The sequence below is a fragment of the Aquarana catesbeiana genome, linkage group LG01 (genome assembly GCF_042186555.1).
Source record: "Aquarana catesbeiana isolate 2022-GZ linkage group LG01, ASM4218655v1, whole genome shotgun sequence".
Taxonomy (NCBI): Eukaryota; Metazoa; Chordata; class Amphibia; order Anura; family Ranidae; genus Aquarana; species Aquarana catesbeiana.
The window spans coordinates 921,116,692-921,188,780 of record NC_133324.1 but is presented as its reverse complement, the minus strand read 5'-3'; positions in this window follow the sequence as shown (position 1 = coordinate 921,188,780).

Here is a 72,089-nt window from a genome sequence, read left to right as displayed (position 1 = left end):
CAAAAACGGTGCAAGGTTTTACAATTCTATTTCTTTACAAAGTAGTCACAGCCTAAGTAAAAACACCTATCCCCTGCCAGTGTGGTTAAAAGAAGGATTCTTGCTCTCTAATAGTGTGGAAGCAGTGGTTTCTCTGCAGAGATCTAGTGCACCCCTTTGCACAGTCAGAGCTAGAGCTTCCTAACTCTCCAATCAGAAGGGAGCATGAGCTTGGCTGATTGAAGAGCTATAGCTTTGTCACAGCAGGGGGTATGTTGGATGTCTGCAGAGAGACCTCTGCCTCCATAGAGAAAGCAATGATCCTTCTCTGTAGCATGCTGGCAGGGGATAGGCTTTTATACTCAGACTCTGGTGGCTTTTTATATATAATTGACTGTAAGATTTTGTCTACTTTTTGCTCAGATGCACCTAGAATGTATTTTGTGGATTTAAACTGAAAGCTCAATAGGTCTTTTAAGATGCAGGAGTGCAGGAGAGGTACGTTCCTTGCATGTTTCTCAAACTGAATTCAAAATGCACTGCCTTTGGGATCTGCTGCGGGTGCCAATATCTTGTCAACGGCAGGGATCTTCAAACTAAGGCCCTCCAGCTGTTGCAGAACTACAAGTCCCATGAGGCATTGTAAAACTCTGACATTCACAGACATGACTAGGCATGAAGGGAATTGTAGTTCCTAAACGACTGGAGGGCCGTAGTTTGAGGACCCTCGGTCAATGGTATCCCAAATGCAGCTCGCAAATGCAGTGTGTTTGTGGGAACCAGAACCCTTGGTAAACAAAGGATATCCTCTAAGCCGCACATCCATGTAGACCCGCTTTAATTAAGAAAAAGCTCAAAGAAGCTCAAAAACACACAAAAATTACCTGAGGGGAGGGTTTGTGAAAAACGCTTATGCTCAACAAGGCTTAAAGAAGCTCGAAGGAGTTCAATAAAAACGTATCAAAGAGGCCAAAAAAGTACAAGCTTCTTTAAGCTGAAATAAAAGCTCAAATGCCGTATAAGCAGTTTTTTTTTTTGAGCTGAAGTGTGCATGAGCCCCAAAGAGATGGGTTTTTAGGGATCACACAAAGGTGGGTAGAATCGGAGAGATTGGGGTAAGGCGTTTCAGAGGATGAGAGAGGCTTTGGAAAAGTCCTGGAGGTGAGCATGGGAGGAGGTGACAAGGAAGTTAGAGAGCAGAAGGTCTTGGGAGGACAAAGAGAACAGTTTGGTTGGTATTTTGAGATTTGGTTAGCTGGGGGCAGAGTTGTGAATGGCTTTGTAGGATTGTTGTTAGTATTGTGAATTTAATTTGTTGGGTGAGCGGAAGCCAGTGGAGGGATCGGCAGAGAGAAGTAGAATACACTGAACAGTTGGTAAGGTGGTTGAGTCCAGCAGCAGCACTAGGAGGGATAGCCTTTGTACAGGTAAGCCAATGAGGAGGAAGTTGCAATTGTCGAGGCAAGAGATAACTCGAGAGTGAATTAGAAGCTTTGTGGTGTTGTTTACATCATTCATATAATATATATAAAATCCTGCAGGTAGAATGGGAACTCTCCTTATGGCTGCATCAGGCATAGTTGCCAACTGTCTCGAATTTTCCGGGACATTCCCGGTATTTAGACCTTTGTCTCGGTCTTACCGTTTCCCAGGAAATGTCCCGGGAAATCTGTTTTCCCAATTATATTTTATGCCGCCGCTAGAGGTCCACGGCTGACATAGAATTGTCTCTGCCATTTTACAGAAGATCAGCTATCGTGAGAAACAAGAGGCAGAATCCAGGCTCCGCAACTTGTTTCTTTCCTACCACCTCTTCTGTAAATGGCACAGAGACCAAATCACCATAGATTCGCTACTGGGGTGCGGCCCGCACCCAGGTGAAGAGGGGGGACACATCATGTAAGGAGGGACTCCGCTCCGGGGCCACCTGATGTAAGGAAGGACTCTGCTCTGGGGACACCCGATGTAAGGAGGGACTCCGCTCTGGGGACACCTGATGTAAGGAAGGACTCCTCTGGGGACACCTGATGTAGTGAGGGACTCCGCTCTGGGGACACCTAATGTAAGGAAGGACTCCGCTCTGGGGCCACCTGATGTAAGGAAGGACTCTGCTCTGGGGAAACTCGATGTAAGGAGGGACTCTGCTCTGGGGACACCTGATGTAAGGAAGGACTCCTCTGGGGACACCTGATGTAGTGAGGGACTCCGCTCTGGGGACACCTGATGTAAAGAGAGACTTCGCTCCTGGGCATACCTGACGTAAGGAAGGACTCCTCTGGAGACACCTGATGTGAGGAAGTACTCTGCTCTGGGGACACCTAATGTAAGGAGGGACTCCGCTCTGGGGACACCTGATGTAAGGAAGGACTCCGCTCTGGGGACACCTGATGTAAGGAGGGACTCCGCTCTGGGGACACCTGATGTAAGGAGGGACTCTGCTCTGGGGACACCTGATGTAGTGAGGGACTCCACTCTGGGGACACTTGATGTAAGGAGAGACTACGCTCCTGGGAATGCCTGATGTAAGGAAGGACTCAGCTCTGGGGACACCTGATGTAAGGAAGGACTCCGCTCTGGGGACACCTGATGTAAGGGGGGACTCCGCTCTGGGGACACCTGATGTAAGGGGGAACTCTGCTCTGGGGACACCTGATGTAAGGGGGGACTCCGCTCTGGGGACATCTGATGTAAGGAGGTACTCTGCTCTGGGGACACCTGATGTAGGGAAGGACTCTGCTCTGGGGACACCTGATGTAAGGAAGGACTGACACCTGATATAAAGAGGGACTCTGCTTTGAATTCCTGATGTAAGTAGGGACTCTGCTGGGGGCACCTGATGTAAGGAAGGAGTCTGCTGGGAATGCCTGATGTAGGGACGGACTCTGTAAGGAAGGACTGACACCTGATGTAAGGAAGGTCTCCACTCTGGGGACACGCCCCATTTTAAGCCACGCCCAATATTTAATTTAAACCATGCCCATTTTTTCTGCATGTTTCTTCCCTGCTATGACACGCCTACAAATGAATGCCCTGCCCCCTAATTATAATAAGGCCCGCTTACAGACAAAAAATAAATTTTTTGACAATGTTGGCAACTATGCATCAGGTATGCAGACTCGGGAAGCACAGAAATCCAATCAGTACAGTTTTTGAGACATATAAGAGACTGTCTGGTCATTTCTTTATTTAGAATCTACCAGACGCTGATCGATTTTGGGTTAGGAACAGATGGATGCAGTAAGGAAGGGTTTTTTTTTCCCCTCTTTGAGATGTGATTTAAAATAAAAGTAAATTAAATAAAATTACTAAAATCCAATAATTTTTTTCTTGTAATTGAAATTTTCAGGAACTATGGAATATGAAACTGCTGGCTTGTCTTAAAGGTATATTTTATATTTCCTGGACCAGCAACTCACTAAATAATGAAACAATAACAATTATTATACATGTGCGGTTCGTATCCGAATTTCCAAATTACAACAGTTACGGATTTAAATTAATCTGAACGAACGAATCAACATTTCGGTCAAAATTCAAATTATTTTCAAATCTAATTAGAATAGTTTTCAAATTTCCGAAGAGAATAAAATAGAATAGATAATAAAGGAATAGAATAGAAAATAATATAATATAATAGAAAAAATTGAAAATAAAATAATAGAAAATAATAGAGTAAAACAGAACAGAATACAAAATAAAAGAATAGAAAAAACTAGAACAGAAAAAAATAGAAAGAAAAGGGATAATATAGAAAATAAAAGAATAGAGTAGAATAGAAAAAAATAGAATAGAAAATAAAGGAATATAATAGAACAGAATACAAAATAGAATAGAATAACATAATAACAATATAGTCATCTTCTTAAACTAGCATTTCAAATAGAATAATTGAATTTGAATAGAATAGAAAACAATATAATAGAAAAGAATAGAATAGAAAATAAAAGAATATAACCATTTCCCAAAATTTTAATAAAATAAATTCAAATAGAATAGAAAAGAATAGATTAGAACAGAATAGAAAATAAAAGAATATAATTGAGTAGAATAGAAAAGAATAAAATAGAATAGAAAGAATATAACCATGTTCCGAAATTCAAATTTAGAATAGAATACATTTGAATAGAAAAGAATAGAATAGAACAGATAAGAATAAAATAGAAAATAAAATAATAGAATAGAATATAATAAACAATATATAATAATAGAATAGAATAGAATAGAGAAAAACAACAGAATAGAATGGAATAGAAAAAATATAACCATCTTCCAAAATTCTAATTTCGATTAAAAAAAAAACTTGATTTTGATTGCAATTCAAATGGTATTCCAATATTGTGAATTTCAAATTAAAATAAACAAAACAAATTCTGAAAAAAATTAATGAATTAAACAAATAAAACAAATTTAACTGAACAAATTTCTGTAAATAACGAAACCAAATAATTTTTTTTTTATTTTGCACAAGTCTATTATGGCAAATATGGAGCATACATTCATTTTATATTCTTAAATTGGGTATAATTGATTGATTAATTTTGATAATGGTGAGCTTGAAAAACCCTGATGTTGGGCAAGAAGGGTCATTATGACAAACAGGACCAGAATGGGTTATTGCTTCAGTTTTCAACAACCTATTTTCTGAGTGATATACCATAAGATTATTTTTCCCCATATTGGCTTATTTTATGTGGAAGAGGACACATTACTTAGTGTAAAAAAAAAAAAAAGAATTTTCTTGTCTAACATTTAATTGCCATTTCAATGTTTTCCTCTTAATTGGAGTGGACCAGTGCACTTGCAATAGTTTTTCAGTGTGCAGTAATATGTGTTGAACACAAGTTTTTAATTAGCACAAAAACTGCTTAAAAATGTAATGCACAAAATAATTATTTCATTGTCTAACAACATCTTTTGCAAAAAAATGTAAATTCTTACTTTATTATACTGGTAGAGGCATTGCAGGACAATTTATTCAGTTTGGTCTGAATTTTTGTGTCACTAAAAGTAGATTAATTTTGGAAAATAATAAAAGGCTTTAACAAAAAAGCTACAAAAAATATATGACTGTTATTTTCTTCCCAGCAATACGATAAACTACATAAAAGTAATTGTTTCTTCTTTCTTCGGTACAATTTTCATATGATGTATGTATCTATTTTGATCTATTTCATGACAAATATCTCATTGCCTTATTATGCACCTTTTTAATAACAGAAGTAGCAATCTTATGGCCTTGTGATTTTATTAACATTTCTATACTTATGGGTTTTGCAAGTGGCGAATTTCCACTCTCCTTTCCATATACACCTTGCTGTGGTTTGGCCTTTGTGGTACATTATTTGTTTCAGTGCATCAAAAATAAACCGAGGAATAAAGAACTAACAAAAGTTTAAAATAGAAAAAAAAAATGACTGTATGGTAACTCCCAGTTTGTATCTTTGTTTTTTTAAATAAAATCAAGATTCTTTTATGTCAGTTTTTTTCTGTCTTTTGGGGTGCTGTGACTACCACAGTACCTTTGTACTGTTCTTTTAATAATTAAAAAATAAAAATAAAATGAAAACAAATTAAAAACAAAACCAACATGATACTGCAGTAAAAATATTTTTTTTTTCTCGCAGTGTTTAGGTGAGCATGGGATTGTAAAAAAAAATACTGTATGAGTACAGTAACTCCCAGTTTTTTTTCTGCTTTTTGTCAAAATAAAATCAAGATTTTTTTATGTCAGTTTTTTCTGTCTTTTGGGGTGCTGTGATTAATAATGCGTGACTACCACAGTACCTTTGTACTGTTCTGTCAATAAAAAAAAATAAAAATTAAAACATTTTAAAAACAAAACCTACATGACACTTCAAAATAAAAAAAAAGAATTATTGCAATTTAGGTGAGCATAGGACTATAAAAAATATGAGTGTATGAGTTTTTATCTACTTTTTGTATAAATAAAATCAAGATTCTTTTATGTGAGTTTTTTCTGTCTTTTGAGGTACTGTGATTTCAGTACCTTTGTACTGTTCTTTTTAATTAAAAAAAAAAAGAAAAAAGAAAAACAAATTAAAAACAAAAACCAACAGAATACTGCAGGAAAAAAAAATTCTTGTAGTGTTTAGTGGATCATCCAAGAACTAACAATAACTCTATATACAGTATACTACACATCAGCACTGCAAGATGTTAAAAAAACACATGGTTAGTACATGATTGTAACCATATATAACCTAAAAAATATTTTATGAGAACAAAACAGTCCAGACAGTTCTGTAAAACTTGTTCAAAGTTCCTTATCAAATTATCAACATAATATATTATAAATAAGACAGAAGCTACCTGTGAAATTGTTTTACTAAGTCTAAAACTTAAAAAAATAAAAAAATAAAATAATAGAGTTTACAAAAAATAGCGAATGTTGCGGTCAGTGACTGAATAGCAAAAAGAGTCTGCATCACTGCAGAGGTCTGAGGATAATGATATTAAACAAGAAGGAAATATAAATGCTGCGAGACAATACTAAAAATGTATTAGTAATGTATTGATTTTACAAAAGCAGAATCTCCACATTTTGTCACTGAGCTCCTTAGCTCCTCGTTTTTTTCGGAGGAGGGGGGGGGGGGGTGGAAGGTTTATTTGAGTATTTTAGGGATTTTAGTTTTTTATTTAGTTTCCTTTGAGTTTTTTTGGGGGTTTTTTTGCTTATTGCTTATTTGTGTACTGTTTTTTTTTTTACATTTTTTCATTTACTTTTTTTTTTTTATTTTTATGAGTACATAGAAAGAATGTGAAACTACTTACATGTCAAAAAATGATAAGTATTAAGCATTGCAAAGGGAGAGAGTTTTTGTTTTGGTCTTCAATAAAATGGCTTACTGATTGTTCCGTATGATTTTCGCTTTCCTTGGTTGTCCTTACCACTCTTCCCTACTCTTACCAATCTTTCCTGTTCCTACCACTATTACCCTACCTTAAGCACTCTTACCTGCTGCTACCATTCTTTCCTGCCCTTACCACTCTACACCTGGTCTGTGACCACTGCACATGCCACCACAGCAAGACACCTGGGTCAGGTCAACTACCAAACATGATCCAAGGAAGGAAATCTGGCAAACTGGCAACAGGGTGGCCAAGACTCACTGATGCACAAGTCCAATAGAAGAATTATTGAAGCAAAATTGCAGAAAAGGTTAATTCTGATTAAACGGTGTCAGAACACAAAGTGCATCTCAGTTTGTTGGATATAGGACCTCATAGCCGCAGACCTGTCAGAGTGCCCATGCTGGCCAGTGTCCATAGCCAAAAGTGCACTACAATGGGCATGTGAGCATCAGAATTCATAGATCCATCTTCAATCATGCTGCCCACAGCACCACCAGACCCGAAAAAAGAAAAAAAAAACCTTCAGCCTCGTAAAAGGCTCCCTGTCAACTGCCTGCTCCTCCACCTGACATTTCTTAAACAGTTATGGGGCGGGGTCATCCGATGACATCAGCAGGTGGTCCCGCTTCCTTGTGATGTCATTGACCTTTTTTTTTCTGCGTGGGGTTCCCCTTAGAATCCATACCAGACCCAAAGGGCCTGGTATGGATTGAAGGGGACCACATGCTGTTTTTTTTCTGAATGAAACGAAAAAAAAAAAGCTCCAGGTGAGTAAGTCTCTAGTTAATCCTCAAATACACTAGTCAGCTGCTAGCCCAGCTCGCATGCTGTGTAACATAGGGAAATGATTCCGGGCGGCTGCACTTCCAATAATCCTTTTTATTGAAGCTTCACATGACAAGTGGTTAATAGATGGAGCAAGGGACAAAGAGGTAGGTAGATGTGTATTGTGCAAATGTTAGCGCTTAGTCATTACCTAGTAAGCCGTCCGGAATAATTTCCCTATTTTTTTTTCAGAATTTTCTTTTGCCGGCATTCTTTTGTTCACATTTTTAGCTCTCAGCGGGGGAAACCCACTGACAGCTGATGAGTCATCAGTTGTCAATGTCAGATGATGTCAAATTATGCGAAACACGTCAGGTCAGGTTCCTGTGGAAGCCATTGCGGTTTTTTTACTCTATCCTCTGGTATATTTCTTCAATTGATGATTACCTAACAGCGCTGTTTCTTAAGATTTTATATACAGTGTCTTGCAAAGGTATTCACCCCCCTTGGCATTTTTCGTGTTTTGTTGCCTCACAACCTGGAATTAACATGGATTGTTTGAGGATTTGCATCATTTAATTTACAGAACATGCCCACAACTTTGAAGATGTTTTTTTTTTTTGATTGTGAAGCAAACAACAAATAGGACAAAATAACAGAAAAAGTCAATGTTTGTAGAGCCACCTTTTGCGGTTATCACAGCTCCAAGTCGCTTTGGATAAGTCTCTATGAGCTTGCCACATCTTACTACTGGGATTTTTGCCCATTCCTCCTTGCAAAACTGCTCCTTCAAGTTGGATGGTTTGCGCTTGTGAACAGCAATCTTTAAGTCTGACCACAGATCTTTTATTGGATTGAGGTCTGGGCAAGGACACATTTACACGTTTCCCCTTAAACCACTCAAGTGTTGCTTTAGCAGTGTGTTTGGGGTCATTGTCCTGCTGGAAGGTGAACCTCCATCCTAGGCTCAAATCACACACAGAGTGGTACAGGTTTTGCTCAAGAATATCCCTGTATTTAGCACCATCCATCTTTACCTCAACCCAGACCAGTTTCCCAGTCCTGAAAAACATCCCCACAGCATGATGCTGCCACCACCATGTTTCTCTGTGGGGATGGTGTTCTTTGGGTCATGTGATGTGTTGGGTTTACGCCAGACATAGCATTTTCCTTGATGGCCAAAAAGTTAAATTTTAGTCTCATCAGACCAGAGCACCTTCCTCCATACATTTTGGGAGTCTCCCACATGCCTTTTCGCAAACTCAAAACATGCCATTTTGTTTTTGCTGAAAGTAATGGCTTTCTTCTGGCCACTCTGCCATAAAGCTCAACTCTTTGGAGCATACGGCTTATTGTCGTCCTATGTACAGATACTCCAGTCTCTGCTGTGGATCTCTGTAGCTCCTCCAGGGTTACCTTAGATCTCTGTGCTGCCTCTCTGATTAATGCCCTCTTTTCCCAGTCTGTGAGTTTTGGTGTGCGGCCGTCTCTTGGCTAGGGATGAGCCGAACAGCCCCCTGTTCGGTTCGCACCAGAACATGCGAACAGGCAAAAAATTTGTTTGAACACCGTTAAAGTCTATGGGACACGAACATGAATAATCAAAAGTGCTCATTTTAAAGGCTTATATGCAAGTTATTGTCATAAAAAGTGTTTGGAGACCTGGGTCCTGCCCCAGGGGACAAGGATCAATGCAAAAAAAAGTTTTAAAAATGGCTGTTTTTTCGGGAGCAGTGATTTTAATAATGCTTAAAGTGAAACAATAAAAGTGTAATATCCCTTTAAATTTCGTAGCTGGGGGGTGTCTATAGTATGCCTGTAAAGGGGCGCATGTTTCCTGTGTTTAGAACAGTCTGACAGCAAAATGACATTTCAAAGGAAAAAAAGTCATTTAAAACTACTCACGGCTATTAATGCATTGCCGGTCCGACAATACACATAGAAGTTCATTGATAAAAACGGCATGGGAATTGCCCACAGGGGAACCCCGAACCAAAATTAAAAAAAAATATGACGTGGGGGGGTCCCCCTAAATTCCATACCAGGCCCTTCAGGTCTGGTATGGATATTAAGGGGAACCCCGCGCCGAAATTTAAAAAAAAAATGGTGTGGGGTCTCCCCAAAAATCCATACCAGACCCTTATCTGAGCACGCAACCTGGCAGGCCGCAGGAAAAGCGGGGGGGACGAGAGAGCGCCCCCCCTCCTGAACTGTACCAGGCCACATGCCCTCAACATTGGGAGGGTGCTTTGGGGTAGCCCCCCAAAACACCTTGTCCCCATATTGATGAGGACAAGGGCCTCATCCCCACAACCCTGGCCGGTGGTTGTGGGGGTCTGCGGGCGGGGGGCTTATTGGAATCTGGAAGCCCCCTTTAACAAGGGGACCCCCAGATCCCGGCCCTCCCCCCTGTGTGAAATGGTAAGGGGGTACAAAAGTGCCCCTACTATTTCACTAAAAAACTGTCAAAAATGTTAAAAATGACAAGAGACAGTTTTTGACAATTCCTATATTTAAATGCTTCTTCTTTCTTCTTTCTTCTATCTTCTATCTTCCTTCATCTTCTTCTTCTTCTGGTTCTTCTGGTTCTTCCTCCGGTGTTCTCGTCCAGCATCTCCTCTGCGGAGATGCGTCCGCATCCATGGCATGGAGGGAGGCTCCCGCTCTTCTCTTCATCTTCTTCTCTTCATCTTCTTGTCTTCATCTTCTTTTTGGGCCGCTCTGCATCCATGCTGGCATGGAGGGAGGCTCCCGTTGTGTGACGCTTCTCCTCTTCTGATGGTTCTTAAATAACGGGGGGGCAGGGCCAGACCCCGCCCCCCTCTGATGCACGGTGACTTGACGGGACTTCCCTGTGGCGTTAAATTTTGGCTGGGTTTCCTCTTAATATCTATACCAGACCTGAAGGGCCTGGTATGGAATTTAGGGGGACCCCCCACGTAATTTTTTTTTTTAATATTGGTTCAGGGTTCCCCTGTGGGGAATTCCCATGCCGTTTTTATCAATGAACTTCTATGTGTATTGTCGGACCGGCAATGCATTAATAGCCGCGAGTAGTTTTAAATGACTTTTTTTCCTTTGAAATGTCATTTTGCTGTCAGACTGTTCTAAACACGGAAAACATGCGCCCCTTTACAGGCAATGGTACACATAAAAAGAACATAGCAATACAACATAAGAACAATAATGATGCGATCTAAGTATGAATATTTAATGTCAGGTTATATAATTTAAAACTCTGTTTTGTTTTATAATGATATGCATTATTAGGCTATATAAGATGTTACTTAAGGAAGTGGTATGTCCCAAGGGGACCTTTTTTTTTTTTTTTTTTGACATACCAGCATTTTTGTTTCATTGCCTGATGGTATATGGGTCCACATCTTCTGGTAAGCACTCTTGCACTAGGTGGTGGATCACTACATCACAGTGAATACACAGAGTGAATGTTCACGGACACTTATCTATCATCAGTTGATTGATATTATTGATTTGGGGTTGCATTGGCGGCCCATTGAGTGGAAGTCTTCACCTTTAAGTTTTTTGTTTACAGTTATATTTGATTCATTTGCACTTTACATTATCTCACAAAAGTGAGTACACCCCTCACATTTTTGTAAATATTGTATTACATATTTTAATGTGACAACACTGAAGAAATTACACTCTGCTACAATGTAAAGTAGTGAGTTTACAGCTTGTATAACAGTGTACATTTGCTGTCCCCTCAAAATAACTCAACACACAGCCATTAATGTCTAAACCTCTGGCAACCAAAGTGAGTACACCGCTAAGTGAAAATGTTCAAATTGGGCCCAATTAGCCATTTTCCCTCCCCGGAGTCATGTTACTGGAAGTTCAACATGGCACCTCATGGCAAAGAACTCTCTGGGGATCTGAAAAAAAGAATTGTCGCTCTACATAAAGATGCCTAGGCTATAAGAAGATTGCCAAGACCCTGAAACTGAGCTGCAGCACGGTGGCCAAGACCATACAGCGGTTTAACAGGACAGGTTCCACTCAGAACAGACCTCGCCATGGTCGACCAAAGAAGTTGAGTGCACATGCTCATCATCATATCCAGAGGTTGTCTTTGGCAAATAGACGTATGAGTGCTGCCAGCATTGCTGCAGAGGTTGAAGGGGTGGGGAGTCAGCCTGTCAGTGCTCAGACCATACGCTGCACACTGCATCAAATTGGTCGGCATGGCTGTCATCCCAGAAGGAAGCCTCTTCTAAAGATGATGCACAAAAAAGCCTGCAAACAGTTTGCTGAAGACAGACACATTTGGTTCAGATGGTGTCAAGCATGTGTGGCGGCAACCAGGTGAGGAGTACAAATACAAGTGTGTCAAGCATGGGGGTGAGAGTGTCATGGTCTGGGTCTGCATGGGTGCTGCCGGCACTGGGGAACTACAGTTCAATGAGGGAACCATGAATGCTAACATGCATTGTGACATACTGAAGCAGAGCATGATCCCCTCTGTTCGAAGACTGGGCCACAGGGCAGTATTCCAACATGATAACGACCCAAAACACACCTACAAGACGACCACTGCCTTGCTAAAGAAGCTGAGGGTAAAGGTGGTGGACTGGCCAAGCATGTCTCCAGACCTAAACCCTATTGAGCATCTGTGGGGCATCCTCAAATGGAAGGTGGAGGAGCGCAAGATCTCTAACATGCACCAGCTCTGTGATGTGGTCATGGAGGAGTGGAAGAGGACTCCAGTGACAACCTGTGAAGCTCTGGTGAACTCCATGCCCATAAGGGTTAAGTCAGTGCTGGAAAATAATGGTGGCCACAAAAATATTGAAATTTTTGGCCCAATTTGGACATTTTCACTTAGAGGTGTACTCACTTTTGTTACCAGTGGTTTAGACATTAATAGCTGTGTGTTGAGTTATTTTGAGGGGACAACAAATTTACAGTTAGTCCCCTTTCACACTGGGGCAGGAGGTTCGTCGGCGGTAAAGCGCTTTACCGTCGTTTTAGCAGCGGTATACGGCCGCTAGCGGGGCAGTTTTACCCCCCACTAGCATCCGAGAAAGGGTTAAAAACCACAGCAAAGCGCCTCTGCAGAGGTGCTTTGCCGGTGGTATAGCCGCGGTGCCCCATTGATTTCAATGGGCAGGAGCGGTGAAGGAGCGGTGTATACACTGCTCCTTCACCGCTCCAAAGATGCTGCTAGCAGGACTTTTTTCATCGTCCTGCTAGCTCACCGCTCCAGTGTGAAAGCCCCGAGGCTTTCACACTGGAGACACAGCAGCGGCTGTTTCAAGTCGGTTTGCAGGCCCTATTTTTAGCGCAATAGAGCCGGCAAAATGACCCAGTGTGAAAGGGGTGTTATACAAGCTATACACTCACTACTTTACATTGTAGCAAAATGTCATTTCTTCAGTGTTGTCACATGAAAAGTAAAAATAAAATATTTACAAAAATGTGAGGGATGTACTCACTTTTGTGAGATACTGTATATACCGATTATTTTTGATATTCTTCATTTCATATTTTTTTTACAAATGTGTTAGCGCAGCATTTATTTCTCATTTTATTTGTTATTACAATTTATCTATTAACGCAATATTTTTTTAATTTTGAGCTTCCTGGCCCGCTCCTAAACAACCAGCTATTCTTCACACAGAATTTGATTCCCTCGATAATTTTGCGACCAATCCAAATTCAAATTATTCCAAAAAATGTGGAATTAATTCGAAATTTAATAAACAAAACTAAATTAAATGAAACTAAACTAAACTAAATTCATTCTGAAACGAATCAACCAAAGGAAATTAGTAACATAACGAATCTATCCGAAACAAAGCAAAACATATTTTTACTTTCTGCACATGTCTACCAGTGCTTTAAGTGACCGAAGTAACAAGTAGGCATCCTGGTGTGTACAGGCATTCAGCTTGCGGTAGTACATACAGAATCGCAGACTTCTGACTTTCTTTCTCACTAGGACCACAGGAGCTGTCCAGGGGCTGCGGCTCTCCCCAATCAACCCATTCAGTAGCATGCTGTGAAACAAATCCTTGACCTGCTGGCACAAGGCTAAGCTAATGTGATGGATGGAGTGTTCCCTGTATGGATGGAATGATCGATGGCCGTAGTCTTTTGGGCTGGTGGAACTCTGTGCAGCAGCGCAGTGCATTGTGGTCGTTCGGCAGTCAAACAAACGGTTGGATGCCCCGATAATTCGGGTGTTTGTTGAACAGGCAAACAGCCAATGTTCGATCCAAAATCATGCTCGGGCCGAACTGTTCGCCCAATACTACTCCTCAGTAATGGGGTTGCTTACTCAGCTATAGGATCCTTGGTTGCCTTCTGGCCATATACAACAGGCTGTTGCTAGTGAGGGAGATGTAGACTCACACCAACCTCCTCCTGGCTCTCTCCAGTGAGGTTCTCCAGACCCAACTTGATACCTGGATGTGAAATTGCAAATAGTCCCCCCAGATAAGTCTATCTGAGACCTCTGTGTCTTTCTGAAGACCTCCTCTAGAATCCTGCACCAGGGGCAGAGGCCTGCACAGGGGTCTCCTCCTGCGGGACTGGACCCAGGAACTCTGCACACTGCTGCCAAGGCCCCAGAATATGTATGGGCTCTCTCACAGCCTACTGGGCACAGGGATGGGCTGGAGTCCCATAAATAGTTAGGTTGCATGTCCCGTCCTTCTTCCCATTATGATTCTAGAATCCTCTAGAAGACAGTGGGGAGTAACAGAGAAGAAGACTGTAAAGCACTGAGCAGCCCTATATAATCAACCCCTGCTCCACTGTTACAGAGGAGCTAGCTAGACATGTGCAGAACAAAAAAAATTGTTTCGTTTTTATTTTTTCTATTTTCATATATTCGTACAATTAAAAAAGGGTGCGCTTGGCCAATATAGTGAAAGACTGCAGCACTGAAAAAATCCCTGGATTGGTGGGATGTGGTAAATGTGTTATTAAGTGTAAAGTGCGCTGTCAAAACCTAAATGTATAAGTTCACAGACTTATATGCAAATACCAAATGTGTATAGATATTTGATAAAAAAAATGACAAAAAACTTAAAACAAACCATTGACACAAAGTCTAAAAAACAAGAGTCCTACATTGAAATAAAATTATGAGTGCAAAAAAACCTCTAATAGGCAAGTTCAAAATTATGGTTATGTTAAGAACAACCTTAATGACAAAAAATTTGGTGTGTAAAAATTAGTCCATCTGTGAATCAACTCCTAGTTCCAATGAAAATGTCCATCCAAAACAATACTAAAGTAAAGTTTCAGTGCAAACACATCCAAAAATGCTTCATTGCCATTCTAAGGAATAAATAGATGGCAGCTTACTAGATCCAAAGATCCTAAAAGGATCTATATGTGTGTGTCTCCGCAATGGGAAATCGGCTGTTAATGATCACTTGCTGGAACTCAGGCTGAACACCGACTCCCCCTACTGCTGAAGAAGTTCCAACAGGATCTTTGTGTGTGTGTCCCCATGGGGATAATTCAGCTAGTTATGAACAGTCACTGGGATTCACATTAGACACTAGCTTGAATCGCTCAAAAATAAGCGTGTTGGAGAAGTAGAAAAAAACTCATAGTGCATTCATTTTTAAACAGATAAAAGTTTGATAAAAAGTTACACTTACAAAAAAATTGATAAAATAGCACAATAGTGTGAGCATGACTGCCTGTAGTATGGTCTGTACTCTAAAATGCCATACTTTTAGCTCCTTGTCTGACATGTTTCCCTCTGAATAGGCATCTTCACAATCTCTCTCTTCCCTCTCTCTCTCTCTTCCAACTCTCTCTCTCTCCCTCTCTCTTCCCCCCTCTCTCTCTTCCCTCTCTCTCTTTCTCCCCTCTCTCCTCCTTCCCTCTCTCTCTTCCCTCTTTCTCTTTCTCCCCTCTCTCCTCCTTCCCTCTCTCTCTCCCCTCTCTCTTCCCCTCTCTCTTCTGTCTCTCACTCTCTTCCCTCTCTCTCTTCCCCTTCTCTCTCTTCCCCTCTCTCTCTTCCCTCTCTCTTCTCTCTCTCTCTCTCTTCCCTCTCTCTCTCTCTCTCTCTCTCTTCCCGCTCTTTCTCTTCCCCCTCTCTCTCTTCCCTCTTTCTCTTCTGTCTCTCTTCCCCCTCTCTCTTCCCCCCTCTCTCTCTTCTGTCTCTCTTCCACCCCTCTTTTCCCCCTCTCTCTTTCCCCTCTCTCTCTCCCCCCTCTCTTTCTCTTCTGTCTCTCTCTTTCCTCTCTCTACTCTCTCTCTTCCCTCTCTCTCTCTTCCCTCTCTCTCTCCCCTCTCTCTCTTCCCTCTCTCACTCTTTCCTCTCTTTCTCCCCCCCTCTCTTCCCTCTCTCTTCCCTCTCTCTCTTCTGTCTCTCTCTCTTCCCTCTCTCTTCCTGCTCTCTCTCTCTCTCTCTTTCCCCTCTCTCTTCCCCTCTCTCTTCTGTCCCTCTCTCTTCCCTCTCTCTCTCTTCTGTCTCTCTCTCTCTTCCCTCTCTCTCTCTTCCCTCTCTCTCTCTCTCTTCCCTCTCTCTCTCTTCTGTCTCTCTCTCTTCCCTCTCTCTTCCCGCTTGCTCTCTCCCCTCTCTCTTCCCCTCTCTTCTGTCTCTCTCTCTTCCCTCTCTCTCTTCTGTCTCTCTCTCCTCTCTCTCTTCTGTCTCTCTCTCTTCCCTCTCTCTCTTCCCCTCTCTCTCTTCTGTCTCTCTCTTCCCTCTCTCTCTTCTGTCTTTCTCTTTTTCTTCCCCCTCTCTCTTCCCCCTCTCCCCCCTCTCTCTTTCCTCTCTCTTCCCTCTCTCTCTCTTCCCTCTCTCTCTCTTCCCTCTCTCGCTTCTCCCTCTCCCCCCTCTCTCTTCCCTCTCTCTCTCTTCCCTCTCTCTCTGTCTCTTCCCTCTCTCTTCACTCTCTCTCTTCCCTCTCTCTCTTCCCTCTCTCTCTTCCCTTTCTCTCTTCCCTCTCTCTCTCTTCCCACTCTCTCTCTTCCCTCTCTCTCTCTCTTCCCTCTCTCTCTCTCTTACCTCTCTCTCTCTCTTCCCTCTCTCTCTCTCTCTCTTTCCTCTCTCTCTGTCTCTTCCCCCTCTCTCTCTTCCCTCTCTCTCTCTCTTCTCTCTCTCTCTCTCTCTCTTCCCCCTCTCTCTCTCTTCCCTCTCTCTCTCTTCCCTCTCTCTCCCCCACCCTCTCATCCCCCTCTCTCCCTCTCTCTCCCCCACCCTCTCATCCCCCTCTCTCCCCCTCTCTCCCCCTCTCTCGCTTCCCCCTCTCCCCCCTCTCTCTTAGCTCTCTCTCTGTCTCTCCCCCCTCTCTCTTCCCTCTCTCTCTGTCTCTTCCCCCTCTCTCTCTTCCCTCTCTCTCTCTTCCCTCTCTCTCTCTTCTGTCTCTCTCTGTCTCTGTCTCTCTCTCTCTCTCTCTCTCTCTCCTCCGTCTCTCTCTCTTCCCTGTCTCTCTTTCCCTCCCCCCTCTCTCCCCCTCTCTCTTCCCGCTCCCTCTTTGTTTCTCTTCTCCCCTTGCCTCTCTCTCCTTCTCTCCCTTTCCCTCTCTCTCCTTCTCTCCCTTTCCCTCTCTCTCGCTCTCTCTCCCCCCTTCCCTCTCTCTCTCTCTTTCTCTCTCTTCCCTCTCCCTTCCCTCTCTCTCTTCCCCGCTCTCTCCACCTCTCTTTCTCCCCCTCTCTCTCTGTCTCTCTCCCCCCTCTCTCTCTCTCTCCCTCTCCCCTTCTTCTCTTTCTCATTCAATTTTTCAAAGTCTTTTTTTCCCACCTCTATTTCTTTGTCTTTGCCTATTTTCCTGCTATACAATCTTTAAAGCAACTATTAGAGAGAAATAGCACTTTCTGTAATTCCCATTAAACCTCTTAGTTTTCCAGCATACAGCCCCAAGGAAGCAACCACATTGTGCGTAACCACATTTCACCTATACGGCCTCTGAATCAAGCAGTGCCGAATATATATAGATGAGCCTTGACAATGCTGAGCAATAACAAGTACACTTCATCTCCCTATTTACAGAGTATTATGCATTCAGCAATTCCCCGGTCCCCATATCATGCTGATTAGTTTTGTAGCTTTACATTCAGTGGGATTTATATTACCGTCTTTTTTTCCTGCGAGATTTTCTGTTGGAGGAGCAAAGGAAAAAGCGACATGTGTTCGCTTCTAATGATTATCTAAAAGGTTAATTAGCGTACTGTAAATTAATCATTAAGATAACACATGTTTAATCCCCTATTTTAATATGTTTACATATTTAGTTTTTAGAAATGTTTTTAGTGCAGTATATCAGTAAGTATAAGGAGAAAGTTGTGCATTCTTAAATATGTCTTACTGAGCAATAAATGCAGAGCAGGTGGGTCTCTGGGGGCAACAAAGAAGACGGTGGTTTTCTAATGAATACCTAGAGGGATAAGGCTGTTCAGCAAAAGACATGAAGGGAATATATATTGACTAAGTCCTTTTTTTTTATTATTATTATTTCATTTGTGTTTTTTTTTTTTTATTTTTAGAGGTTTTGAATTGATATTTTGAACCAAAACAAAAGTATATAATATTGCATAAAATCATAGTATAAAGGCTAAGTTCACCTTATTTTATTTTTTGCAAAATTCCAGCTACCCTATGTACCAATATAGCATTAATGTACTTGTTTTTGCAAAAATAAAAGAAGCTTTACATTTATTCTACCCACACTTACCTCACTGTCCTCATAACTGTTTAACTACTTCAGCTCCAGAAGGTTTATCCCCCTTCATGACCAGGTCATTTTTAGCGATATGGCACTGCTTTACTTTAACTGACAATTGCGCGGTCGTGCGATTCTGTACCCAAATAACATTTATGTTCTTTATTTCCCCACAAATAGAGCTTTCTTTTGGTGGCATTTGATCACCTCTGTGATTTTTTTTTTTTTGCACTATAAACAAAAAACAACGGACAGTTTTGAAAAACAAAAAAAAACAATATTTTCCTGACAGACTCCATGGCAGCCTACGTGTGGGTTAACCCCGCCTCCTCTCCAATGCTATAGGACCCCATTCCCATAAAAGAGTACTCACCACTAGCTACTGCGTTCCCTTTTTGTCCTCCTCCAATGGACCTATTCAAGTTGTTCACGTCCGGTCGGACGGATCCAGGATTATGGCATACCTCTTGCGGTGCAGCTCAGGGCCCAGCCACGGGCGGGCGAGTAGCGTTTGAGGCTGAAGATTTTCCCCTTGTGGTGGAGGGATGGTTGCCTCTGTATGCTGAAAACTTCTGGACGTACCAAACGGCTGGCAAGGTCGGAAGCATGTTTGTCTCCATGGCAGTGTTTTCTATGTATCCTGTCTTTCCCCAGGTCTCTATATCAGCGAGACCGGTCGTTTTGGGTCCTTTTCCGCCCCTCATGGCGGCTGGAGCGCTGGTGCGTTCCAGCCTGCCTCACTACTTCCGGGTACGGCGTTCTCGCTGTTCGCGCATGCGCAATAGCCTCCTCGAGACCGAGGCTTGGCTCGCGCATGCGCAGTACGGCATAATGCCCTGGAACCGCGCGTGCGCGGTACGATCGCTGACCCATGGCGCAGGCGCGTCGTGGGCGGTGACGTCACGGGCGGGGAGCTTTAAATGCCGCTCTGAGACTCCCTCACAGTGGGATTTCCCTCGCAGTGAACGGGAGTGCAGCGGTCTTCCCCATGCCCAGCACTGGTCAACTTTAGGTGAGTGTTTTGAGCACTTTGGTATACTTTGTGCGTGGAAATGTAGAAATGCATATACTTGTAAAAAAAAAAAAAAAAACAAACAAAAATATATATATTTTATATTCAAAGTTTAAAAAAAAAAAAAAAAAAAGGAAATAATATAATATAAAATAAATTTAAAAAAAAAAAAAAAAGAAAAAATATATAATATATATAAATAAATTTTCTCCTTGATATATGATGAGATGTTGTGACTCTAGGGGCAACGGACTCCTTCTTACTGGTTTGTTGGCCCATCTAGGCCATTTTTTCTCTCTTTTTTGCAGACCAGCTGCATTGTATCGCACTTCTTATAGAAGAAGCAAATTATGGATAGTTCACCGCCTTTAAGTGGCCAGCCCTCTCGCACAAGGTATGTGCTTAAGAGGGGAGGGGTGGAAGGTCAGTCGCATGGTATATGCGTTTTCTGATGACGGTCCCATCATTTTCCCTTCCCTATTGTGCTTTTTTCCAGCCCTTCTAGATCGGACCCTCAGATTCCGGTCCAGAATGTTAAAGACCTTGCCAGGCCACAACGCCAGTCTCCTTCAAGATCCAGACGAGACTCTGCTTCTGGAGACCACCACCAGAGGAGACGATCTCATTCCTCCTCCAGACACCGCTCCCACTGCCATGACAGCCGCTCTGATCGTAGAGCCTGCTGGGGATGTGGAACAAGAGTTCCGGAGGGCAAATCACTATGTGACCGGTGCTATGCCCGGGCGGTCAGGGAAAAGGAAACAGAGACCCAGCATTTGGAATCTCTAGTTAAACGTGTGGTACAGCAATCCCTGAAAGAGTTGGATTCACCCCACACGCTGAGCCAGTCTACGGTACTGTCTGGCCCCCCGGCTGATGAGGCCCGTGAAGACCCGGGCACGTCCCAGCCTTATGCGGCCTCTCTTGATTCCTCAGATGATGATCTTCGGGAGGAAGAGGAAATCGGAGGCTTTGACTTCAACATGGTGTCACCTTTAATTAAAGCAATCAAAGAGGCCCTTAAATGGGAGGATCCCGCTACTCCCCCGGCCAAGCAGAAGAAATTCTTCAAACACCTCGGAAAAGAACGTTCAAACTTTCCGCTCCTTTCAGAGCTGAAAGATATTATAGATGAGGAATGGAGCAAAACGGATAGGAAATCCTCTATGGTTAACAAAACCTCCAGATTGTACCCCTTCAAGTCAGAAGAGGTGAAATACCTAGAGAATGCTCCCCTTGTAGACGCTGCCCTGATGCGGCTGGCTAAACATGTCACTCTTCCCCTGGAGGATACGGTATCCTTCAAGGATGGTCTCGAGAGAAGGATTGACCAGGATCTGAAGAGAATCTATGGGTTGGCAGGCACGGCCTGTAAACCAGCGTTTGCTCTGGCAGCCATGTCAAAAGCCATGGAGGCTTGGGTGGAAAATGTGGATTCCTTCCTTAAGGGAATTTCGGAAGAACTGGCGGGAAGTTCAGCGGCCGCAGAATTAAAGCTAGCGGCAGTCTTCTTGGGGGAGGCATCCATTGATTTGATACGCCTGTTGGCGCGAGTTATGCTATCGTCAGTCACGGCCAAACGGGCATTATGGTTACGTCCTTGGCTTGCTGACCCTATTTCCAAACAGGCCTGGTGTAAAATTCCCTTCGAGGGATCCTCACTGTTTGGCAATAAACTCGATGATGCCATATCACGTGCTACGGGTGGCAAGTCGGGCTTCCTTCCCCAGGATAGACGCCTTCTTGGGCGGAAGAAACCTCAGTTTAGAAGACGTTCCCCAGAGCGCTCCAGGGAAGCTCGCTCTTACAAGCCCGGCAGGGACTTCAGGAAGAACTGGAGCAGAGGTCAAGCTTCCTTTCGCAAGTCCGCTAAAGGCCAGACATCCAGTGGTCGTGAGCAGGCAAAGTCCTTTTGAGATTACGCCCGCCCAGGCGGGTCGGGTAGGGGCACGGCTAAGCCTCTTCCGGCACGTCTGGGTGGCCTCGATCTCGGACTTTTGGGTGATAAGAACAGTTTCAACAGGTCACAGATGGACCTTTTCCAATATTCCTCCCCCCCAGATTTGTCTCCACTCTTCTTCCCCGGTCGGAAGATCAAAGGAAAGCTCTTCTGTCCTATGTGGACCTTCTGAAGTCTCAAGGAGCAGTTGTACATGTCCCCAGGGACGAATGGTTTCAGGGGGTATATTCTCCCCTTTTCTTAGTTCGAAAAAAGAGTGGCTCTTGGCGCCCGGTCATAGACCTGACCTACCTGAACGAGTTTATAAAGCAAGGAAAGTTCAAGATGGAATCTCTGTCGACCATTCAGCAAGCCATTCAGCCAAACGATTGGATGATTTCCATCGATTTGAAGGACGCTTACTTCCACGTCCCAGTAGAGGAGCGGCTTCACAAGTACCTACGTTTCCAAGTAGGGCAGGAGCATCTGCGGTTTATTTGCCTCCCCTTCGGGTTGACAACCTCCCCCCGGGTCTTCTCAAAGATCCTCTTAGCCACGGTGGCCCTCATAAGGTTAAAGGGGGTGCGGCTCTACCACTACCTCGACGACCTCCTGGTTCTATCTCAAAGCAGGGATCGGCTGCTGGCCCACCGGGAGCAGGTGATCTCCGCTCTATCCAGCTTCGGGTGGCTTCTGAATCTTGCAAAGAGCCACCTAATTCCGACTCAACGCCTAATATATCTGGGAGCACAGTTCGACACCGTAAGAAGCACTATTTCTCTTCCACTACAGAAAGTTCCGGTGGTCCGGGACAGAATTGCTCGGGCTCTACATGCCTCACACCTGAAGGCCTCTCAGTGTCTAATAATCATCGGCACGAAGGTCTCCACGACTCCCATGGTCAAATGGGCCTTGTGGAGATTACGTCCCTTCCAGTCAGGGTTCCTGCAGCAATGGGAAACAGGGGACAAGAATCAGGTCATCCGGGTGACATCGTCAATGAGAAACAGCCTCTTCTGGTGGCTCCAACGCAAGAACTTACTGACATGTCATTCCATTGCTCCCATCGCCTGGATCACGGTTACGACCGATGCCAGCGGGACGGGCTGGGGAGCCCTCTGCGGTTCGAACCTTGCACAGGGCAAATGGGATCCATGCCTGCCAGTCCCGGGTTCGAACGTCCTAGAGCTCAGAGCGGCCTGGTGTGCACTGCAGTCCTTCTCTCACCTACTGAAAGGGAACTCAGTATTGCTAAGAATGGACAACACAACGGCAGTCGCCTATGTGAAGAGGCAGGGGGGTACCCGGAGCCTCAATCTCCTTCGGGAAGTCGAGCCCATCCTTTCCTGGGCACAGAAGAACCTATGCAATATCTCGGCAGTGTTTGTCCCAGGGGTCCAAAATACCCAAGCAGACTTCCTTTCTCGCACCAAGCTGGACAACAACGAGTGGTCCCTGAATATGGAGACATTCAGATGGGTCTCATCAGTGGGGATCGAACCCGAGGTGGATCTATTCGCCTCACGCCACAACTGCAAGTTGAAGAAATATTATGCCAGAGGTCATTGCAGCCAGGCTCTCGGGTCGGACGCACTGACGGATCTCTGGAGATTCAACAAGGCCTATGCCTTTCCACCGCTTCCAGTCATCCTGAGGTTCCTGCAGAGGCTCAGTTCGGAAACAGCCGATGTGTTGATGATAGCTCCATACTGGCCGAACAGGCCATGGTTCCCTCTCCTTGTCCAGCTCAGCTTCAGGGACCCGGTGCCTCTCCCTCTCGGGCCGGACCTTCTTTCTCAGGGGTCAGTTCTGCACCCATGTCCGGCAGTACTGAGACTGATGGTCTGGTTCTTGAGAGGGAGAGGCTAATCTCGCTTGGTTGCGCTCCCTCAGTGATCTCAACTCTTATGAGCTCAAGAAGATCTAGCACGAATAAAGTCTACAGTAGGATCTGGTCCAAGTTTGTGGATTTCTGCTCTTCTAACGGCAGGTCTTGTAGACACCCGGAGGTGCAAGACGTCCTCAGCTTCCTTCAAACAGGTTTAGACCTACCATTATCCATCAGCTCGCTTAGAGTCCAGGTATCTGCACTGTCTGCCTTCTCAGGGTCCTCTTGGGCAAATAATCCGTTAATCCGGCAATTCTTTCGTGGCGCTTCAAGGCTTAAGCCCCAAAGAAAATCCAGGTTCCCCAAATGGGATCTGCCACTAGTTCTGGATTCAATCTCGGGACTCAGTACTAGCGGGCCTTCCCCGCTCTCTATTAAGGACTTCTCGGCAAAGGTGGTCTTTTTAGTAGCCGTCACATCGGCAAAAAGGGTCTCTGAGATTGGCTCTCTGGGTTGTGAAGAACCCTTCCTGACGTTCTTCCCAGACCGGGTAGTACTCGTCCCTATGCTGGGTTTAAATCCAAAAGTGTCCTCAGTGTTCCATGATAATCAAGAAATAGTCCTTCCCACGTTTAAGTCTCCAGGATCTTCCGAAATTCATCCTCTGGATGTAGGGGAAGCAATTAAAGAATACCTGAGAATAACTTCTCCCTTCAGACGTTCTGACCATTTATTTATTTTACACTCAGGAAGCAATAAATGGAAAAAGGCTTCGATTAGGACACTCGCTACTTGGATTGTTCAGACTATTCAACAAGCATACAGGGCGAAGGGCTTGGCTCCTCCACAGGCGGTGACAGCTCACTCCACCAGGGGAATGGCGGCTTCATGGGCGGCAGCTCGACACGTGGCCCCAGGACACCATATGCAAGGCGGCCTCGTGGGCCTCTATCAATACTTTCATGTCTCACTATTGTATTGAGCCTGCTTCATTGTCCTCTGTTAACTTTGCTTTGAGAATCCTATCGGTTGATAGGGCAAATTAAAATTTTTGGTTTGACTCAACATACCCACCCGTGTGGTCGGCTAGTTATTTCCCACACGTAGGCTGCCATGGAGTCTGTCAGGAAAAAGGAAAATTTATTATCAAATACTTACCGTAATTTTCCTTTCCTGATGGACTCCATGGCAGACGGAGTTCCCACCCATTGGTCATAGAGTAGGCTAGTTACGGAACGCAGTAGCTAGTGGTGAGTACTCTTTTATGGGAATGGGGTCCTATAGCATTGGAGAGGAGGCGGGGTTAACCCACACGTAGGCTGCTATGGAGTCCATCAGGAAAGGAAAATTACGGTAAGTATTTGATAATAAATTTTCCTTTTTTTTTACTTTCTGCTATAAAACATATGCAGGGATCGGCCAAGATTCGGTCCATGTATGGACAGGCTGATTTTACCCAAGTTGATCCATCAATTGACTTGGGTACCACCAGCATGTCGAATTTCTAGCATGTGATTATTGCCATCCACAATAGCCGCTACAAAAATCACTGTGTTCTCCGGTCAGGGGCGGCTCCCCGTGCCCCCCTGGGAGAACACTAATGCCCCGTACACACGATCGGACATTGATCAGACATTTCAACATCAAAATCCATGGATTTTTTCCCAAGGATGTTGGCTCAAACTTGTCTTGCATACACACGGTCACACAAAGTTGGTCGGAAATTGCGAACGCCAAGAACGCGGTACAACACGTATGACAAGCCGAGAAAAATAAAGTTCAATAGTTGGTGTGGCTCTTCTGCTTGATTCTGAGTATGCGTGGAATTTTGTGCATCGGAATTGTGTACACAGATCCAGATCTCAAATTTTGTGTGACGGAAATTCCGATCGAAAATGTCCGATGGAGCCTACACACGGTAGGATTTTCCGACAAAAAGCTCCCATCGAACACTTTCCATTGGAAAATCCAACCTTGTGTACGAGGCATAACTGTGTTGATGGGGGAATCAAGCCATGTTCTTTCCTGCAACCCATGGTTTTAGGAAAGAGAACTGCATCATTCAAGGCCTACCTAAAAAGTGTGAATAGAATGATACGCATGTCTCAACCAGGAATATCATGAACAGCATCCTATGTTAAGCCTCATACACACGATCGGACTTTGTACAAACTTTCCCGTGGATTTTTGTACAAAGGGCGCTGGCCGTCGACTTATTAAGCATACACACGGCAGGACTTTTTCAGCCAACTTTTACCAAATAACGTGGTTTTTCTGCTCTTTACCGCCACCCTTTGGTCAACTTCTGTATTGTTGTCTGATCTTTTGCATTGGTTCTGAGCATGCGTGTTTGTAGTTTGTACAAAAGTTCGATGGTTTTGTGTACACACGATTGGACTTTGCTCCATCGGACTTTTGTTGCCGGAAAGTTTTGTCCGTTCGCACAGCCAACAAAAGTCCGATGAAAACCGAAAAAGTTTTTCCGATGGAGCGTACACACGGTCGGATGTTGCCTTAAAACAGCTAATTTGCATGTTTGTTGTCAAAAAGTCCGATCGCGTGTACGGGCCTTAACATAGAAAACTTTGAGCTGTTCACAATATTCCTGGTTGGGACATATGTATCATTCTATTCACACTTCTTATTGTAACTCCCTTACAATCCAAGAAATTACGGGAGTTTCAGCCATATTGACTTCAAAAAGTAGATATATTGCCAGGGAAAGGTAGCAAGACACCTCTGTAGGTGCTGGGGTGTGAATAATCAGCAATGGGAGCCAAGAAATTGGACACAAAATCCACTTAGGTAATAGACTCAGGTAGCCACACCAAAGAACACCACATATTGCTCATCAATACTGTTTTAATCATTAACCATATGAGTTGCTAAATGTTGTACCTTCATTAAATGTAACCATATTGCTACACTTAGAGGCGCCTCTCTTCTATTTTATACTCAGTTGTGACATGAGGCTACTTGTATATCAAGACATCGCTTGTATATCAAGTCAAAATGTATAAAAATGTTTTGCTTGTCTTGCAAAACACTCTCATACCAAGGTTTTACTATATGTTGAATCTCCTCTGGAACATCAAACATTTAGAGATTGAAAAACATAAGCACCATGGTGCAACAATACTTGGGTCCCAATAGGGGACATACATGTAGCAGCCAGATGCACCCCAGTGTACTAAACTCAGGTATGGTAACCAGTCCACCACTGGGCTGTAAAATTAACTTGAGTGTATTTGTTGCTGGAAATATTTGTTTGATAAACATTTATGCCGCGGCCGTGTACACACGATCGGAATTTCCGACAGCAAAACCGTGGATTTTTTTCCGAAGGATGTTGGCTCAAACTTGTCTTGCATACACACGGTCACGCGAATGTTGTCGGAAATTCCGAACGTCAAGAACGCGGTGATGTACAAGACGTACGATGAACCGAGAAAAATGAAGTTCATTAGCCAGTGCGGCTCCTTCTGCTTGATTCTGAGCATGCGTGAGCTTTTGTGCAACGGACTTGTGTACACATGCCTGGACTTTCCGACAACAAGTGAAGTTGTCGGAAAATTTGAGAACCTGTTCTCAAACATTTGTGGCTTGAAATTCCGACAGCAAATGTTCGATGGAGCATACACACGGTCGGACTTTCCGACAACAAGCTCACATCGAACATTTCCCGTCGGAAAGTCCGACCATGTGTACGCGGCATGCAATGACCACCATTGTATTCTCCAGGGTCTCTGCTTTCCCAACATATAAAATACATATATATATATATATATATATATTACTGATCTTCAGGCTTACGATATGCATTTTAACACGTGGTCAATAAAAATGCAAAAATTACAGTAAGCTTTTTTAAAAAATTATACTATTGATGTATAGTATATAACAAGTCGGGAATGTATTCATTCAGACTTGTAATGTTATTTAGTGGTATTAAACCCAAAAGCAAACATTTATTATGTTACCATTTCTTAGATTTGATGACTGTATTTGTTTCCTTTTTTAGGCTTTCTTTCTTCTATTTTTATCTGGTCTATCTTGTTTTTCACAGAACAAACTCTCCAGCAAAATGTATCAGTTTATATGGATGAAACAAACCACTTAACACTGGCAGGGGTGATAAAAATGATCAGCTTTTATGTATTCATGCAAAACCTTTATCCTCCAAAAAAACAAAAAAACTGTTTGCCGTAACTGCTTATAAAGTATGAGATGGAGTTTGGCTTCAAACTGACAATGCTGCTTCCTGTTGTGACTCCTGTGCTCATTTCTCCAGAGTTGTGTCTCATACAGGAGGTGTGTTACTGGCCAGATTACCAGGTGAAAACAGAGGGAAAAAGCTTTGAGCGGACTGGAAGCGTTCTTATAATTGTAAATAGGCAGGATTTATCAGTGCCAATATATGGGCCATTTACTCCAAAATCTTGTCACGTCATTTGTGGGGGGATTTGGAGGGGTTAGATTCTATGTTTAATGGGTGGCGTAAGTGACTGTGGGTTAGGTCCTTCACATGTCATGAAGATTTAAAGGAAGAAATCGCAAAGAGACTTTCTTTTGGCGTATAACACGCGCCGGCATATAACACGCACCCCAAGTTTAGGAGAGAATTTTAAGGAAAAAAACTTTTAGGAGGGAAGTTTAAGGAAAAATAACTTACATTAAAATGCCCATCAATGCAGCCTCATCAGTGTTCATCTGCAGCCTTGTTAGTGTCATTTCAGCCTTTTCAGTGTCAGTGCAGCCTTGACCCAGTGTCCATTGCAGCCTTGTCAGTGCAGCTTTGCCCCAGTGCAGCCTTGTCAATGCAGCCTTGTCAGTGCAGCTTTGCCCCAGTGCAGCCTTGTCAGTGCAGCTTTGCCCCAGTGGTCAGTGCAGCCTTGACCCAGTGTCCATTGCAGCCTTGTCAGTGCAGCTTTGCCCCAGTGCAGCCTTGTCAGTGCAGCTTTGCCCCAGTGGTCAGTGCAGCCTTGACCCAGTGTCCATTGCAGCCTTGTCAGTGCAGCTTTGCCCCAGTGCAGCCTTGTCAGTGCAGCCTTGTCAGTGCAGCTTTGCCCCAGTGGTCAGTGCAGCCTTGCCCCCAGTGTCCATGCTTGGACAGATCGCCGCCGACATACACATAGCTGCATGTAGTTTTAAATATGGCGCCGCGGAGTTCGGAGGGACTCGGCAGAGCTGAACATACGCCGCCGAGATACACATAGTCGAGTGAATTCGGCTCTTTCTGGCGCCGCTCACAGTCTGTGACTGTGAGCGGCGCCGGAAAGAGCCGAGAACACTCAACTATGTGTATCTCGGCTCACTGTGATTTCGGCGGCGCTCGTTCAGCTCCACCGAGTCCCTCCGAACTCCGCGGCGCCATATTTAAAACGACACGCTATGTGAATGTCGGCAGCGATTGCCGCCGATAGATCACAATTAGCGGGGAATGGCGTATAACACGCACCCACGATTTCCCCCTGATTTTAAGGGGAAAAAAGTGCGTGTTATACGCTGATAAATATGGTATTTACACTGCTCAAAAAAAATTAAAGGAATACTTTGAAAACACATCAGATCTCAATCGGGAAAAAATTAATTCTGGATATCTATACTGATATAGACTAGGTAATGTGTTAGGAACGAAAGGATGGCCACATCGTTAGATGGAAAAAAAAAGTATCAATCTACAGAGGGCTGAATTCAAAGACACCCCGAAAATACTCATCTTTTCTGACTATTTTTCACTAGTTTTGCATTTGGCTAGGGTCAATGTCACTACTGGTATCATGAGGCGATACCTGGACCCTTTAGAGGTTTCACAGACAGTCCAACGCCTCCAGGATGGCACATCAATACGTGTCATTGCCAGAAGGTTTGCTGTGTCTCCCAGCACAGTCTCAAGAGCATGGAGGAGATTCCAGGAGACAGGTAGTTACTCTTGGAGAGCTGGACAGGGTCGTAGAAGGTCCTTAACCCATCACCAGTATCTGCTCCTTTGCAAGAAGGAACAGGATGCGCACTGCCAGAGCCCTACAAAATGACTTCCAGCAGGCCACTGGTGTGAATATCTCTGACCAAACAATCAGAAACAGACTTCATGAGGGTGGTCTGAGGGCCTGATGTCCTCTAGTGGATGATGTGCTCACTTCCCAGCACTATGGACCTCAATTGGCATTTGCCATTGAACACCAGATTTGGTAGGTCAGCCACTGGCACCCTGTGCTTTTCACAGATAAGAGCACGTTCACCCTGAGCACATGACAGACGTGACAGGGTCTGGAGAAGCCATGGGGAATGTTATACTGCCTGCAACATCATTCAGCATGACCGGTTTGGTGGTGGCTCAGTGTTGGTCTGGGGAGGCATATCCATGGAGCGACGACAGACCTCTACAGGCTAGACAATGGCACCCTGACTGCCATTAGGTATTGGGATGAAGTCCTTGGACCCATTGTCAGACCCTACGCTGGTGCAGTGGGTGATGGGTTCCTTCTGGTGCACGACAATGCCCGGCCTCATGTGGCAAGAGTATGCAGCCAATTCCTGGAGGATGAAGGAATTGATACCATTAAATGGCCCCCACACTCTGATCTAAATCCAATAGAACACCTCTGAGACACTATTTTTCGATGCACGCGATGCTGCCAAGTTGCACCACAGTTTGTTCAGGAGCTCAGTGATGTCGTGGTCCAGATCTGGGAAGAAATACCCAAGGACACCATCCAACGTCTCATTAGGAGCATGCCCCAACATTTTTAGGCATACAGACAAGCATGTGGGGCCATACAAATTGCTGAGTACCATTTGGAGTTTGTGCAATGAAATTTCAGCAAAATGGACTAGCCTGCTGCATAATTTTTTCACTTTGATTTTCGGGGTGTTTTTGAATTCAGCCCTCTGTAGATTCATGATATTAATTTCCATCAAACAATGTGGCATCCTTTTGTTCATAAGACATTACCCAGTCCATATCAGTATAGATATCCATCATGATATGTTTCCCCATTAAGATCTGATGAGTTTTCAAAGTGTTCCTTTAATTTTTTTTGAGCAGGGTATATTAATCATATATGATTTATTCACTCATTTACTGGTCATTGGTTTTGTGGATATTTGTGCAATATTGCCTGGAGAAAGAGTGTAGGATTCGTTGGGGTACACATATGTAGCACCCTGATGTTTAGGCAGGGTTGCTTTCAAATTTAATTGCCAGGTGATAGTTGCCTTGGCCAATTGTTAGGATATCAATTGATTTCCCCTAATTCTGGAATTGCTGCACTTTTCTCTTCTGTCGCTAGGTGGTGTTGTAGCTGGTGACATTAGATAAGACAAGGGCATAGCAAGGACAGATTAGGAATGAATGGGGTGTCTCAGCCAATGGGCAGGGATTTTATTGGGTTCCTTGGCATGCTGGGAGAGCCTATTTATTTGGGTGGAGTCAGGTGATCGGGGTTCTGTGCCACCTGGATGGCTGTCTGGGTGGACATGTGTTGCATTGCCCGGGCTTCTAGGCGAAAAGCCTAAGCTATTCCAGGGACATCTGGCTGCTAGGCTGTCTGAGAGCCTATTCAGAAGTAGCGTGGGGTTGGGACTGCGGGCTTGTAGTCCAACCAGAAGTAATGGTTCCACCGGCCGGGGAACCAGTTGTGGTCGGAGGTAGAGGGGAAGCTGCGCCACTGAGGGATCATCCACCTTGCTACCGGAGACCACTGTGAGTAAGCTGAGGCCAGTACCAGAGCAGACTTCTCGCCAGCCAGGGACGGCAAAGAAGTGGGAAAACTTCAGCAAGTTCCAAGCCAGGGACCTAGCGTGTCAGCGGGGGGTGACGCTTGAAGAGTATCTGTGAGTGCCAAGCCAGGCATCCAGCAGGGAAGTGGGGGGTGAAGCTTGAGGAAGATGCTGAGTGTTAACAGTGGAAGAGCTCAAGGGATCCAGTGGCTAGTGGATCTGAAGCCTAGTGAGGGAGACTGGGAGCTCATTGAGTGAAGACCCACAGTGAGTGATGGTGGGATAAGCTAAGGACTGTTCGTGTTGCAAATAGTTGACTTCAATTGCCGTTAGTAACTGCTACAAGATTGTTGCCATAGGAGACAGCAGTCCTACCTATACAGAAGTGGTGTCCGACTGGAGGCCTTTACCTGTAAAGCTGTCTGCCTATAGAAGTCCTGGAGTCTGCCAATTATCTTTGCATCTATCTAAGGGTGTCCTGACCCTAACTCTCTCTCCCACAGTTCTGTTTAAGAGACAATGAATCTCTTTGATTTCAAAAAGTGTCTGGCGCCCAACTATTCATCTAGCATTACATCCACCATGCCTTGTAACCCACTCTACACAGAAGGATGTTGGCTGTCCCTGACTCTGGAGGTTACTGTTAGAAAGATAAAAAATGTATATTTAAAAGTGTGCTGTGAAAGGCCATATATTTAAGTCATTTGAACTTGGAAAACCTTTTTAAATAACATGTGCTAGCCAAAGCATTTTGTAAAACTCACAAACTTTACGTGGTTATGGCAACCAATTAATTCTCAGCGAAACTTTATAAGCAAGCACATTTTAGATAAAGATAAAGTTGAAGACTTCTGTTGTGTTGCAATTTTTGCTCCTTATTATCAATAAGCCTGTGACTACATGAATAATGAATTTGGAGTTTTAGCACCATCTTGATTACGGAATGTCTTTCAGTGCACAAAATAGATGCAGTGGAAAAAGCTCAAATTAAGCTTCCCTTCAGTTTTTATTTCTAAGATCCATTTAGTTTTCAGGGGAAAAAATGAATATATCGCTGAATATTTAGGATTTCATCTAGCATGTTAGCTGTTCAGAGTGGAGTAAATTTTGATATTTTTAGGCTACGAGTATTGGTATTACATACGCTGCACACATTTTAAAGACAGAAGATTACAGACTTGATAGGGAAGTTTGGTTTGGCTAAAGCAGAAGAAAATCAATTTTAAAGTGAATCACCCATTGGGAGATAAAGGTGATCCTTTTTTTTTTGTTTTTATATCTATATGTTAGTTATTTTTTTCCTATATACACTATATTGTCAAAGTATTGATGCACATAAACTTTAATGGCATCCCAGTCTTAGTTTGTAGGAATTAATATTGAGTTGGCCCACCCAGCTATAACAGCTTCAACTGAGATTGGGACTCTATGCAGGCCAGTCAAGTTCCTCCACCCCAAACTCTTAATCCATGTTTTTATAGACCTTGTTTGTGCACTGGTCCAAATCATTTGGTAGAGGGGGGATAATGGCGTGGGGTTGTTTTTCAGGGGGTGGGCTTGGTCCCTTAGTTCCAGTGAAGGGAACTCTCAAAGCGTCAGCATACCAAGACATTTCAGACAATTTCATGCTCCCAACTTTGGGGGAACAGTTTGGAGATGGCCCCCTCCTATTCCAACAAGTGCACAAACCAAGGTCCATAAAGACATGGATGATAGTGTTTGGGGTGGAGAAACTTGACTGGCCTACACAGAGTCCTGACCTCAACCCAATAGAAAACCTTTGGGATGAATTAGAGCAGAGACTGCGAGCCAGGCCTTCTCGTCTAACATCTGTGCCTGACTTTACAAAAGCGCTTCTGCAAGAATGGTCAAACATTCCCATAGACACACTCCTAAACCTTGTGAACAGCCTTCCCAGAAGAGTTGAAGCTGTTATAGCTGCTAAGGGTTGGCTAACTCAATATTGAACCCTACGGATTAAGACGGGGATGCCATTAACCACTTAAGGACCGAGCCTCTTTCTAAGATTTAAGTTAAAAACAGGTTTTTTTTGCTAGAAAATTACTTAGAACCCCCAAACATTATACATTTTTTTTCTAACACCATAGAGAATAAAATGGCGGTCGTTGCAATACTTTCTGTCACACCATATTTGCGCAGCAGTCTTAAAAGCGCACTTTTTTTGGAAAAAATACATTTTCTTGAATTAAAAAATAAGACAACAGTAAGGTTAGCCCAATTTTTTTTTCATATTGTGAAAGATAATGTTACGCTGAGTAAATTGATACCCAACATGTCACGCTTCAAAATGTCAACATGTCATGCTTCAAAATTGCGCTCACTCGTGGAATGGCGACAAACTTTTACCCTTAAAAATTTCCATAGGTGACGTTTAAAAAATTCTACAGGTTGCATGTTTTAAGTTACAGAGGAGGTCTAGGGCTAGAATTATTTCTCTCGCTCTACCGATCGCGGCGATACCTCACATGTGTGGTTTGAACACCGTTTTCATATGCGGGTGCTACACACGCGAGCTCGTTGGGACGGGGCACGTTTAATTTTTTTTTTTTTCTTATTTATTTTAACTTTTATTTTTACACTGTTTTTCAAAAAAAAAAAAAAAATGCCACTTTTGTTCCTATTACAAGGAATGTAAACATCCCCTGTAATAGAAAAAAACATGACAGTTACAGTATATAATATATATCTGTATTTTATATAATGTACAGTGCATATTTTTATTGTACTTAATAAAATATTTTTGAAAAGGAAAAAATCATGACAGGAAGCATGACAGGACCTCTTAAATATGAGATCTGGGGTCAAAAAGACCCCAGATCTCATATTTAGACTAAAATGCAATAAAAAAAAAAAAAAATTGTCATTTAAAAATTTTTTTTTAAAAAAATGGCCCTTTAAGAGCTGTGGGTGGAAGCGACGTTTTGACGTTGCTTCCGCCCAGCAATTGTATGGAGACAGGTGGGGGGTCATCTTCCCCTCACTTATCTCCATACCCAGCAAGTGACCGGACCCGATCACCTCCACCGCTGCCGACGGCTCCGGTAAGCGGCAGAAGGCACTGGGTCGCCCCTTTCCCGCGAATCCGCCGCAAAGACCACTTTCATCTTGTAGCCATAACCCCTGCTATTCTTTTGTTGCAACTTATTTTTCTTGACATACTTTAATAGTAATGGCTAATGTGATGGGAGTCACTTTTGGGCACAGGATGACTGAGAAAATATATGTTGGATTACTTCAAATGGGACAGTAATATTTATCCACAAAATCTCCCAGGATATATGTAAAGACTATTCTTGGTTTGTTTGATTCTGAACTCAACATGTTAGTTGAGAGCGCTGATCACATTGGCCTCTGGGGCTGGGTAGGAGCCGGACAGTCTACTCCTACTGTGTGTTTTGTTGCCTGCTGGGCTGGGGAGGGGGGGGGGGGAGATCACTGTTTGTATTGTTAATTGTAATTAGCTCCTGTTATTGTGAGAAGGTGTCCTGTGTTTATACTAATGTGTGAAGCTCGGTGACAACAAGTCTGACCTGTAGTGAAATCCTGATTAATCATACAATGCCATAGGAGAGTCACATCGGCTGCTTTAAGGGGTTAATTAGTTCATGTCAATTCTGTTTCTGGTTACCGTTGTATTGTTTGAGTAATATAAGCAAGAGGGGGGACCTCCTCTTCTACTGTATATAAGACTGTATTCTGGTTCTAATAATAAAGAGTCTGATTCCTGTTTGACCCTCTGTACAGAGCCTTGTCTCGTACTTGGGGGGAAGAATTATTCGTATGGGTTTCTTGTTCGGCTGATTGGAGTGTTCGGTAGCTGCCTTTGTGCTCAGAAATGGAATGTCCTAAACGGCTTTAACCCCTTTCACACTCGGGGTGTCGTTACAGCTAATATACAAGGTTAAGATATATAGATATTGATCAGAGCTTAGGAGTGTTATTGGAGTCATTGACTAGGAGATAAAAAGTCCAGGCACGCTTCTCACCTCAGTTTGACTTGATGAGGATGTGAGGCTTGAGGGAAAACAGTCTTTGTTGTCAGGCATCTTTATTAAGTTGAGTTAGTCATTAAATGAGATCATGAAAACTCCAAACTAATTTCAAATAAAATTTCTGTCCTTGTTTAGACTACAATTTAGAGTTTTAATTTTTTTTTTTAATAATTTATTCTTTCCAACTTTCCTCATCAGTTTCATAATCTTGAGACCACTGCCTCTGCTGCAGAAATGGGCCACACAGTACAAGACTACACAAGACTCTACTACTAACAGTATGTTGAAATTGTGATTACCTCTAAATGGGATTTTTAAGGCAATTGCAGAAAAATACAAATTATATATATTATATATTTTTTCAAAAAATGGAAAATGTATTAATACAAAATTTTTTACATGATAAAAAGATTCCCACAAGGGAAAACCAGACAAAAACACACATGTGCATGTATCATAGTAAAATAATTGGTATCACAAGTGGTATCAACCCACTACACATAAGGAGTACCATCCATACAATTGAAAGATGATGGTGAGTAGTGGGAGTATCCAACGCGTTTCAACATATGTATGAATTTTATTCTTCTTCAGGGATTGATACCACTTCTGAAAATACAGAGTAAAGTATAAATACATTTTGATATGAAACATGAAAAATGCTTTCAAATATATCAAACTTACATATCAATTATAATATTGGAGAGGGCATTCCCTCAACACCATCTCAAAGTCTGCATGACATATGCCTTTCAACACATATGGGGGCCACTGGACTAATCCCATAAGGACACCAAAAAGACAGGAACAGGGAGGAAACCCAAATTTTCCAGCTGGAAAAACTAAGAGAGGATATATTTGTAAAAATATGCTCAATTCAGAATTTAAAAATATGTATGTATGCCTCCCAAGGATTCCCCCAAGCCACAAGGGAAGGGGACCCTACACAAGGAGTCATCACATTCCTAAAGAGAGGGAGCCCCCTGAATATGGGGCAATAAAAAACAAAAAGAGATAAAATACTAAATAATAAAGCAAACACTTAATGAAAAGTTGTCCTATATGTCCGGCCACAAAGGCTGAACAAAATGGCTCCAAAGGCTCATAGGTAAAGCATGGCTACACTGCAGTGTCCTCCAACGCAATGGTGAGGGGGGAATGGCGCCAATGTGATCCCCGGTGTCTTCCTTTTATTCCATCATGTGGGCCGCTAAACAAGCCGCTCGGGACTTGGCGGGGATAACGCCGCACGTGGCGTGGCGGCAATGACGCTGCACATAACGCAGCGGTAGTTACATCATACGTAATGCACCGGCAATGACGCCACATGCAGAACAGTGGTGGTGACGTTATGCGTAACATGGCAAGGGCCTGCCGCGGATAGCGTGATCTCGCCACAAGTAGTGCTAACGTAATGAGGCCACCCACAGGGGAGAAGTGGTATCAATCCCTGAAGAAGAATAAAATTCATACATATGTCGAAACGCGTTGGATACTCCCACTACTCACCATCTGTAAATTGTATGGATGGTACTCCTTATGTGTAGTGGGGTGATACCACTTGTGATACCAATTATTTTACTATGATACATGTACATGTCTGTTTTTGTCTGGGTTTCCCTTGTTGGAATCTTTTTATCATGTAAAAAAAATTGTATTAATAAATTTTCCATTTTTTGAAAAAATACATAATATATATAATTTGTATTTTTCTACAATTGCCTTAAAAATCCCATTTAGAGGTATTCACAATTTCATATATACAGGGATGATGGCAATTTACACGTCAACTTGCATCACTCTAACTATTTTCTACTAACAGTATGTTAACAAAAGGCTACAATAAGGCTATAATAAGACACACCTAATTAGCTAACTGGGCCTTTATAACAGAAGTAATTTGGAGCATTTTTGACCAGGTTCACATCTCATAAAGCATGATATCCAGGTCCCAATCATTATTTCCCCATGCTGTATGACTATGGTCAAAGGCTGTCATAATGGAACCACATTTCCAGCATAAATGAAATGTTGTATATCATTCTCACCATGCCCTCATTCTTTATACTGTACATTGCATTGGGTGCAGAAGACTTCCCTGTCACAGGCTCAAGTATTATAGACTTTTTCTTTTTTGTTGATTTGACACCTTTTATATATTTATTAATTATTGTGGACCTATCTCGTTGCTATTTTTGCTTTTGTTATTATGTTATTATCTATTACACATCGGCCTGCTGAGCGCCAGTATTTTCATTTTTTTATATGTTAGAGGGAGATGGCTGCCTAAAATGCTGCATATGCTTTCACACGTGACTACTGTGGACCCTCCACTAAACGTGATTGACTATGCATTGTCAAGTGACTCCTGAATGTACAGTATGTTGATATGATGTGCTATTCTCTAACTTCTCTCAGTAAAGTACAGCAAATCCATTCATGTGTGTGGACACTCTTTCCTTGGGATATAATAGTCACTGGCTGGGAAAATTGTATGGAGGCCTGTGGCATTGAGTGGGGCACAACTACTATTCCTCTATATTGGCTTTTGAAATTTACAAATGCAGCAATTTAGAAATTGGATGAAAGGTTTAGCAATGGGAAACACTTTTTGAAAGATCAATAGTGCATTTTATATATAACTATATAGATCAGACCAACATGAGGGACAAATGAGAAGGAACGAGGGACAGAGGGACATTGCTCCAAATCAGGGACAGTCCCTCGAAATCAGAGACAGTTGGGAGCTATGACATAGTTAAAATACCTACCATTGTTCTGCCCCACTTTCATGTAATTTTTATGCCTTGTACTGAACTGCATTAGGTTATAAATTTTTCTTTGGTATGCTGACATCATGTGGTGGTTTTGGGTTTACTACATGATTTTGATATCTTTCTCTTCTCCCCTCCTTTTTAGTCAGTTAGTCTCAGCTACACCCTCCCAGTCCCCACTTCTTCCATTTCCCGCAGTCAATGTTAGTTATTCACAGAGACAGGGCTTAGGAAAGTCATTGGGCTTGACTTACTAAAACTGGAGAGTGCAAAATCTGGTGCAGCTGTGCATGATAGCCAATCAGCTTCTAACTTCAGCTTGTTCAAATAGGATTTGACAAAAAAAATGGAAGGTTTCTATGCACAGCTGCACACGATTTTGCACTCTCCGGTGTTGGAAGGTGCAACGTGGTTAATATGAGACATTTATGAACTTTTCTCTCTGGTTATTACAGAGCCATATGGCCTGCTGGAGGTCATCTTGGCACACCAGGCGAATCAGTTTACACAGCAGGGTGTTTGTAACAAGGGGTCACAAATGGGACTTCCTCTCCCGAAGGATGTTCTCGCATAGGCCTCCTGAAGTGATGTATGGGGGGTAGAGGAGCACCATCTTAGACCTCCTGGTGAGGTGAAAATTAATATGACTGCTTTCCAACAACAACAATAAACGAACCAGATGTGGACTGGAATGTTGACTTGGGTCAAGGCAGGTGTTCGCAGAGTAATGCTCCCCCTTGTGGAAGACAGTAACATACATACATGTTTGATGCATTTCCTCAGAGCAAACTATCCCCCTGAAGAAGACCATGACTGCATAGGTTGAAATGCGTTGGGGTTTCAATATTTTTGCATTGTGTCCACTGTTATATTTGGAAAATGTATTGATTCAGTAACCAGAGTTCTAATTTTAATTGGAACATGACATTGAATTCTATTTTGTTAATAAAGTATTTTTATCAACAATACGTCTTTTGAGACCTACTATATAGCTGCTGAAAAACCCCAAGGGAGAACTATTCCGTAGTAGGAAGGACAGCCCCCAATAGCTTCTCATTGGACAGAGGACTACACGGGCGGGCAGATGGTGTTTGTGTGGGTTGTGTCTTTGAGTGCTTTAAAATGTGAACATTGCCTCTTCCTCCTGGAGCCCAGCCAACATACAGAGTACTGAAGAAGGACTTATTTAATGTATCGCCTTTTCCCTTTTGTTTTATATGCTCTGTCCTACTATTCTTAGAATTTATGTTAGTGTTCTACTTCCTTTGTATATATATAAGACCTTTGGTAGCCCAGCTAATTATAGGAACAGGCAAGATAATAAATATTTATAATTTAAATGGGGGAATCCAAACCCCCCCCATTTATTTCATCCAGTTTTAGTACCCCCCCAATTGTGTTCTTATACAAGGCTGGAAAAACATCCACTGTACAACAGTTTAACCGCTTCAGCTCTGGAAGATTTTACCCCCTTCCTGACCAGAGCCCTTTTTTCCCACAAATAGAGTTTTCTTTTGGTAGTATTTTGATCGCCTCTGCGATTTTTATTTTTTGCTCTATAAACAAATAAAGAGCGTTAATTTTGAAAAAAAATGCAATATTTTTTACTTTTTGCTATAATAAATATCCCCCAAAAATATACAAAAAAAATATTTTCTTCCTCAGTTAACGCCGATACGTATTTTTCTACATATTTTTGGTAAAAAAAAATCACAATAAGCGTATATTGATTGGTTTGCACAAAAGTTATAGCGTCTACAAAATAGGGAATAGTTTTATGGCTTTGGTATTATTATTTTTTTTTTTTTACTAGTAATGGTGGCGATCTGCGATTTTTATCGGGACTGCGACATTATGGCAGACACATCGGACAATTTTGACACATTTTTGGGACCATTGACATTTTTACAGTGATCAGTGATATAAAATTGCATTGATTACTATAAAAATGTCACTGGCAGTGCAGGGGTTAACCACTAGGGGGCGATCGAGGGGTTAATGTGTGTCCTAAGGAGTGATTCTAACTGAAGGGGGGAGGGGACTTTGCAGGGGAGATCACAGATCGCTGTTCATACTCTGTATGAACAGACATGCTGTCTCTTTTCCCCTCAGAGAACCGGAAACTGTTTACACACACAGATCCCGTTTTTCGGTGTGCCCCGAGCGATCGTGGGAGCCCGGCGGTGATCGTGACCGCCGGGCACTCGCATCGGCTCCGTGGCGAGCAGCATGCACCCCCTAGTGGACATCTATGTTACTGACTTAACATGACGGCGATTCGCGCAGCCGAGCCATGTTGCCGCAGTGCAACTGCGGTGGCTGGTCGGCAAGCTGTTAAGCTAAAGTAAAATTGTGGTGGATTCAACTGCTGTGTCTTGTTGAAAAGTAAGGCCCCTTTCAAATGGGTGGCTGTTCTGCCGCTGTTAAAAGCATGTTTACTTGTTTTGAAATCCCAAGACTCCAATCACAGCAATCACTTGCAGTTGCGATTAACAGCTATTACTTGCGTTTACATGCGGCTGCATTTAGCTGCGGTGGAACATTCTTGTCATTCCCATAGCAACTATTTTTTTGGTCCCTTGACTACCCATGATGCATTTCAGTCCACCCATTTCCTGTTTCTTTGTTCAGTGAGAGGACTTCGACCTTTGTTGAAGTGTGATCATTGAATATGGGTTCTTATGGAAGAAATCTGATTGCCATATTAATTTTTCTGCTTATGAGGATGAAAAGGAGGAGGCAGATGGATCTTATTCAGCGGAGGAGACGTCGTCTTTACTGGGTGCATCCCTTGACCTCCCAGCGTCCATCTATTGGCTACTTTGCTCTCATGTTTGGAGAAATGCGGACTCACCAAGACAAGTTCTACAATTTTACTAGGATGTCAGTGGCAACCTTCGATCGGTTATTAGACCTTGTAAGAGGACGTCTGATCCGAAGCCATACCAACATGAGATGAAGCATTAGTGCGGAAGAACGGCTGTTAGTGACTTTAACCGCTTCCCGACCAGCCGCCGCAGTTGTACTGTGGCAGGTTAGCTACGATGGCTCGCAGGGTCGTGATAGCAGGCGCGCGAGCCCGCTGCACAGTGGGGGGGGGGCGATGCTCGTGGCTGACAGTCGCAATGACTGCCGGCCACGAGCGATCGTGAGCAAGAGACACAGAACAGGGACGAGTGTGTGTAAACACACACTTCCCTGTTCTGTTCTGACAGGAGAGACAGATCGTGTGTTCCTATTGGCTAGGAACCACGATCCGTCACTTCCTCCAGTCAGTCCCCTCTCCCTTCAGTTAGAATCACCTCCCAGGGAACACACTTAACCCCTTCACCGCCCCCTAGTGTTAACCCCTTCCCTGCCAGTGTCATTTACACAGTAATCAGTGCATTTTTACAGCCAATGCCAATAGCCATTTTTAATGCCAATGGTCCCAAAAATGTGTCAAAAGTGTCCGATGTGTCCGCCATAATGTCGCAGTCACGATAAAAATCACAGATCGCCACCATTACTAGTAAAAAAAAAATAATAATAATAGAAATGCTATAAATCTATCCCCTATTTTGTAGACGCTATAACTTTTGCGCAAACCAATCAATATACGCTTATTGCGATTTTTTACCAAAAATATGTAGAAGAATACATATCGGCCTAAACTGAGGAAATAATTAGCTTTTTTTAAAAAAAAAATGGGGATATTTATTATAGCAAAAAGTACAAAATATTGTGTTTCTTTACAAAATGGTCACTCTTTTTTGTTTATAGCGCAAAAAGTAGAAACCGCAGAGGCGATCAAATACCACCAAAAGAAAGCTATATTTGTGGGAAAAAAAGGACGTCAATTTTGTTTGGGAACAACATCGCACGACCGTGCAATTGTCAGTTAACCACTTAAGGACCGCCTCACGCCGATGTACGTCGGCAAGGCGGCACGGGCAGGCAAAATCACGTACATATACGTGATTTGCCTCCCGCGGGTGGGGGGTCCGATCGGACCCCCCCCCCCGGTGCCCGAGGCGGTCCTGTTTTGTCTCCCGGCGATCGGAGGTGAGGGGGAGGCCATCCGTTCGTGGCCCCCCCCTCGCGATCGCCGCCGGCCAATGAGAATCTTCCTTTGCTGCTGTATGCTAAACAGCAGCAAAGGAAGTGATGTCATCTCTCCTCGGCTTGGTATTTTCCGTTCCGGCGCCGAGGAGAGAAGACAGGTATGTGAGTGTAAAACACAAACACACACAGTAGAACATGCCAGGCACACAAAACACCCCGATCGCCCCCCGATCCCCCCCAATCACCCCCCCCCCCGTCACAAACTGACACCAAGCAGTTTTTTTTTCTGATTACTGTATTGGTGTCAGTTTGTGACAGTTACAGTGTTAGGTCAGTTAGTATTAGCCCCCTGTAGGTCTAGGGTACCCCCCTAACCCCCCCTAATAAAGTTTTAACCCCTTGATCACCCCCCGTCACCAGTGTCACTAAGCGATCATTTTTCTGATCGCTGTATTAGTGTCGCTGGTGACGCTAGTTAGGGACGTAAATATTTAGGTTCGCCGTCAGCGTTTTATAGCGTCAGGGACCCCCATATACTATCTAATAAATGTTTTAACCCCTTGATTGCCCCCTAGTTAACCCTTTCACCACTGATCACCGTATAACCGTTACGGGTGACGCTGGTTAGTTCATTTATTTTTTATAGTGTCAGGGCACCCGCCGTTTATTACTGAATAAAGGTTTAGCCCCCTGATCGCCCGGCGGTGATATGCGTCGCCCCAGGCAGCGTCAGATTAGCGCCAGTACCGCTAACACCCACGCACGCAGCGTACACCTCCCTTAGTGGTATAGTATCTGTACGGATCAATATCTGATCCGATCAGATCTATACTAGTGTCCCCAGCAGTTTAGGGTTCCCAAAAACGCAGTGCTAGCAGGATCAGCCCAGATACCTGCTAGCACCTGCGTTTTGCCCCTCCGCCCGGCCCAGCCCACCCAAGTGCAGTATCGATCGATCACTGTCACTTACAAAACACTAAACGCATAACTGCAGCGTTCGCAGAGTCAGGCCTGATCCCTGCGATCGCTAACAGTTTTTTTGGTAGCATTTTGGTGAACTGGCAAGCAAGCACCCGCCCCAGGCAGCGTCAGGTTAGCGCCAGTAGCGCTAACACCCACGCATGCACGCACCGTACACCTCCCTTAGTGGTATAGTATCTGAACGGATCAATATCTGATCCGATCAGACCTATACTAGCGATACCTGCTAGCACCTGCGTTTTGCCCCTCCGCCCAGCCCAGCCCACCAAAGTGCAGTATCGTTCGATCACTGTCACTTACAAAACACTAAACGCATAACTGCAGCGTTCGCAGAGTCAGGCCTGATCCCTGCGATCGCTAACAGTTTTTTTTGTAGCGTTTTGGTGAACTGGCAAGCACCAGCGGCCTAGTACACCCCGGTCGTAGTCAAACCAGCACTGCAGTAACACTTGGTGACGTGGCGAGTCCCATAAGTGCAGTTCAAGCTGGTGAGGTGTCAAGCACAAGTAGTGTCCCGCTGCCACCAAAAAGACAAACACAGGCCGTCATGCCCATAATGCCCTTCCTGCTGCATTCGCCAATCCTAATTGGGAACCCACCACTTCTGCAGCGCCCGTACTTCCCCCATTCACATCCCCAATCAAGTGCAGTCGGCTGCATGAGAGGCATTTACTTTATGTCCTCCCGAGTACCCCTACCCAACGAACCCCCCAAAAAACATGTTGTGTCTGCAGCAAGCGCGGATATAGGTGTGACACCCGCTATTATTGTCCCTCCTGTCCTGACAATCCTGGTTTTTGCATTGGTGAATGTTTTGAACACTACCATTCACTAGCTGAGTATTATCGTAGGGTACAGCATTGCACAGACTAGGCACACTTTCACAGGGTCTCCCAAGATGCCATCGCATTTTGAGAGACCCGAACCTGGAACCGGTTGCAGTTATAAAAGTTAGTTACAAAAAAAGTGTAAAAAAAAAAAAAATATATAAAATAAAAAAAAATAGCTGTCGTTTCATTGTTCTCTCTCTCTCTATTCTCTCTCTCTATTGTTCTGCTCTTTTTTACTGTATTCTATTCTGCAATGTTTTATTGTTATTATGTTTTATCATGTTTGCTTTTCAGGTATGCAATTTTTTATACTTTACCGTTTACTGTGCTTTATTGTTAACCATTTTTTTGTCTTCAGGTACGCCATTCACGACTTTGAGTGGTTATACCAGAATGATGCCTGCAGGTTTAGGTATCATCTTGGTATCATTCTTTTCAGCCAGCGGTCGGCTTTCATGTAAAAGCAATCCTAGCGGCTAATTAGCCTCTAGACTGCTTTTACAAGCCGTGGGAGGGAATGCCCCCCCCCACCGTCTTCCGTGTTTTTCTCTGGCTCTCCTGTCTCAACAGGGAACCTGAGAATGCAGCCGGTGATTCAGCCAGCTGACCATAGAGCTGATCAGAGACCAGAGTGGCTCCAAACATCTCTATGGCCTAAGAAACCGAAAGCTACGAGCATTTTATGACTTAGATTTCGCCGGATGTAAATAGAGCCATTGGGAAATTGGGGAAGCATTTTATCACACCGATCTTGGTGTGGTCAGATGCTTTGAGGGCAGAGGAGAGATCTAGGGTCTAATAAGAAAAATGAGTACCTGTCACTACCTATTGCTATCATAGGGGATATTTGCATTCCCCAAGATAACAATAAAAATGATTAAAAAAAAAAAAATGAAAGAAACAGTTTAAAAATAAGATAAAAAAGCAAAAAAATAATAAAGAAAAAAAAAAAAAAAAAAAAGCACCCCTGTCGCCCCCTGCTCTCGCGCTAAGGCGAACGCAAGCAGCGGTCTGTTGTCAAATGTAAACAGCAATTGCACCATGCATGTGAGGTATCACCGCGAAGGTCAGATCGAGGGCAGTAATTTTTGCAGTAGACCTCCTCTGTAAATCTAAAGTGGTAACCTGTAAAGGCTTTTAAAGGCTTTTAAAAATGTATTTATTTTGTTGCCACTGCACGTTTGTGCGCAATTGTAAAGCATGTCATGTTTGGTATCCATGTACTCGGCCTAAGATCATCTTTTTTATTTCATCAAACATTTGGGCAATATAATGTGTTTTAGTGCATTAAAATTTTAAAAAGTGTGTTTTTTCCCCAAAAAATGCGTTTGAAAAATCGCTGCGCAAATACTGTGTGAAAAAAAAAAATGAAACACCCACCATTTTAATCTGTAGGTCATTTGCTTTAAAAACATATATAATGTTTGGGGGTTCAAAGTAATTTTCTTGCAAAAAAAAAACTTTTTCATGTAAACAATAAGTGTCAGAAAGGGCTTTGTCTTCAAGTGGTTAGAAGAGTGGGTGATGTGTGACATAAGCTTCTAAATGTTGTGCATAAAATGCCAGGACAGTTCAAAACCCCCCCAAATGACCCCATTTTGGAAAGTAGACACCCCACGCTATTTGCTGAGAGGCATGTCGAGTCCATGGAATATTTTATATTGCGACACAAGTTGCGGGAAAGAGACAAATTTTTTTTTTTTTTTTTTTTGCACAAAATTGTCACTAAATGATATATTGCTCAAACATGCCATGGGAATATGTGAAATTACACCCCAAAATACATTCTGCTGCTTCTCCTGAGTACGGGGATACCACATGTGTGAGACTTTTTGGGAGCCTAGCCGCGCACGGGACCCCAAAAACCAAGCACCGCCTTCAGGCTTTCTAAGGGCGTGAATTTTTGATTTCACTCTTCACTGCCTATTACAGTTTCGGAGGCCATGGAATGCCCAGATGGCACAAAACCCCCCCAAATGACCCCATTTTGGAAAGTAGACACCCCAAGCTATTTGCTGAGAGGTATAGTGAGTATTTTGCAGACCTCACTTTTTGTCACAAAGTTTTGAAAATTGAAAAAAGAAAAAAAAAAATGTTTTTTCTTCTTTTTCTTCATTTTCAAAAACAAATGAGCTGCAAAATACTCACCATGCCTCTCAGCAAATAGCTTGGGGTGTCTACTTTCCAAAATGGGGTCATTTGGGGGGGTTTTGTGCCACCTGGGCATTCCATGGCCCCCGAAACTGTGATAGGCAGTGAAGAGTGAAATCAAAAATTTTCACCCTTAGAAATCCTGAAGGCGGTGATTGGTTTTCGGGGTCCCGTGCACGGCTAGGCTCCCAAAAAGTCCCACACATGTGGTATCCCCATACTCAGGAGAAGCAGCTGAATGTATTTTGGGGTGCAATTCCACATATGCCCATGGCCTGTGTGAGCAATATATCATTTAGTGACAACTTTGTGCTAAAAAAAAAAAAAAAAATGTGTCACTTTCCCGCAACTTGTGTCAAAATATAAAATATTCCATGGACTCAATATGCCTCTCAGCAAATAGCTTGGGGTGTCTACTTTCCAAAATGGGGTCATTTGGGGGGTTTTGTGCCATCTGGGCATTCCATGGCCTCCAAAACTGTGATAGGCAGTGAAGAGTGAAATCATAAATTTACACCCTTAGAAATCCTGAAGGCTGTGATTGGTTTTCGGGGCCCCGTACGCGGCTAGGCTCCCAAAAAGTCCCACACATGTGGTATCCCCATAATCAGGAGAAGCAGCAGAATGTATTTTGGGGTGCAATTCCACATAGGCCCATGGCCTGTGTGAGCAATATATCATTTAGTGACAACTTTTTGTAAATATTTTTTTTTTTTTTTGTCATTATTCAATCACTTGGGACAAAAAAATAAATATTCAATGGGTTCAACATGCCTCTCAGCAATTTCCTTGGGGTGTCTACTTTCCAAAATGGGGTCATTTGGGGGGGTTTTGTACTGCCCTGCCATTTTAGCACCTCAAGAAATGACATAGGCAGTCATAAACTAAAAGCTGCGTAAATTACAGAAAATGTACCCTAGTTTGTAGACGCTATAACTTTTGCGCAAACCAATAAATATACACTTATTGACATTTTTTTTACCAAAGACATGTGGCCGAATACATTTTGGCCTAAATGTATGACTAAAATTGAGTTTATTGGATTTTTTTAATAACAAAAAGTAGAAAATATCATTTTTTTTCAAAATTTTCGGTCTTTTTCCGTTTATAGCGCAAAAAATAAAAACCGCAGAGGTGATCAAATACCATCAAAAGAAAGCTCTATTTGTGGGAAGAAAAGGACGCAAATTGGAAAAAGACCTCTGGTCCTTAGGCAGCATAATGGTCCGGGGCTCAAGTGGTTAAAGTGACGCAGTGTGTGTGTGTGTGTGTGTGTGTATATATATATATATATATATATATATATATATATATATATATATATATATATATATATATATATATATATATATATATATATATATATATATATAGTATATATCACAGCAGCGATGTTTCAGGCATCACTGCCCTTACTCAAGATATATGTATTTATCCTCTAGGGTGTTAGAAAAGAATATATATAATGTTTGGGGGTTCTAAGTAATTTTCTAGCAAAAAAAAACTGTTTTTAACTTGTAAACAAATCTCAGAAAGAGGCTTGGTCCTCAACTGGGGTTGAGAAACATTGCTCTAGAGTAGACATGTGTAATTAGTTTTGTTCCAAATTTGTTTTTTAACGAATTTTGACAAATTCGTCAATTCTGAAATTTCCGAATTTACAAATTTTTCAATTTCCGAATTTTCAAAAATTCTAAATGTTCGGAAATTCGGAATTTAGGAAATTCGGAATTTGGAAATTCTAAATTTCGGAAATTGTAAAATTCTAAATTTTGGAAATTCTAATTTCGGAAATTCGAAATTCGGAAATTGGAAAATTTCAGAAATTGGAGAATTCAAAATTTCGGAAATTCGGAAGTTCATAAATTCCAAAATTTCGGAAATTCAGAATTTCGGAAATTTGAAAACTCTAAAATTTGGAAATCCAAAAATAAGAATGATAGTCTGAAAATTCAAAAGAATGAAAATCCGAAAATTCGAAAACCTTAAAATCTGAAATAATAATTAACTAATAATAACTATTAAATTATAGGTATTGGAATTTCCTTTCAAATTTGGCTGTTAGTGAACATATCGAGTACGAATTTATCCGAAGTTACGAATTATCTCAAATAACGAATGCCGTATCTAAAAGAATGGAATGTAACGATCTAATAATAATAAATAACAATAATAATAATAATAAAACCTTTTTATTATTATTATTTTTTATTCATTTGTTCCATTCCATTTGTTTATGTGGCATTCGTTATTTAGGATAATTCATAACTTCAGATAAATTTGTATTCATTACATTCACAAACAGTCAAATTTGAAAGCAAATTCCAATACCTATAATTTAATAGTTAGTTATTATTAGTTATTTATTATTTCGAATTTTACTGATTTCCTTTCTTTTTTTCAGATTTTCACATTTTCGAATTCCAAATTCAGAATTTTCGAATTCCGAATTTTTGAATTCCGAATTTTCGAATTTTTGGAATTTGAAAATTCGGAGATTCAAAAGTTTGAAAAATGCGAAAATCTGAAAAAAGAAAGAAAATCAGTAAAATTCGAAATAATAACTAACTCTAGGTACTCTAGAGTAGACATGTCCACTGACAAAAAAATTTTTTGTTTTAGTTTTGATTTCATTCGTTTTTTTGCTTTTATCGGAAATTCGAAAATTCAAAAATTCGGAAATTTGAAAATTCAAAATTCGGAAATTTGAAAATTCGGAAATCGGAAATTTGGAAAAGTCAGAAATTTTGGTAATTCGAAAATTCGAAATTCTAAATTCGAAATGTAGGAAATTTGGAAATCCGAAAATCCAAAAATTCAGAAATTCGAATATCCAAATTTTCAGATTTCCAAATTCCGAATTTTCGAATTTCCAAATTCTGAATTTTTGGATTTACGAATTCCAAATTTTTGGATTTCCGAATTTCTGAATTTTAGAATTTTAGAATTTCCGAAAAAAGCAAAAAAACGAATGAAACGAAAACGAACTAATTTTTTGTCAGTGCACATGTCTACTTTGGAGTACCTTCCCCTCAACTTCCTGTGTCATTCCTAGGTATACCTTGTAATTCTGATGTGCTTCCTGTTGTTTTTTTTTTTCTTTTGTTGCCACTGCTCTCCGCGAGTGAAACAGTTTTTTACTTTTTGCTATAATAAATATCCCCCCAAAATATATAAAAAAACTAATTTTTTCCTCAGTTTAGGCCGATATGTATTCTTCTACATATTTTGGGTTAAAAAAATTGCAATAAGCGTATATTGATCGGTTTGCACAAAAGTTATAGTGTCTAGGGGATAGATTTATGGCATTTTTATTATTATTAATTTTTTTTAAAAATTTATTAGTGGTGGCTTGGCACGCAGCGCGGATGGCAGCATAGAGAAGGAGCTCCGCTCCTCCCGCAGCCTCTCAGCTACACACTGACTACCCTAAACCAGATTATGGGCAAAACGAACAGGCCCCAGTCCGGTACACCTGCCAGGAACTCGTTCGCGGTCCCGCGCTCACACAGCATACCGGACCTTTTCAGGTCCCGGCATCAGTCGGCTCAGGGCTCGGATACTTCAAAGATGGCGCCTGACGACCACGAGGATAACTACAGCGAAGATCCACAGGCAGCGTTGGATGACATGGTGAGACACCACTCCCTAACCAACCAACCCCTGACCAGGGGCGGACTGACCATTTGGGCTCTCGGCATTGCCCGAGGGCCCCATGCCACTAAGGGGCCCCATCAGGGTTGCCAGCCTCAATAAAACCAATATCCCCAGCCCCAATAAAAATCCCAAGATTATAGCTGCCCCGGCTCTCCAGTACCTTTTCAGTGTGTGTATGTGTATTCTGTGTGTGTGTATACTGTGTTTGTATACTGTGTGTCTGTGTGTCTATACTGTGTGGCCCCATAATCTCCTATTGCCTGGGGGCCCCATAATCTCCTATTGCCTGGGGGCCCCATAATCTCCTATTGTCTGGGGGCCCCATAATCTCCTATTGCCTGGGGGCCCCATAATGTTCTCCTATTGCCCAGGGGCCCCATAATCTCCTATTGCCCGGGGGCCCCATGAGTTGTCAGTCTGCCCCTGCCCCTGACATATGCTGACTTGTCAGCATTTGTTATTTGACATAAAGAACAGCTTCTCCTCTGCTGTCACGGAGCTAAAGGCAGACATGATGGCAATGAATGAAAGGGCCCATAACGCAGAGCGCCTAGGGCACAAGAGGGACAAGGCAATTGCCCGACTAGAATCTGTCTCTGATGCACACACAGCTCAATTGATAGCGATGAACCATCATTTAGAGGATTTGGACAATAGGGGTAGGAGATATAACATCAGGGTGAGGGGAGTACCGGAGGGAGTTTCCCCTGAACAAATTGTCCCGGCGCTGACTTCCATATTTAACAATTTGCTGGAAAGACCTGCGGATACTGCCATTGATTTTGAGCGGGCACACCGGGCTCTCAGGCCCAGACCAAGTGATCCGCTGCCACCTAGAGATATCATATGCTGTATCACCAATTACAAGCTCAAGGAGGACATTTTAGCCCATGCACGTCAAAATGAGCTGATCACCTTTAATGAGCAACGCATCACTCTGCTCCAGGACCTTTCGCCGATCACACTAGGCAATAGCAGGGCTCTGCGTCCCCTACTGGAAACCCTGAGAGCACACCATCTTAGCTACAGATGGAAGTTCCCGTTTGCTCTATCAGTTACTCTGGATGGGGTCCCGTACACCCTCAGAACCCCTGATGAGCTGCCATCATTCTGTGCAGCTCTACAATTGCAAACCGGTGGACCTGTCCAAATGGTACCGGGAATTTCGATCCCCTCCAGCATCTCACAGCCCAGCATCTTCACCGCCTTCCACACCGACCAAGCATGTGCCTAAGAAGGGGAAATATCAGAAGCAGCAAGGAGCGGACCCCACAAGATCATCTCAATTCGCCAGGAGTGCAAGAGCTAAGGCGCCCACCTGAGGTACTGGATCTGCGAGCATCCTCCCCTTTACTCAGATAAACTGTAATTTGGAAGTATATGCCATAAGTTACTGTTTTGGCTATTGCACTCCCCTGAATGTGTCCCGGCTGATTTTCCCCACTCGAAGTGGGACCTTCTTCATCTTTTAGATGTTACCTAGGCGGGCACTTGAACGTTGCTCTCTGTTTTCTCAACTGCCGTTCCGCTTTATCAGATCTTAATCACCAAGGATCACGGATCTATTGGGACTTCTGTTACCGCTGTTGCAATTTTCCCCCTCCTGGGGATTACTGGTGCAGCAGCAGAGTGAGTGCTCTTGTTATATATGGTTTGGTTCATTATTGTTATCCATGCACTGCTGCTGTACTCTCTGGATGTGTGCATGCTGCTTCTGTGCTCCACTCTGGGGCTGTGCGGGATGTGGCATGTACACATTCTCTGCTATTACTAAATTTTTCTTATATATAATGTTATGCTTTTATAAGTCAGTGTTATATTGCTTATTCACAAATCTATTTTATTAGGCTGCGGGAGGGAGCTGGTTTTCTTTTTCCCATATAGATAAATTACTTGAATCCCTATCAAATCCGCCAGTCTCTCCCACGTACCCCACACTGTATCATACTTTGGGAGTCCCCACGGTGTCTTTTTTACTGCCCGTTGGGCCCCAAGGTAGACATGCACTCGTCATTATATTTGTACATAACCCTTCGGTTTCTGTAAGGGATCCCCCCTTTTTTTTTTTTTTTTTTTCCTGTGTGTTGTGTTACAAGTAAGGGCCCTTGCTATCTGACTTAGACCCCTCTGAGCTGGAAAGAGCGTACTCTTCTCTGGGCAAATGCCCCATGCTGATCTCACACAATCTTAGGGGCCTTAATATACCAGAGAGACGGATATCCCTTTTAAGGGAACTGAAAAAGGCACAGCCGGTCTTTGTATTCATACAGGAGACACACTTTCAATCTCAGTCAGTGCCAAGACTGTTTGACAGATACTTCCCAGAGGTGTTCCATACTCCAAACCCAGATCATAAATCCAAAGGAGTGTTGATTTTGCTACATAAACATGTAAATTTTAAGGTGACTCAACAATATGCAGACCCCCAGGGTCGATTTTTATTCCTGAAGGGGATATGGCATAATAGACAGATAACTCTTGCAAATGCTTATTTTCCCAATTCAAGACACCTAACATTTTGTCGCCGCCTGGTGGACGAACTTAAAAGCTTTGCCACTGGTTGTATCATATTGGGAGGAGACTTCAATGTCCCCTTGCTCCCTCTGCAGGAAACCTCCAATGGCAAGTCTAGTATCTCATTTTCTATTTTACAGAAAATTAAGACTCTGTTGAATTCACTGACCCTGGTTGATGCTTGGCGCTTGGCACACCCTACAGGTAAAGATTTTACGTATTACTCACCGTTACATAAAAAAACACTCACGAATTGACTACATTTTCATCACTCAATGTGATCTGCCCCTACTACACGCAGCCAACATAGGCATACAAACATTTTCAGACCACTGCCTGGTGTCGATCTCACTGGCACAGAATGACAAACCTCACAAACCATGTAACTGGAGACTGAACCCCACGCTAATATCTGACCTCACCACAAGTCCGCAAATTGCCATGGAACTTAAAACTTATTTTCAACTTAATGAAACTGATGACGTGCCACCCATGACAGTCTGGGAAGCTCATAAGTGCGTCATACGTGGAGAACTTATCCACTTGAGCACCCATAAAAAGAAGGAAGCCAACAAAAATATTGCGTCACTGGCAGAAAGAATCGCACTACTAGAAACCCAACATAAACAATCTCACGCAGAAGCTACATCCTTGGAACTGTTAGACGCTAGGGAGCAATTGAATTCTATGCTTAACCTCAAAGCAAAGCGTATTCTTTACTTTAGGAAAGGCTTCTACTATGAGCACAGAGACAAATGTGGCAAATTTCTTGCAAAAGCTCTTAAAGATATAACCCATGCTCAATCCATTCTATCTATCAAAAATTCAGAGGGTCGGACGCTACACAAATCGGAGAACATCGCGTCACAATTCCATGCCTTCCATAAAAAACTGTTTAATCTGCCCTTGCCTCACAAACCCCCAGATTTACAGGGCACTAGAGAACACATACTGCGTACCTACATTGAAGGGAGCGGAATGCCTACTTTAAATCCGTCCAATTGTGAATCTCTAGAATCACCTATCTCAGAAGACGAGCTTCTATTAGCTATTAAGGCTCTCAAGCCGGGTAAGAGTCCGGGCCCTGATGGGTTTACAGCCCACTATTATAAAACTTTCACTGACATCTTAAAAACCCCCTCCTCTGTGCCCTCAACCACTTTAAGACTTCACCAGCGACGTCTACTACTATCACATCAGCACATCTGCTTCCCAAGCCGGCTAAAGATCCTACAGACTGCTCAAGCTACAGGCCAATTTCACTTTTGAACCTGGACCTAAAACTTCTGGCCAAAATTCTGGCCCCTAGGCTGACATCCCTTCTGCCCAATTTTATTGGGCCAGAACAGATGGGATTTATGCCGGGGAGGGAAGCGCGTGACAATGTCATAAAAGCTCTTAACCTGATCCATTGCACGCACACACAGAATATCGAGGGCCTTATCCTGTCAACAGACGTGGAGAAGGGCTTCGATCTTGTGGTAAAAAACAAACAAATATTGCGCTTACACTAATTAGTATAAGCTGCGACTAAAAAGTAGTAAACCATAAATCATATAAAAATCAAAAAGTCGCGCTAAAAGCTAAAAGGTGACAACAGGCAAATGCCTAGAAAACCTCATAGGAATATGAGGGTGAATAGTAATCACTAAGTGAATAAGTATAATAGGAGTGCTAAGCAATGCACATACACACTGTGATAATAAACAAAGCTAAAAATACTATTAAATAAATGGGACACAGATATTGTAAACTATGTCCATGTGGAAAAATCAATATTGCATGACCCCTCACCTTCGATCTTGTGGCCTGGGATTACCTATTTGCCACCTGTAGACACATTCCTCTAGGTTCGCACATAATGGCATGGATAGCGGCTTTCTCTCACAGCCACACGTTTCAATCCCTAATTTGATCAATGCCTTTAAACTTTTCGGATACATATCCAATATGACAATAAACTACACCAAGTCGGAAGCCCTCAATATCACGCTATCACATGACGTACTTGTTAGAGCACATACTTCTTGCTCGTTCAAATGGGTACCATCATCAATCACTTACCTGGGTGTAAAACTTACGAACAACCTAACAGATATCTATAGCGCTAATTTTCCTACACTGCTAAACAAATTACAAACGAACCTAAAGGGATGGACATCTAAACCCTTTTCATGGTTTGGCAGGGCTGCCATCCTTAACCACTTGAGCCCCGGACCATTATGCTGCCTAAGGACCAGTGGTCTTTTTCCAATTTGGCACTGTGTCGCTTTAACTGCTAATTGCGCGGTCATGCAATGCTGTACCCAAACGAAATTTGCGTCCTTTTCTTCCCACAAATAGAGCTTTCTTTTGATGGTATTTGATCACCTCTGCAGTTTTTTTTTTTTGCGCTATAAACGGAAAAAGACCGAAGACCGAAAATTTTGAAAAAAAATGATATTTTCTAATTTTAGTTATAAAAAAAATCCAATAAACTAAATTTTAGTCATACATTTAGGCCAAAATGTATTCGGCCACATGTCTTTGGTAAAAAAAATGTCAATAAGCGTATATTTATTGGTTTGCGCAAAAGTTATAGCGTCTACAAACTAGGGTACATTTTCTGTAATTTACACAGCTTTTAGTTTATGACTGCCTATGTCATTTCTTGAGGTGCTAAAATGGCAGGGCAGTACAAAACCCCCCAAATGACCCCATTTTGGAAAGTAGACACCCCAAGGAAATTGCTGAGAGGCATGTTGAACCTATTTAATATTTATTTTTTTTTGTCCCAAGTGATTGAATAATGACAAAAAAAAAAAAATATTTACAAAAAGTTGTCACTAAATGATATATTGCTCACACAGGCCATGGGCCTATGTGGAATTGCACCCCAAAATACATTCAGCTGCTTCTCCTGAGTATGGGGATACCACATGTGTGGGACTTTTTGGGAGCCTAGCCGCGTACGGGGCCCCGAAAACCAATCACCGCCTTCAGGATTTCTAAGGGTATAAATTTTTGATTTCACTCTTCACTGCCTATCACAGTTTCGGAGGCCATGGAATGCCCAGGTGGCACAAAACCCCCCAAATGACCCCATTTTGGAAAGTAGACACCCCAAGCTATTTGCTGAGAGGCATATTGAGTCCATGGAATATTTTATATTTTGACACAAGTTGCAGGAAAGTGACACTTTTTTTTTTTTTTTTTTTTGCACAAAGTTGTCACTAAATGATATATTGCTCACACAGGCCATGGGCATATGTGGAATTGCACCCCAAAATACATTTAGCTGCTTCTCCTGAGTATGGGGATACCACATGTGTGGGACTTTTTGGGAGCCTAGCCGCGTACGGGGCCCCGAAATCCAATCACCGCCTTCAGGATTTCTAAGGGTGAAAATTTTTTGATTTCACTCTTCACTGCCTATCACAGTTTCGGAGGCCATGGAATGCCCAGATGGCACAAACCCCCCCCCCCCCCCAAATGACCCCATTTTGGAAAGTAGACACCCCAAGCTATTTGCTGAGAGGAATGGTGAGTATTTTGCAGCTCTCATTTGTTTTTGAAAATGAAGAAAGACAAGAAAAAACTTTTTTTTTTTTCTTTTTTCAATTTTCAAAACTTTGTGACAAAAAGTGAGGTCTGCAAAATACTCACTATACCTCTCAGGAAATAGCTTTGGGTGTCTACTTTCCAAAATGGGGTCATTTGGGGGGGGGGTTTGTGCCACCTGGGCATTCCATGGCCTCCGAAACTGTGATAGGCAGTGAAGAGTGAAATCAAAAATTCACGCCCTTAGAAAGCCTGAAGGCGGTGCTTGGTTTTCGGGATCCCGTACGCGGGTAGGCTCCCAAAAAGTCTCACACATGTGGTATCCCCGTACTCAGGAGAAGCAGCAGAATGTATTTTGGGGTGTAATTTCACATATTCCCATGGCATGTTTGAGCAATATATCATTTAGTGACAACTTTGTGCAAAAAAAACAAAAACAAAATTTGTCTCTTTCCCGCAACTTGTGTCGCAATATAAAATATTCCATGGACTCAACATGCCTCTCAGCAAATAGCTTGGGGTGTCTACTTTCCAAAATGGGGTCATTTAGGGGGGTTTTGAACTGTCCTGGCATTTTATGCACAACATTTAGAAGCTTATGTCACATATCACCCACTCTTCTAACCACTTGAAGACAAAGCCCTTTCTGACACTTTTTGATTACATGAAAAAGTTTTTTTTTTTTTTGCAAAAAAATTACTTTGAACCCCCAAACATTATATATTTTTTTAAAGCAAATGCCCTACAGATTAAAATGGTGGGTGTTTCATTTTTTTTTTTCACACAGTATTTGCACAGTGATTTTTCAAACGCATTTTTTGGGGAAAAAACACACTTTTTTAAATTTTAATGCACTAAAACACACTATATTGCCCAAATGTTTGATGAAATAAAAAAGATGATCTTAGGCCGAGTACATGGATACCAAACATGACATGCTTTAAAATTGCGCACAAACGTGCAGTGGCAACAAAATAAATACATTTTTAAAAGCCTTTAAAAGCCTTTACAGGTTACCACTTTAGATTTACAGAGGAGGTCTACTGCAAAAATTACTGCCCTTGATCTGACCTTTGCGGTGATACCTCACATGCATGGTTGCAATTGCTGTTTACGTTTGACGACAGACCGCCGCTTGCGTTCGCCTTAGCGTGAGAGCAGGGGGCGACAGGGGTGCTTTTTTTTTTTTTTTTTTTTTCTTATTATTTTTTTGCTTTTTGATCTTATTTTTAACTGTTCCTTTCATTTTTTTTTTTAAATCATTTTTATTGTTATCTCGGGGAATGAAATATCCCCTATGATAGCAATAGGTAGTGACAGGTACTCTTTTTTGAAAAAATTGGGGTCTATTAGACCCTAAATCTCTCCTCTGTCCTCAAAGCATCTGACGACACCAAGATCGGTGTGATAAAATGCTTCCCCAATTTCCCAATGGCGCTATTTACATCCGGCGAAATCTAAGTCATAAATGCTTGTAGCTTTCCGGTTTCTTAGGCCATAGAGATGTTTGGAGCCACTCTGGTCTCTGATCAGCTCTATGGTCAGCTGGCTGAATCACCGGCTGCATTCTCAGGTTCCCTGTTGAGACAGGAGAGCCAGAGAAAAAACACGGAAGACGGTGGGGGGGGGCATTCCCTCCCACGGCTTGTAAAAGCAGTCTAGAGGCTAATTAGCCACTAGGATTGCTTTTACATGAAAGCCGACCGCTGGCTGAAAAGAATGATACCAAGATGATACCTAAACCTGCAGGCATCATTCTGGTATAACCACTCAAAGTCGTGAATGGCGTACCTGAAGACAAAAAATGGTTAACAATAAAGCACAGTAAATGGTAAAGTATAAAAAAATTGCATACCTGAAAAGCAAACATGATAAAAACATAATAACAATAAAACATTGCAGAATAGAATACAGTAAAAAAGAGCAGAACAATAGAGAGAGAGAGAGAACAATGAAACGACAACTATTTTTTTTATTTTATATATTTTTTTTTTTTTACACTTTTTTTGTAACTAACTTTTATAACGGTAACCGGTTCCAGGTTCGGGTCTCTCAAAATGCGATGGCATCTTGGGAGACCCTGTGAAAGTGTGCCTAGTCTGTGCAATGCTGTACCCTACGCTAATACTCAACTAGTGCATGGTAGCGTTCAAAACATTGCAAAGACCAGGATTGTCAGGACAGGAGGGACAATAATAGCGGGTGTCACGCCTATATCCACGCTTAGCTGCAGACACAACATCTTTTTTGGGGGTGTTCGTTGGGTAGGGGTACTCGGGAGGACATAAAGAAAATGCCTTTCATGCAGCCGACTGCATTTGGTTGGGGATGTGAATGGGGGAAGTACGGGCGCTGCAGAAGCGGTGGGTTCCCAATTAGGATTGGCGAATGCAGCAGGAAGGGCACTATGGGCACGACGGGCCTGTGTTTGTCTTCTTCTTGGTGGCAGCGGGACACTACTTGTGCTTGCCACCTCACCAGCTTGAACTGCACTTATGGGACTTGCCACGTCACCAAGTGTTACTGCAGTGCTGGTTTGACTACGACCGGGGTGTACTAGGCCGCTGGCGCTTGCCAGTTTCAATAAAAAGTTACCAAAAAAACTGTTAGCGATCGCAGTGATCAGGCCTGACTCTGCGAACGCTGCAGTTATGCGTTTAGTGTTTTGTAAGTGACAGTGATTGATCGATACTGCACTTGGGTGGGCTGGGCTGGGCGGAGGGGCAAAACGCAGGTGCTAGCAGGTATCTGGCTGATCCCGCTAACACTGCGTTTTTGGGAACCCTAAACTGCTGGGGACGCCAGTATATAGATCTGATCGGATCAGATATTGATCCGTTCAGATACTATACCACTAAGGGAGGTGTACGGTGCGTGCATGGGTGTTAGCGGTACTGGCGCTAACCTGACGCTGCTTGGGGCTGGTGCTTGCCAGTTCACCAAAATACTACCAAAAAAACTGTTAGCGATCGCAGGGATCAGGCCTGACTCTGCAGAACGCTGCAGTTATGATTTAGTGTTTTGTAAGTGTCAATGATCGATCGATACTGCACTTGGGTGGGCTGGGCTGGGCCGGGCGGAGGGGCAAAACGCAGGTGCTAGCAGGTATCTGGGCTGATCCCGCTAGCACTGCGTTTTTGGGAACCCTAAACTGCTGGGGACGCTAGTATAGATCTGATCGGATCAGATATTGATCCGATCAGATACTATACCACTAAGGGAGGTGTACGGTGCGTGCGTGCGTGGGTGTTAGCGCTACTGGCGCTAACCTGACGCTGCCTGGGGCTGGTGCTTGCTTGCCAGTTCACCAAAATGCTACCAAAAAAACTGTTAGCGATCGCAGGGATCAGGCCTGACTCTGTGAACGCTGCAGTTATGCGTTTAGTGTTTTGTAAGTGACAGTGATCGATCGATACTGCACTTGGGTGGGCTGGGCTGGGCCGGGCGGAGGGGCAAAACGCAGGTGCTAGCAGGTATCTGGGGCTGATCCCGCTAACACTGTGTTTTTGGGAACCCTAAACTGCTGGGGACGCTAGTATAGATCTGATTGGATCAGATATTGATCCGATCAGATACTATACCACTAAGGGAGGCGTATGCTGCGTGCGTGGGTGTTAGCGGTACTGGCGCTAATCTGACGCTGCCTGGGGCGACGCATATCACCGCCGGGCGATCAGGGGGCTAAACCTTTATTCGGTAATAAACCGGCGGGTGCCCTGACACTATAAAAAATAAACGAACTAACCAGTGTCAACCGTAACACTTATACGGTGATCAGTGGTGAAAGGGTTAACTAGGGGCAATCAAGGGGTTAAAACATTTATTAGGTAGTATATGGGGGTCCCTGTCACTATAAAATGCTGACGGCGAACCTAAATATTTACGTCCCTAACTAGCGTCACCAGCGACACTAATACAGAGATCAGAAAAATGATCGCTTAGTGACACTGGTGACGGGGGGGTGATCAAGGGGTTAAAACTTTATTAGGGGGTGTTAGGGGGGTACCCTAGACCTAAAGGGGGCTGTAACTGTCACAAACTGACACCAATACAGTAATCAGAAAAAAAAAAAAAAAAACCTGCTTGGTGTCAGTTTGTGACGGGGGGGGGGGTGATTGGGGGGTGATCGGGGGGCGATCGGGGTGTTTTGTGTGCCTGGCATGTTCTACTGTGTTGTGTAGTGTTGGTGCACTCACAGTGATGTCTTCTCCCCTTGGCGCTGGAACGGAACTACCGAGCCGAGGAGAGATGACATCATTTCCTTTGCTGCTGTTTAGCATACAGCAGCAAAGGAATGTTCCATTGGCCGGTGGCGATCGCAAGGGGGGGGGCCACGAACGGATGGCCTCCCCCTCACCTCCGATCGCCAGGGAACAAAAGACGACCGCCTCGGGCACCGGGGGGGGTCCGATCGACCCCCCACCCGCGGAAGGCAAATCACGTACATGTACGTGATTTTGCCTGTCCGTGCCACCTTGCCGACGTACATCGGCGTGAGGCAGTCATCAAGTGGTTAAGATGGTAATACTGCCTAGAATTTTGTACTATTTCCATACCTTGCCCATACCAATCCCCTGCCAATTCTTCAAGTGACTCAAGGCTATCATGCGCACCTTCATTTGGATGGGGAAAAAACCATGCATAAAACTAGACACACACTTGCTAAATCAAAAGAGGAAGGAGGTATAGGGCTTCCGGACTTTAAACTTTACCATTTCGGGATACAAAATCCTGGCTTGGAATTGCCACAGAGAGCAGAAAGACTGGGTCACCTTGGAGGAGGCGTCATCTACATTGCACCTGGGGTTCCTCCCCTGGATTCCTTTGAAGAAAGTGCCATGCGAATTACGACACCCACTCATAGGAGCGACAATAAAAACGTTTCACACGATGACAAGGCGCTTCAAACTGTCTACATCCCCTGGTCCTCTCACTCCCATCACCCGCAATCCAGACTTCCCACTCGGGATAGATCTACGATTATCCTCACCCTCAGACCAACGGGTGCCCCTTCTTATAACACATTGTATTGATGATGGCAAATTAAAACCCTTCACCTCTCTAAAGCAAGATCTGAGCCCCCCAGACTGTCTCTCATACTGGACTTATCGCCAGGTACACAACTATATTCACACATCTCCGGCTAAACAACAGCTAACTACACACACTACTCCCTTTGAATATGTCTGCCTCTCTGGATCCCCGATAGCTAAATCTACTTCTCTAATATATTCCTGGCTTCAGGGGGACAGAGGCAGGGAGACTCATGGAGCACGAGCACAGTGGGACAAAGCTCTTGAAGTAAACCTTACTGATAAACAATGGCGACAAGCATCAATTTTTGCACACAAATGTTCTATTAGAACAAGACTACAAGAAATGTCTTATAAGCTATTAACATATTGGTATGCCACAACGGTCAAAGTTAAAAAATGGTATCCACTGTCCTCGGACTCCGGTTGGAGATGTGAGCAAGCACAGGGCACGTTACTACACATCTGGTGGGACTGCCCTCTGCTGCGGCCCTACTGGATTAAGGTGTGCGAACTGATTAAACTCATCACAGACACAAATATCCCTCTCACACCTATGTGTTGTATATTGCACATTGCGGAGTGCTCCATGAAACGTTACAAAAAGTCTTTGACAAGACACCTGTTAAATGCAGCAAAAATCCTGATTCCCAGGCACTGGAAATCAAAGGATTTTCCCTCTATTCCCGAATGGCTCCACTCTGTAGGAGATATATACCACATGGAAGAGACCGTAGCGATTGTTAGGGAATCCTCTGAAAAATTCAACAAGTTTTGGTCCCCTTGGGTAATGTTCCGGTACTCTGATCATTATAAACAACTTGATACTGGTTGAAAACACCATTCCAGTCTGGCTCGCATCTCTTTAACACCTATAGTAGGTTGGAATACTGATTGAAAGTTCACCACTGGATGAGATTGATGTCACTGTCTCTTATTAAGGTTCTTAGGACTTCCATACCCACTCTACTAATAAATCCGTTTTTTTGGGCTCTCTCCCCTTGGACCTTCTGTCATGGTCCCTTACTTTTGTCTCCCACCTTCCCTCCTCCCCTTTATGTATGGCTCATTGTGCTGGCCCTGGGCTCGGATATGTCGATAAGATTAATGTGATAAATTGCATGTTTTGCTGTGATCTAGGGTCGGGGTCGCACAGGAGATTACTTACCTTATTGTTATATATGGCTATGTTTTTTTTTTTTTTTATTGTTTTGTTTTCTGTTCCCGTCTTGAAAGGTCAAGATGGTCTATGCTCATTGTATTGACTTACCTGCTTTTGTACATCTTGAACTTTGTAAGCCATCTTTTCCTTAATAAAAAAATTCTTATTGTAAAAAAAAATATTTTTTTTTGCTAGTAATGGTGGCAATCTGCAATTTTTATCATGACTGCGACATTCTGGCGGGCACATCGAACACTTTTGAAACTATTTTGGGACCATTGTCATTTATACAGCGATCAGTGCTATAAAAATGCACTGATTACTGTGTAAATGTCACTGGCAGGGAAGGGGTTAAACACTAAGGGCCGATCAAGGGGTTAAGTGTGTCCTAGGGAGTGATTTTAACTGTGGGGGGGAGGGGCTTCAAGTCACATAACAGAGATCACTGCTCTCGATGACAGGGAGCAGTGATCTCTGTCATGTCACTAGGTAGAACGGGGAAATTCCTTGTTTACATCTCCCCGTTCTGCCTCTCTGTGACACGATCGCGGGAGACCGGCGGACATCGAGTCCACGGGACCCGCGGGCACAGTCACGCTGTACGTGGTGGGTGCACCTGCTAGCCCGGCCTCTTAAAGGGGACGTACCTGTACACCCATTTGCCCACTGCTGCCATTGTGCCAACGTATATATATCGGCGTGCGCTGGTAAGCAAGTGGTTAAAGCAGCATTCTATCCGCCCGTGAGAAAGGGGCCTGTGGATGGTGCCAAGTCAGCGAGGGACTGTACTGTCTGGACAGGCTGGGTCTAGGAAGGTAGGTTTGAAACAGAACAATCATAATTATAGAAATGTTGCTTAGAGTAGATCCGAATGCATGACTGCCAACATTCCCGTATAAAGAAGCTGAAACGAGGAGTCATTATAAAATCTTATACCAGTCCATGTACACATTGCACATTTTAGAAGCTTTAAACCCCGCTAAGACCGTGTCATAAATGAACCAGTTAATTTCCAAAACCAAGGGCAGAACATTCTGAGAAATCATAATACTTATGTAAATGTTGAGAGAAATGTATTATAAGTGACTGAAGAAGGAATATATTTAATTTCACAGAATGCTTTATCCAGTGGAGGACGAGAAGCCACTGATGGTTGTCGGAAGGCAAAGCTACCGAGATTAATGAGTTTACACTAAGTCTAAACTACAAATGACAGGATGATCAGCAAATGGGCAGAGAGTTGACATTAATATAATAAAACTGTAGAAATGGAAATGCCTGCATGAAGAGATTAGCCAGATCCCAAACACAAATGCATTTATTTTAATAAATCTGCCAGCACAAAGAGAAATTCAGGATACAACCAACAATAATAAATAATTCTAGTTATCACCAAGAGCTGTAATACAAAATGCACATAGAGCAACCATTGTTGTATTGTTATATAGTAAAACCTTCGGTTTGAGAGTAACTTGGTTTGAGAGCGTTTTGCAAGACAAGCAAAATTTTTTAATAAATTGTGACTTGATATACAAGCAATGTCTTGATGTACAAGTGGCGTCATGTCACAACTGAGTATAAAAGAGGAGAGAGGCGCCTCTAAGTGTAGCAATATGGTTACATTTAATGAAGGTACAAAATTTAGCAGCATATTGCTACACTAATGCTAATGCTAATGGATTTGCCTTCGGGAAATAAACTTCGAAGGTTTCTCCAACGGAACTCCGACGGAATTCCATTCAAGCGGTCTTGCCTACACACAGTAAAACCAACGGGACTAGAAAAAGGAAGTTCAATAGTCAGTTGCCAATAGCTTCCGTCCAAGGGTGGACTGACCATTCGGGCACTGCCCGAGGGCCCCATGCCACTAAGAGGCCCCATCAGGGTTGCCAGCCTCAATAAAACCAGGGACAGTATGTAAAAATCTGTGTTTTTTTAAACTCCCAAGATTATAGCTGTCCCGCTTCTCCGGTACCTTTTCAGTGTGTGTTTGTATACTGTGTGTGTACATTGTGTGTCTGTATGTGTATACTGTATGTGTGTGTGTATACTGTGTGGCCCCATAATCTATTGCCTGGGGGCGCCATAATCTCCTATTGCCTGGGGGCTCCATAATCTCCTACTGCCTGGGGGCTCCATAATCTCCTATTGCCCAGGGGCCCCATAATCTCCTAATGTCCGGGGGCCCCATGAGTTGTCAGTCCGCCCCTACTTCCGTTTCGTACTTGCTTCAGAGCATGCGTCGTTTTTGGTACGTTTGAACAGCATACAGACCAGCGGTTTTCCCGATAGGAATTGGTTCCGTCGGAAATTTTTAGAACATGTTCTTTTTCTAGGTCCGTTAGAAATTTCGGAAAAAAAAGTTCGCTGAGGCATACACACGATCGGAATAGACGATGAAAAGCTTCCCTCTGACTTTTTCTGTCGGACATTCCGCTCGTGTGTACGCGGCTTTAGAGGCGCCTCTCTTCTCTTTTATACCCTGGAGCTCCTGCTGGATTTTGCTTCTAATCCCCTTGTGGAGGCTTCCATTTGTGGATGGACATTTTATGGTTACACAACCTGGTCACATTGCTATAATCTTTTTATATGGACTATAAACTGAAGGACTTATAAATAAATGGTTGTGGAACAAATCATTGAAGTTTCCATTATTTCTTATGGATAAATTTGCTTTGATATACAAGTGCTTTCGATTACAAGCATGTTTCTGGAACAAATTATGCTTGCAATCCAAGGTTTTACTGTACTTAAAGTGAAGTTCCGCCTGGGAAATTTCTTTTTTTTTTTAAAGTCAGTAGCGACAAATACTGCAGCTGCTGACTTTTAATATAAGGACACTTACCTGTCCAGGGAGCCCGCAATGTACTCACCTGAAGCTGACCCATCTCTCGGCTCCTGGGTGCAGGTGCCGGCCTCCCTACTAAGGGAAACAGGAAGTAAAACCTTGTGGCTTCACAGCCTGTTTCCTACTGCGCATGTGCAAGTCGCGCTGCTTGATCTGAATGGTCCCTGCTGTCTTCTGGGACCCCTGTGTGTCTAGCAGAAGACAGCGGGGGAGGGGGGTTGAGGATGAGGGGCCGGACATTTGTGTAGTTCGCCGCACAAAGTGCAGCGATTTATACCCAGAAGTGTCAAATCCAGGTATCTGCTCCCCCCGAAGGGTGCCAAAAGTTGCACCGGAGGTAAAGGGTCGGTGTGATTGGCCCTTTACCTCGATCTGCGATCAGATGCGCACCCTGAGGACGTGCGGGGGGGGGCAGGGTTCTGGGAGGACATCTGGGAGTGTGATCGGAAAGTGGTTAACCACTTCGGCCCCAGAAGGATTTACCCCCTTAATGACCAGACCATTTTTTGCGATACAGCAATGACAATTGCGAAATCGTGCAACGTTGTATCCAAACAAAATTGATGTCCTTTTTACACACTTTCTGCTATAATACATATCCAAAACAAAATATATAAAAAAAACAAACGTATTCATCAGTTTAGGCCAATATGTATTCTTCTACATATTTTTGGTAAAAAAAAAAAATCACAATAAGCATTCATTGATTTGTTTGCACAAAAGTTTTAGCGTCTACAAAATAGGGGATAGGTTTATAGACTTTATTTATTGTTTTTAATGTTAATGGCGGCTATCTTTCCGGGGGAAAATCTGACCCCAAGTGGCACTTTTTGGGGACCAGTCAATTATTACAGTGATCAGTGCTAAAAAAAAAATGCACTGGTCAATGTATAAATGACACTGGCAGGGAAGGGGTTACCACTAGAGGGCGATCGAAGGGGTTAACTGTGTTCCCTGGGTATGTTTTAACTGTGTGTGGGCTTACTAGGACAACACAGAGATCGCTGTTAATAATCACTAGGAACAGCAGATCTCCATGTTGTCCCCTGTCAGAACGGGGATACTGCACATGCGCAAGGCTCCGCTCCTCTCTCCTACTGGCCTGGCGGCTGGGGTAGGAGGAGGAGGGAGCCCTACGGTGACGTCAATACCCGTGGAAGTGGGGACAGCATACCTGTGAAAGACAGGTATCCTACCCCCCCTCCCCCCCCCGAAAGGTGCCAAATGTGGCTCCGGAGGCGGGAAGTAGTACAATGAGCGGAAGTTTTACTTTTGGGTGGAACTCTGCTTTAAAATGGACTGGTATTTTTGCAGATCCAGAGCAGGGACAGATTCACTTGAATGTTGAACTGTTTATCTGCTTACATAGAACCCCTGTGAGTTGGGACTAAGGCAGAGGGATTATTGACCTTGTATGGTTAAAATGTCTGCCAGCCCCATGCCTTGCCCATTCTTTGCCTCTTCTTTGCTATACTAATGATAGATACAACATACTCTGCAACCTTTTTAAAAAATAAAACCTGGACTTTAAAGTGGTTCTAAAATTAAAGTTTTTTTTTTACCTTAAAGTATTTTATGCATTATGTTAAAAAACCTTCTCTGTGCAGCGCCCCCTTATACCTATGTGAGCCTGATCCAGCGCTGTGCATAAGAGCAGCAGATCTCTCCGCTCTCTCCCTCCTCACTGGACAGAGAGGCAGCAGTGGGATCCATTGGCTCCTGCTACTGTCAGTCACAGCCAGTGAGGAGAAAGTTAGGAACAGGGCTGAGCCACATTCTGTGTGTCAATTGACAGACAAAGAGTAGCTTGGATTGAATCCGCATTGAGTGACCCCATAGTAAATGGCATGCTATGGGGGCACTTGGCAGGAGGGAGGAGCCAGGGCTTCTGGCAGGGATCCCAGAAGAGGAGGATCGGGGCTGCTCTGTGCAAAACAGAGCAGGTGTGCATAACATTTTTTAACCACTTGCCGACCAGCCGCCGCAGTTGTACTGTGGCAACGTGGCTCGGCTGCGCAAATCGCTGTCATGTTACATCGCTTCTTTATGTGCCCACTAGGGGCACACGCCCGCTGCTCGCCCCTGGAGCTGATGCGAGTGCCTAGCGGTCACGATGACCGCTGGGCTCCCACGATCGCTCGTGACACGGCGAGAACCGGGATCTCTGTGTGTAAACACAGAGATTCCGCTTCTCTGAGGGGAGAAGAGACAGATTGTGTGTTCATACAAAGTATGAACACCGATCTATCTCTTCTCCTAGACAGTTCCATCCCCCCTTCAGTTAGAACACGTAGCAGGGAACACAGTTAACTCCTTGATCGCCCCCTAGTGTTAACCCCTTCACTGCCAGTGACATTTTTACAGTAATCAATGCATTTTTATAGCACAATGCCAATGGTCCCAAAAATGTGTCAAAATTGTCCGATGTGTCCGCCATAATTTCGCAGTCACGATAAAAATCGCAGATCGCCGCCATTACTAGTAAAAAAAAAAAAAAAATGAATAAAAATACTAGAAATCTATCCCCTATTTTGTAGATGCTAGAACTTTTGCGCAAACCAATCAATATAAGCTTATTGCGGTTTTTATTACCAAAAATATGTAGAAGAATACATATAAGCCTAAACTGAGAAAAATTTGCTTTTTTAAAAAAAAATGAGGATATTTATTACAGCAAAAAGTACAAAATATTCAAAATCGTTGCTCTTTTTTTTGTTTTTGTTCAGTGCTATAGACTTGATGAACAAGGCAACCTAGGCATAAAAACAGCTGCACAAGTGCACAATGCCTATCTGTTTGGAAGATAAGGTTCACATTAAAAACAAATTAACTTGATTTATGGCAAACAAATTCACAAATAGTTTAGTTGTTGGTGTGCAATATTTTCTATGTGTTTAAATATAGAGAAGTACTAAATCACCTTGTAGGCGGGTGCAGTCTAATTTCTCCACTGTAGGTGGTGCTCAACTGCAGCAGAAGTGCAAAGACAGAGAAAGTCAAGAGGAACATGGTTCCTCTATGGTTTCCTGGGTCACTGGGGCAGTGACCCAGTTGGATGCTGACAGTCCATGTGACTCTGGTGGCCATCTTGATTGGGGCAGAGTCTATTGAAGACCCTGGCTCCTGAACTTGGCGCATTTAGCATGTGGGTAGTGTAGGGACAGGTCAATACTCCTTTTAATTATGATGCTGCTTTACAAGTCCTTACTTTTATGCCTTTTGATCATTATATTGTCTTTTTGATCCCATCACAGATACCCTCCTGATGAAGCGTCCCTGAGGAAAATGACATCTGTGATCTATTGTCCTAATGTGATTCTCCCCTTTCGGGGTAATCTTTTGACTGGTGATATATTTGTACCGCTACCATGTTTTTTATTTGTAAATGATGAATTGTCTTTTGGCATCAATAAAATTCTTCGTAATTTTTATATTCCGCTATATTATTCAAAATTGTATTGCTACTACTGTACCGTGATAGTCCAATTGCCTCAAGTTCCTGTGGCAGCCTAGTAGGGGACTAGGCTACAAATTTTGCTATTCAGTGATTTCTGGATGATGGTACAAGTCCCTATAAATCCCTATTTTGGCACCCACCATAGAGGCCATACTTTTTTTCTATAACTGTTAAACTCTGATGACAATACAAGTTCTTTCTATTGCATATAGACTGTATTTGTGTTACTTCTGCCGCACGACGATGCACCCACCCACAACCTCATCTGTAAAGGTTTGTCTGGCTATATACTGTTGAAGTACACATTGCATAAGAATAGTCAACCTTTGTCAATATCAGGAAAGCTAATCCCGAGCAATGGTGTGCAGCTGACCCTAGTATGCATGCATATAGACAGGAAGTGTCTGAAATAGATGAAAAGAAGAAAGCACCAAGATGAATATTAGAAAAACAGGTATAACTCCCAACACAAAAGCAGAGCTGCTTGCTTTCTAATAGTCCAGAATGCATTTTATTGTTTTTATCCGGTACAAGGGTGATCCACCTGCTTCCTTTATGTGTTTCACTTCACTAGGAACTTAATCGTAGAGTCATAGAGCAGGTCGATCACCCTTGTACCAGATAACAACAATAAAATTCATTCTGGGCTTTAAGAATTTGAGCGGCTCTTCTTTTGTGTTTGGATCTATATTTGTTATCTAGTAATAGACCACTTATAGCCAGTGCTCATCAGCTGGTGGAGTGGGGATGGAAGGCTTGGAGCAGAATGATGTGGACTGTCTGCATTAGGTAAACAGTATTTTATTAAAACAGTGCATAGGGTTGCCTGTCCAGGATTCACCCGGACAGTCTGGGTTTCAGTCCGCCTGAGACCCAGACACATTATTCAGACCAGGCTGTGGCTCTCCAAGTAACCGAGACAGTCATACACAAATCTGTTGCCGTCCAGGAGCTGTGGGCGGCTGTCTGTGGGCAGGTTTGGCATCACTGAAGGGTGTGGTGATGGTGTCAGCAAGAGAAATTTGGCCACACCCACTGTTTGCCACGGCACGCTCTGCACGCCACATTACTACTCTCCTTGGGGCACCCAAATGTGTCCCAGGTCTTTCATAAACTTTTATTGTTTACTGCAAAAAAAAAAAAAATGCCCTGTGCCGCAAAATGTTCATTCGGGTTTGCCTTGAAGAAAAGTTGGCAACCCTAACAGTGCAGCTCACCTGGACTGTTACTGTGAGGCCCTGCCTAGAGCTGAACAAACTTTTTTTTTATGAAAGTAGCTCTTTCATTACCCTGTACGTGTGCCCCACAGCCCCATTCATTCTTATGGGGAGTTGTAAATGGGCGTTCTGTGGAGTACATCTCTCCCTATTGGAATGAATACAGATACAGTATCTCACGAAAGTGAGTACACCCCTCACATTTTTGTAAATATTTTATTTTATCTTTTTATGTGACAACACTGAAGAAATGACACTTTGCTACAATGTAAAGTAGTGAGTGTACATCTTGTATAACAGTGTACATGTGTTGTCCCCTCAAAATAACTCAACATACAGCCATTAATGTCCAAACCGCTGGCAACAAAAGTGAGTACACCCCTACGTGAAAATGTCCAAATTGGGCCCAATTAGCCATTTTCCCTCCCCGGTGTCATGTGACTCATTAGGTGTTACAAGGTCTCAGGTGTGAATAAGGAGCAGGTGTGTTAAATTTGGTGTTATCGCTCTCACTCTCTCATACTGGTCACTGGAAGTTTAACATGGCACCTCATGGCAAAGAACTCTCTGACGGTCTGGAAAAAGGAACTGTTGCTCTCTTTAAAGATGGCCTAGGCTTTAAGATGATTGCCAAGACCCTGAAACTGAGCTGCAGCATGGTGGCCAAGACCATACAGCGGTTTAACAGGACAGGTTCCACTGAGAACAGCTCTTGACATGGTCAACCAAAGAAGTTGAGTGCAAGTGCTCAGAGTCATATCCAGAGGTTGTCCTTGGGAAATAGATGTATGAGTGCTGCCAGCATTGCTGCAAAGGTTGAAGGGGTGGGGGGTCAGCCTGTCAGTGCTCAGACCATACGTCACACACTACATCAAATTGGTCTGCATGGCTGTCATCCCAGAAGGAAGCCGCTTCTAAAGATGATACACAAGAAAGCTCGCAAACGGTTTGCCGAAGACAAGCAGACTAAAGAAAAGGATTACTGGAACCATGTCCTGTGGTCTGATGAGACCAAGATAAACTTATTTGGTACAGATGGTGTCAAGCATGTGTGGCAGCAACCAGGTGAGGAGTACAAAGACAAGTGTGTCTTGCCTACAGTCAAGCATGGTAGTGGGAGTGTCATGGTCTGGGACTACATGAGTGCTGCTGGAACTGGGGAGCTACAGTTCATTGAGGGAACCATGAATGCCAACATGTACTGTGACATATTGAAGCAAAGCATGATCCCCTCCCATCTGAGACTGGGCTTCAGGGCAGTATTCCAACATGATAACAAACCCCAAACACACCTCCAAGACAACCACTGCCTTGCTAAAGAAGCTGAGTCACCAGGCCCCTCTGCAGACCATCACTCTGCATGATCCTTCCATGACGGATCCTCCCCTGTGGGATCTTCTCGGTTGTCCAGCTTCTTCACTCAGGATAGACAGCTCAGGACCGTTCCTCTGCTGCTGTGGTAGGCCCCAGACAGGCTTCTGGGCCCACCCACACGCCGCAGCAATGTGGGCCTCCGGAACGGAGGACCACGAGGTGGTACTCTTAACACATACCTGTTGGCCAGGAGCAGGGCTGGACTGGGACTAAAATTTGGCCCTGGACTTCCTCATGACTGGCCCACTTTAATTTTGAGTGTCCCCAACAGCGTCCCCCTTACATCAGAGTGTCCCCAACAGCACCCTCCTTACATCAGAGTGTCCCCAACAGCACCCTCCTTACATCAGAGTGTCCCCAACAGTGTCCCCCTTACATCAGAGTGTCCCCAACAGCGTCCCCTTACATCAGAGTGTCCCCAACAGAGTCCCCCTTACATCAGAGTGTCCCCAACAGAGTCCCCCTTACATCAGAGTGTCCCCAACAGCGTCCCCCTTACATCAGAGCGTCCCCAACAGAGTCCCCCTTACATCAGAGTGTCCCCAACAGAGTCCCCCTTACATCAGAGTGTCCCCAACAGAGTCCCCCTTACATCAGAGTGTCCCAATCAGCAGCTCCCTTCACAGAGAGTCCCCACCAGCAGCTCCCTTCACATCAGAGTCCCCACCAGCAGCTCCCTTCACATCAGAGTCCCCACCAGCAGCTCCCTTCACATCAGAGTCCCCGCCAGCAGCTCACTTCACATCAGAGTCCCCACCAGCAGCCCACTTCACATCACAGTCCCCACCAGAGAGCCCCCATCAGCAACCCTTCACATCAGTGTCCTCCCCCTCCCACATGTACTCACCGTTTTGAAGGCAGCTTCTCTTTCCTCTCTCCAGTCATGTGATAACAAGTGATAGGGGAGAGAGGAAGGAAAGTCTGCCATTGGTCTATCTCCCCCTGCAGGCTGGAGGGAGCATAACGCCTAATGGAAGGAAGCTTCTCCTCCTTACAGGAGTGAAATTGCGATCACTCACTGTCAGAGAGGAGCGGCTCCAGGACTGCATCTGACTGGCCCACTGAGCCATCAGCCCACCAGGAATCTCCCGGTAGTCCCTATGGCCAGTACAGGCCTGGCCAGGAGGGCCAGCAGGTGACTGGAAAAAAAAACCCTAAAACATGACGTCTGTCCCATAAATACCCTCTCCCAGAATGCAACTCGGAGGACCACCTCCACCGAGTTGTCCCAGGGACAGAGGAGCACTCATCCGCTTCAACACGTTGCTTTTCCAGCACTGGCCGATGGTGACAACGACCCCCACCGGCACAATGTGGAACTACACGCAACGTCAGCCAAGCTGGAACAGAGGCAAATCTAACTCCCTCTAATAAGTGACCCACTAAATTTACCTATCAGCGGTAGATAAAAATTTACCAGCACTACATAATGGTGGCCACACAAAATATTGACACTTTGGGCCCAGTTTGGACATTTTCACTTAGGGGTGTACTCCCTTTTGCTGCCAGCGGTTTATACAATAATGGCTGTGTATTGCGTTTACACTGTTATACAAGCTGTACACTCACTACTTTACATTGTAGCAAAGTGTCATTTCTTCAGTGTTATCACATGAAAAGATATAAACAAAATATTTACAAAAATGTGAGGGGTCTACTCACTTTTGTGAGATACTGTACATATTCAGGCTGGTCATTTGATTCCCTTACCCACCGTATTATGGAAG